Source organism: Solanum pennellii, chromosome 6 (assembly GCF_001406875.1).
Source record: "Solanum pennellii chromosome 6, SPENNV200".
NCBI classification, from domain to species: domain Eukaryota; kingdom Viridiplantae; phylum Streptophyta; class Magnoliopsida; order Solanales; family Solanaceae; genus Solanum; species Solanum pennellii.
In genome coordinates this window covers 9,139,626-9,202,053 of record NC_028642.1, presented here as the reverse complement: position 1 = coordinate 9,202,053, position 62,428 = coordinate 9,139,626, and the positions used below count along the sequence as shown (strand labels likewise).

Genomic DNA, 62,428 nt, shown 5'->3' with positions numbered 1-62,428 from the left:
ATGTGTGTATATATATATATATATGTATATATATATATATATATTATACATATATACATGTGTATACAACATTTTTTTCCGAAAACACTGGTTGTCGTGGCACCCCCACCCATACACCTAGATCCGCCCCTGATTATATAACTATCATAAGTAGTTACTTGGTCATTGTATGATGAACTAGTGAGTGGTATAATAGTCTTTGTAAAAATAATTGATAAGAATTGATGAAGGTTGTTGTATTAGACCATAATTTTGTACCTAGACATGTTATAGGACTATATATTAGTGCTAAATGTTGAATTAAGTTATAATTTAATTGAATTAACCCTCAAAAGATCATTTTATGATATATATGTATTGCCACATGTGACATTTCTGTTGCAATTTTCCCAAAAGAACGTGCATATATTGTCACATATGTCACTTTAAGGACGACTTAATCGATAAATTGAGCGATTTAGGAATGGAAAAATGTTAAATTGGACAAAATTTAAGTACTTTGAACCATAATTAAGCAATAAAAATATGTTATAACACTTGAAACAATGATTTACAAGGGTGTTATATAACTATCATGTCAGTTGCGACATATAAGTCATATGTTGCTATATGTCTAGCTTATATGTTGCAGCTTGTGTAAGTTATATGTTGCAACTGATATCTATTCTGTTGCTATTGAAAAAACCTTTTTGTTGCTACATATGACTATAATTTATTCCAATAGTCAATTGTTGCAACATTTAGCAATCTGTTGGAAACGGAAATGCAAATTATTGAAAAAATTGCAGGTACTCAGATGATGATGAATGATTTCAAAGAACTATTAATTTTACATATCAAAACAATGTTATGTGACCCTAATCATTTATGAAGTAATTTCAATTGATACAAAACGAAATTTGTTCCACTGATTAAATTAGTTAAATTCGATTCAAAAAAGAAAAGAAGAAAGCTCATGGACTAGCAATCAAGACCAATAATGTAAGAAAAAAAGAAGAAAAGGATAAAGAGAATGGGAAGAAAGACAAGCAAACAAGAAAGAACGAAGAAGAAGAAGAGGAGGAAGAAGAAGAATACGACGAGAGATGGGGGAAAAATATTTTATTTCCCCTTTTGGTACAGCTTGCTGGTGGCTTCCCCCAATTTTAATTCCCACCAAAATTGTTTAAATTAGTTTTTAGTCAATTTACACTTTTATCCTTCATTTAATTCAATGAACCAAACTGTCAACTTATAAACTTGAGGTCAACTCCACAATCCTTAATCATTAATCACATGATTGTCACATACACCCAATACCTAAGACTTATGTTACCACCCATTTATTTTGAAACCTTACTGTTACTTTTTTTTAAAAGTCCCTTGTCAGCTACAGCCAATACTTAGAGACTTATGTCACCGCCAATTTATTTTGAAACCGTAGTGTCACTTTTTTTTTTAAAGGGAAAGGGTAAATATACCCCTCAACTTTGATTTATTGGTTGATTTTACTCTTGCCGTTAAAATGAAGTTATTTATATCCTTAACGTTAGCAAACTTGTCATATATATCCTTATTTAGATGAAAATCCCCAAATCAATAAAAATCAACCCAATTTCAATTAAAATTACCAATTATTAATTAGCCAAACCCGACCCGACCCCATAGCCCGTCTCTTTTCTTTCTCTCAACAACTTGAACAATGAATTCTCATGCTCCATCAAAAAGGTTACCAGAATGTCTCATGTAACGATAACTCTCTTTGTTCTCTTTCTTTTTCTTTAATATTCTTCCTATGATTCCGACGAGTGCACGTTCCGTTCTTCTTTCTCTTCCTCCGATTCCACCAAATCGACACAAATTGGTTTGAACCAATGTTGTTGCCTGTCGATTACGAACATCGTTTTTTGAGATAAAAGAAAATTGAAATATTGGTTTTTTTTGTTCAAATCAATGACGAAAAATTAAAAGATTGAAAGCAGGGAATATGAAAGAAAATATAGTGCAAAAGATGAGATGGAACAGTGAGACAGAAGGGTTTTGGCCTCTTGCTTTTTGATTGTCAGTGTTTTCAGGAAAAGATGTGAATCTACAGTTTTATTTGTCACTGTTAAGGTAGCTCAAGAGTCCAGGTTTGTCGGAGTACAAGGAAACACCATCAAATACTCTAATGGTGTTTTCTCATTTATTTCATACCATCTATGCAAAAACAATTTATACGATGGCAGTAACTTTTCCATTTCCTCTAATGGTGCTTTTTCATTTTTGTTGGTCTATGTATATTCAGTGGTACATGACTCTGCAAAATCTTTATTTTTTTACCACATTGAGGAAGAAAACTTGAACTTTGAAGTCTCACTAATGTTATTTGGTTTAATGGGTCGGGTCAAAATTAAAAGAGGTAACCACTTTTAAATGGGTAATTTAATTGAAATTGAGAATTTGAGATTGATTTAGGATAACAGTTAGTTTGAAGGGTATATATATATAACAAGTTTACTAACAATAAAAGTATAAATAACTTTATTTTAACGACAAAAATAAAATTAACCAATAAATCAAAAGTTGAGGTTATTTTTAACCATTTTCCCTTCTAAAAAAAAGCCCATATAACTCCAATTGTTTGTCGGGAAGTTGCAGGAGGAATCGATCGTTCATGAATAATAATGGAAGAACTGGTAAGAAGCTATTAGAATTGCAGAATCAACTGGACATATTTGAATTCGGTCATCTCATCTCCATGAATCAGCATTTATTAATCCTTATTTGCTTTGAATCAGAAAAAAGATGATTTGCTGAGTGAAATAAAGCAAATAGAAGAAAAAATTGATGGTGATTCCACTGCGCAGAAGATATTATGGCTTCTGGAAACGTCCAAGGTGGGTGCTGAAGTTGTGTCTCTTTCGGTAATAGATTTTACATTACTTGTACTTTAGTTTTTGATGGGTTTAGTGAACTCTTGTGTGTTTGAAATAGTTTTCCGCTACAAACAGCGGTAAAAAACCTATCATTGTTTAACCTAAAATTTATTTATAAAATTATTATAAATCTTCCTAATGTGAATTTAATTGGAATAATGATATGAAAAATAACAAAGACATTAGCCAAATTTAGATAACTTATAAAAGACGAAAGTAACATTTGTATTCAGGTGAATTCAAATGGTGGGGAAGAGTGGCGGAGTTTAAAAGGTAGGCCAGTGGTGATTGCTTCATGATTCATGCTCATTTCAGCCGTTACATGGCTAAGTTCATTGCCATTAAATGGAAAACCAGATATCTTGGAATCTGACCGTTGTTTGGGTTATATACTGTACGGGCATTTTGAACCTCCCCGGATGTAATCTTCCAGACTCCTGATGTTTGGTGCGAATAAGGCGGGTCCAACAAGTCTTTGGTTTGACTGGCGTCCACTGACTCAACAGTTGACTGTAATCCTATCTACGCTTGCGACGTGTCCCTGTATAATAGTTTTCATTTCCTGTATTTGTTTGCAACAAAATCATATTGTTGCATTCTGGTTCTTGTGGATGATTAAGTTTAGACTGTTAAAATTGTTTCTATATTTTGGGTGAAATCCTTTTCTTCGCATGGAATATTTAACCTGATATGTGCTGCGTTTTGCAATCTTGTAGACGAGCATCATTTGTTGCTTTAGCAATCTCTCAACCTTGTCAGATTTTAAATCTTAAAAATAAAAAGATTACATGCAATTCTATTGAGCTCAATATCCTTTTCTCGATGTTTCATCATCTTTCTTCTCTTATTTATACTCAATATCTTGGTAGCGTTTTTTTTTAATCTCACTTTAAAAGATTATCTTGTCTCATGAAGCCTTCTTCTTTGATGTCCTTCTGCCATGATTAAATGCATTTGACCAACTTTTGCTCTTGATTCTTTTAGGCCCTTGACAACCAAGAATCTGAACTCCAATCTAGGTGCATCTTAGAACATGCTAAATTGCAAACTAAGGTTGATGAGTTTGAGGAGCTACTGCAAAAAGGCAAAGAGGTGAAGTTCTCTGAAAATTTGGACCATACTTTTCGGGACTCCACTGAGAAGCTTGATTTCGCAAAAAGGGTACGAAAATGCTTTACTTTTTTGCTTACAATAACAAAGAACTAATAGATTGAGTTATGCCCCTTTCACGTGGTGGGCACACCATGGCGACCCACCATAGCCAGTCAAACTTCTAAATTTATATGTGAGCCCCTTGACAATGGGCGGACTGATGAGTGTGGGCCTAGCAAGCTTCTAGGTTGGTAAATTTCTGAAGATGAGGTGCACATAACACCTTAGGCGAATCTCATATCGAAATGGGAGAGGAAAATAAAGAGCTTTATAAGGCATAGTTCAAGTTCACCTGGTATGCGTGCTTTTGGGGCTTGATCCTGCGTAGCATGAGACATAAATCCGCTCGTATATGGCCTTGGGTTGTGACATTTTAGTTCCTTTTTGCTATGTCTACTTACCTCTACCTCACTTGCAACAAATCGACACCTACATCAATATTCAAACATCATAATTAATTACCATCACAAAGTATCACTCAATTGGCATGTTTTAAAGCATGGCATGAGTTTAAAATTACCTAAATGCATGTGGGGCATTATAGATTGAGTCCAGATGCATAGCCACCAACTTTTTCAGACAGAATGATAAGCTTAGGAAGACCTCGAGTCGAGTATTTGTATCAAGATTATGTAAGCTCCAACTTGAGGTAAGATTATACAAGATTTACAATAATTAGAATTAATTTCATTAGGAATTTGATTATGACTAGATTTTGTGATTATACACTTACTATATTGTTAAAGAAGTTGCAATAAAATCCAAACCAAACTTGAGGGATTAATCAAGCTTCTTACTTGGTTTCTCTCTAATTTCTCATGGCAGGGCCAATTTGAGTAGCCTTTATCTGATATGCTATGTGTATGCTTCTTACAAAATTTTATGCTTTGTTTGTTGGTTTGGATGTTCGTCACACAAACTTAGATATTGCTTCAGTTTTACCAAAAATATGAAGAATTATATCTAGTTTGAATTACATCAACCTATTATCTTTAATCAATGTTCTTATTGTCTTGGCTTATTATGCTATATGAATCTTTTTTACACTTCTACATTATTATTTCCTTTTCATGATATTTTTGGAGGTAGTTGTTATATTGATTTTGAAGAATTTCTACTTGGTAAGGACCGATACCGTAATTACTAGATTCTGCTTTACGACAAGAAGAGAAGACGGAAGAGAAGATGGGCTTGGGACATTGCTCCATTTGCTCTTATGTGTTTAGTGTGGAGAGAAAGAAACAAGAACTTTTGAAGGAATTAAATATCATTTTGTATATTTGAAGAATGGCCCTTTATCCCTCATGTTTCTTTGGTGCACCCATGAGATTCTTATTTGTTCAGATCTCTTTTTTTGGTATTCTACTTGTATATGGGAGTTTTTTCCTTTCATTAATGAAATTATTCCTTAATTGATCAACGGAAGTAAATAATCCACACTTGATCAGGGAGGGGGTTGAGAAACATACAAAATAGGGGTATCTTCTGGCTCAAGAAAGGTAATCTAAGATGGAAGTACAAAGTTGTGGGTATAAATTCTCTCTGCTAGACTTGATGGTTATTGTGGGAATTGAAGATATGATAGGGTGAAAAGGACACACTGAACATTGACCTTCAACTAATTATAAGCTTTAAACTATACTCATGTGTTTCAAAAAGAGCTCTTTTCAACTGTTCTGCAAAAGTGAAATCACCTCCGAAGTAGATTTATTTGAACTCCATCTGAGGACTTTAGTTAGGTGCAGGAAACAGCTCGCAGTCAGTGGTAAATGTAGATGTTAAATGTGGATTTATCATTTAAGGTATAAATGTTTGAGTTGATCAGATAATATCTAACAAAAAGTCAATATTATAGCTCAAGGTTTCAAGTTTCTCTTATTTTGGAGAGTCAACAATAACTTTTCCTTGTTTCTAAGACATAATTTTTCAGATCTTCCTTCAGAGTTCCACTTTGGTTAGGATGAAACATTCTGTAAAAGACTAAAAGTTAGTAATCAAATTACTCCATGATTGCTTGTACCTGTCCGAAGTGCTTAGACATCCAATTCATGTTTCTTTTAAGTTTGTCACCCTTGATATAACATCATAAAATGAGATTTTATTAGTGTATAAAGTGTGGGCCTTTTCCCAAACTGAATAAAATGTATTATAAGGATCAAAGGATGAAATGAAGGCATCAACTTGGAGTCTATAGATTGCCACATGTGATTACATAATTGAGTATCAGTCTTTTACCACTGTGCTTGAGCCTTGTCACCTCCCTGAATAGTCCTTTTGGTCAAGTGATCTTGAACACCTTGGTCTTTGCATCACAACTCAATTAAGGAAGTCCTAGCTAAATAGTTTGAACTAAGGTCTTTTAAGTAATCATAAAACCTAAATTTCCTGATATGCAATCAGTTTTTGTAGCTTCACCAGTCAACTTACATGACATGCATCTTTCTACTTAATTTATAGCATCTTTGTTTTTGGATAAGATAAGATTTAGATTAGCATCTTTCTAATTAAAACACAGCATCATTATACCTAAGTTCACCGCTATCCAATAAACTGCACCTTGATGTTGTATGTCATATTAGAATTACAGGTCTTTTTCTTTTATAGGAACTTGCAGCTAAATTGAGGTCCACTCTGTCATTTAAACGACAGCTCGATGATGTGCCATCACAAGCTGAACTCATTCAGTATGTTCCTCTATTAGTGCTTTTCCATTTTGTGCATGATAATCCTGATACGTGCTGAATGTGGAAATCCCTCTTAAATATGTTCGGTATACAAAGAGCATGAGTTTTGAATCGGTGTAGAATTGTTTCATTGAATTGAAAACCAATTAAATTTATGTCTCTCTGAAACGTTTATCTGGAGCAAATTCAAGCTAAGGATTATGGGGGGATTTTTCTGTTTTGTTCTGTTTTGATAACTGTGATGTCTTGGTCTACTTTCCCATCATCATAGGTACTGGGTTACTCTTTCCACCAAGTTTTTGATAGATGGAAAGAATCACTTTGTGTTTTTGCCTCCACTGTGATTTGAACCTGATACCTAATGGTTGTTGATCTACTACGTCGACTATTAGGTCACTCTCCTTGGGTGCAAGGTTATGTGAGAGTGTATCCTTATCTAAATGTACTTGAACTCTTTAAGCTTTCATTATTTGTCAATGAAACCTCATTTCATCCTAGCCTAAATCTTGTAAGCCCTTACATTTGTGAAGAGTTGTTTGCTTCTAGAATTAATAGGGTAGCATTTAGCTGAGATGAATGAAAGCAATTAGTACGATATTGATTTAGAAAACCCTGGAATTGGCTTTCACCTGTTGATTATCTGGTTTTAGTTTGTTAATGAAACAATCTACACAAGCTGTCTAACTACTTTATAGTTTATAGATGCTTCAAGTTTATTTAGTGAAAGAGTACCAGTATACAAAGTTAGAGGATTTTATGTTCGACTTTTGTCCAAGTCCGAGTTTCAGAGTCTTACTATTGTGAATATCTTAGCAGGAGGCGGGATTTGATTCTTTAGCATCCCACCGTGATGATTTGGAGATAAAAACTGCATAAGAGCATATTAGCTTGTAGGCTTTAGATATATTTTAATAGATTATAGGTTTGATGGCCTTCATAGTTTCTTGGCTGTTTGTGTTGGTGTTTCTAAAAACAGGGCAACAAAAAGTATTGATTGAAATATCTCTCAGTATTTTTATTAAGCATTATAGGGCTTTAAATAGCCAACTTGATGACATAATTAGCAGAAAATCTGCATTATAAAAATTTTAAAGGCTAAATAATCAACACAAATATTTAAAATTCAAATTCATCCTAAAGTTAGGTAACTTATTATGCTAAAAGTTTACTTGCAATAACTAAAAGCAAATTCAACACTCCTCATTTCCCCTAGATACTACAATTTAAAAAAGTTGCTCCTCTTTTTCTGCTTCTATTGCTTGTGCTTGAGGATTGTTTTTAAGCTTGCACACTTTTAAAATATGGCCGGCTTGTTTGCAATTTCCACATATTGCATCTGGTCTCCACTAACAAAAAATTTTCAAGTGTTTTTTTTTGTAGTATTTGCAAAGAGGATAATTACCTTTTCCTTTTCTAGTTTTATACATAAAAAGCACCCTCAATAGCATTATCTTGTCTAAATGCTCTTCTTTGCTCTTGTGCTTGAAGAGAATTTATTAGTTCTTCAACAGTGATAGTAGAGAGATCTTTAGATTCTTCCAGAGAAGAAATTTTAGACTGATGCTCTCTGAAATTTGCCGCAAGAATATTTTCTACTTTTCTGTCATTTTTGAAATTCTCGCCAATCAACCTGATCTTATTAACAATCAAAGAAATTTGTTAGAATACTTAACATTTTTTTTTATCCTCTTGCATCCTAAGAGATTCAAAATCCCTTTCCAAATTCAAAATTTGCATTTGTTCGATCACTTCCTTTGTATATATATTTTTAAAAAAATTCTCCCAAGCTTCTTTTGCCGTCTCACAATCAATGACTTTAGAAAAAATTTAATCCGCAACTAAATTTTCAATTACAATTTTGTTTTTGAATTATTTGTTTTTTTCATTCAAATGACATTTAATTTGGTAAAGGATAGGATTTGTAGGGAGAGATTGTAAGGGTATATCTTCCGTTACAACTTCCACAGATCATAGGCTTCAAGATATGATCTTAGGTTATAATTTGGTTGAGAAAAACTTTTGTTTTGAAAAAAGCATGAGTTGAAAATAACCCTGGTGTGGTATAATTGATTGAAAAATAGCCCTTGCGGGTTAAAAGTGGACCTGACGAGTTAAAAATGATATGATAGTTCTTTGGAAGAACTCACAGATCACTTAAGATCATTAAAGCTCTTGATACCACTGTTGGTGTTTTTAATAATGGGCCAGCAAAACGTATTGATTGAAATATCTCTCAATATTTTTATGAAACATAATAGGGGTGTGAGAATTTCACAATATCTTATAAGGAGGCAACAAAACATACACCTACAGATTTTGGATTTCCTCATGGACTTGACTAATCATTTGAAGCTTCTAGTAATGTAACAAAGTGGCCCAATGTTGGGTAACCCAACATCAGAGACGGGTCTAGTTTTAATATCACGTTAGGAAAATGCACATTGGGCATGTTACGACCCCAAAAGTTAGCTCAAGTGATGAGGATTGACCCAAAACAAAATACAACTGATTTAACCGGCGTGGAACTCTAACAGTAACAAATAATGGTTCAGCAACTCGCTTTTTGACAGAAAGAGAGAATTTGAGTATTAATGAATGTTAGAATCCTAGGAATATTATATAGCATATGTATACTTGAGCTTTTTGTAAGTGTTGGTACCAAAGTTGTACAATATTATCCATCCATAGACATACACATTTATAGCATAGGAAAATAAACTAACTAGCAATCAGATCCCTTGATTCAAGGAGATTTGAGAATCAAGGGATGATTTTATTTCATCTAATATCCTAACCTATTTAATAGCATATCAGATATGCTTTTATTAGATCAATTTAAATCCTTCAAAATCATATCTGATCACATTTAGATTTACAAATCAGCACTCCCCCTCAAGTTGGCATGTAAATATTCATGTCGAACTTGCTTACAAGAATTTCCTACTTTGGTTTAAACAAGCCTTTTGTGAAAATATCCGCAATTTCCTGATTTGGGACAAAAGGCATGCACACATTTCCTTCTTCAATTTTCTCTTTATGAAGTGTCTATCCACTTCATCATGCTTTATTCTGTCATGTTGAACCGAATTGAGAGCAATACTTATGGCGGCTTTATTGTCACAGTACAACTTCATTGATAACACAAACACTATTTTAGTTCTTCCATCATCTTCTTGAGCCAAATCATTTCACAGATCCCATGGGCCACAGATTGTTCAACTTCAGCACTGCTACGGCCCAATCTGCATCTCTAAAGCCTTCAATGTCCCTATCTTGACAATTTTTGCAAAACAATCCTTTCCATGGTGAGCTTTTCAAATATCTTAGAATCATGTAGACCACTTCTTGGTGCTCCTCCTTCAGAGAGTACATAAATTTGACTCACTAAGCTTACAACAAAAGTCATATCAGGTCGAGTGTGTGATAAGTAGATCAACTTCCCAACTAGCCTCTGATATTGACTTTGGTCAATTGAATTTCCTTCTTCATTTCTGAATTTTATATTCGGATCAATAGGTATTTCAGCTGAACGACAACCATTCATACCTATCTCTTTTAGAATATCTAGTTGATTTTTCCTTTGTGAAACCTTAATGCCTTCTTTTGATCTTGCTACTTCCATGCCAAGGAATTTTTTCAACTGACCCAAATCTTTGGTCTCGAACTGTGAGGCGAATTGTTTTTTTAAATTCTTCATTTCGGGAAAGTCATCTCCTGTAAGTATGATATCATCGGCATACACTATTACGATAGTTGTCTTTCCCTCAAGAGAGTATCGAATGAACATGGTATGATCTGCTTTCCCTTGAGTTTACCCTTGTTTTTTACAAACCAAGTAAACTCTTAAACAAAGCTCTTGGAGATTGTTTGAGCCCATAGAGAGAATAACACTCCATTGTTTCTAGGTTTTGTTACTCATTTAGGTGATGTTTTTCCCGAAGCATGAAAAGATGCTATTTCACAGCCTACACGGCTTCTTCACTATATTGATCCTAAGGTCCCAATATCTCTTGTATTAAATATTTATAAACTTGAGAGCATTTCTGTGTTGGTGTGCTTATTATTAGCCATGAATGTGGTCGGATTTATTAATGCCTTGTACTCATACTTATGACAGAGCTTTTCTTCCGCAGGTATGAACTCCGATTGTCAGAACTTTACACTCATATCCAGGTACAACCATAGACAGTGACATAAACCTTTATTAGACCATGCCTCACATTTCAGGTCCTTGTCAATCAATTTTTATTTTTTTGAAACTGGCAAATTTATATTTAATATACAAGTAAAGAGTAGTACATGGATTGAACTACAACCATATTTACAAAATCCTATGATCCTATGTCTACAATGAATTTAGAACATCAATAATAGAGATATGATAATAGACCAAATTTGATTACACCAAAAACACAGAATCAAGATATAATTTAACCTGATCTGATATATACTATTTTCTATGTTCTCAAAACACCTAGCATTTCTTTCCTCCATATAGTCTACCATCTATTGGCTAGTACGTTTCTCCATCTGCTTCTGCTTTTGGCCAGTACCCCTATCTCTTCCCAGCTTTGAAGTTTCTGTGATCTTTCCTGGCATTGGACCTAGATAAATCTCTCAAGTTTAGAAACAACCTCCATAGTTGTCCTGTAAACTTCAACTGCAAAAAGAGTTGGTTTACGATTCCGCCTTCTCCGGATAAAATAAACATATAGGGCATAACCGCATAATGTTATCTCCTTTTCATTGAGTTATCCTGTGAAAGCAATGTCTCTTTGGATAAGAGCCAGACGAAACAGACAACCTTATTAGGAGTTTGACCCTCCAGATATTCTTCCATGGCCAGTTGATAAGCTGTTGATTGGGGTAATATCTTGTATGCTTTTTCAACCTTGAATGTGCCTTTCCCAAAGCCCTGCCACCATAGCTCATCTTCCCCCTCTTGTGTCCCACTGAACCGACCAATTATGTTGAAAAACTCTGCCACTCTTACAATTTTTTCAACCATTAATCTGTCTCCTGAAGGTGATGTCCCATCCTTTGTGTCCAAATTTCTGCTATGGTACTGTGTTGTTGTATTGCTATGTTGTGCATGTCTAAAAGGAGGTTTTCTAGAATGCCTGCCTCATGCCATTCCTATTTCCAAAACCTTTTCTTTCCCCTCGTTGGTCACTTTGATCTTGGTGTTTATCTTAAGTTCATTCCATAGAGTTCTGATAGGCCTCCGTTGGTTCACTCCATATGGTCCAGTAACTTCCTCTGTTATCCACCTATCCTCCTCATATTTTGCTTCTAAGTGCTACTTGTCATTTGCATACCTTCAGAGCCACTTCGTTCTAAGGTCCTTTTATAGTTTTTCAAGTTGTTTATTCCCATTTCCCCATATCTCTTTTCTACAATCATCTCTTTCCATTTAACTAGATTATACCATTTTCTTTCTTAATTTCGCTGCCATAGGAACTTCCTTCCTAGATTATATCATTTTCTTTCTTTGTTTTCCTGCCATATAGGAACTTCATTCTGGTTCTGTCCAATCTGTTGATTATCCTTGCCAGGGTTGGAAATAGTGACATCATGTAGGTTGGAATGGAATCTAGAACAGAGTTGATTAGTGTGACCCTGCCTCCAAGAGACAAGTATTGCCCCTTCCATCCGGCCAATTTCTTCTCTCATTTTCCAATCACTGTATTCCAAATCTCGAATGATTCCCAAAAGGCATCCCCAAGTACGTGGTAGGAAGGAATCCCACCTGGCCACCCAGTATTATATTCAGAGCCTCCATGTTAGCTACATCATTTGTAGGATACAGAGAACTCGTTCTACAATTGATATGTAGCCCCGGAATCCCTTCAAACAGAACCAGGATCACCCTCAGATGCTTGAGTTGACCTTCTTCAGTCCCACAAAAGATGAGTGTATCATCTGCATATTGCAGATGAGTCACTTATAGTCTTCCACTCTAGCCACATCAAAGAGTAATTCGAATCATCTTCTTCTCTGACTGATTTTCTCTTGAGTTCCGGCGAGATTTCCACTCTGGTTTTCCTCTCGACCCATATTGTAATGTCATACGTGAACCCATCTTCTGACTGTTATTTTAATCTCTAGATGCTTCCTTTAGAGTGACGTAGATCCACTCCATGGTCTTACTGCTCATCTCAGATCTTCTCATCAGCCTGCAACTTCTTTACACCCATTCGTACCACACCGAGTTGTTGGCTATCCACCTTGTAATGTTGAAAGACTTGTGCCCTGCATTGAAGTATATTCTGTTTTCCCGCGTGATCAGTTCTGGAAAGAAAAGAAGAGAGGACGAAGCTAACACAAATAGTGGTAGCTTGTGTTAGAGGCAAAAGAAAGGAAGGATTCCGGCAGGTTTTACTGCCAGAAAAAGTGGTTTCTTTCTTCTAAGAATTAGGAGAGAGAGGGTTCTTGGGACCTGTGCCTAGGAGCATATGTTTTCCTATTACAAATATTTTTTCACTTCCTTTTTAATCACTCTGTTAACCTCTACAATGAGTCATGCAGGGCAAGGATCGTCAAACCCGTAAATACTATGCTACTTACAATACATTGTTGGGGATAAAAGAATTGATGCTAAAGGAAACATCATTACTGAACTCCATACGCTCACAGGTATTGTACTAAGCAAAATAAACTTGTTGAAGTTTGCTTTTAGTTAATGTAGTAACTTTTAGTAAAATAAATTGTTTAGTTTAAGATGAATTTGAATATTGAATTTTAGTTAGGTTGTTTGAATTGTTGAGATATTTTAGGTTGTTTTAAAATTCAAATTATGCAGATTATGTTTTTTATGTTTGCTATTTAAAGCCCCTCAATGCTCAATTAAACTATTTAAAGCCATTTCAATCCATTGAGAGACATTTCAATTCAATTCTTTTGTTGTCCATTTTTTAAAAAACACCAAAAGTGGTATCAGAGCTTCATTGATCCGTGAAATCTTTCAAAGAACTACAATACCATATTACCATTTTTAACCCGTGAGGGCTATCCTACCCGTCAGGGCTACTATTTTCAACTCGTGCTTTTTTTTCTAATACCCCAAAAGTTTTCCATTGATGAAAACTATCAAATTTGGTCTGTCAGAATAAAACTATAAAATTTGGTCAATTTTAATGAAAATAATTAATAGTAAATCCTAACTAGAAAATTTTAAACTAGGAAAACAAGTAAAAATTTTATGTCACACTTTCTGCCAAACAATCAAAAAAAAAAAAGAAGGTAAAAATGACCTTTTTTTGCTCCAAAAACACAAGCCCGAATTTTGGATGTTTTGGGCATGAATTTCGGCCTATTTTGGTTTTAATTTGCAGCACCCTTTGACTCCATGTGAGCTTGATTTTCAGCTCCTTCGAGCTCCATGTGACACCAATTTTCCTCTGGGATTTGGACATGCACCATGAAATCTGTAACGCTTAGTCCACTCTTCTCCACAATTTTTGGACTCATTCTTGGATCTTCTTCCACGATAAGTATCTTCCTGAAAGTCCTAGCACGGTGCTCAAGATGCCAAAGAAGTACTTCATCTTCAACATCGTACTTTGAAGTCGTGGGGAGCTAGAAGAAGCAAAGAAGGTAGCAACTGCTGTCATGTATCTGCGAGGGGATACCAAGCTTTATTAGTGAGTGAAGTATGAAGCCATTAGGGCTGGTGAAGACACTCTGGAGACATGGGAGGACTTATCTAGTACAATGCATGAAGATGACTCTGGGAGCTGCACCAAATCAAGTCAATAAGGGATTATGTGCCTGAGTTTTCTGCTCTCATGCCGAATATTCCAGACATGCAAACTGTTGAGTGCCTTGCGGATTATCAGGTGGAATCCTGGAGGAACAATCAATTACAACCTTCAAAACTACACAGGGAACCAACATAGCCGGGGTGTTCTTAATAGAGGTGGGGGAGATTGGGGTGCAAATAACTCTTAAAGACTCTCATCAGGTAGGTGTTGCATCCACAAAGGGCCCTTGATGCAAAGAAGTGGGTGTTTTACATGCTGTGATCTGCACACGGCTACTCATTGTACCTAATAGCGGAAATTGAACTCCCAACAAAACCAGGAAGAGGAGGCGAATGAGTAGGTAGCAATTGATGTCTTTTCCCATACATATTATTCTATATCTTCCACTAAGGTTGTATGTGTTACTTGGACAACTCTATATGAGGCATGTATTACTCAAGATAATATGAAGAAAAGGAAAATCCAACTCCTAAACAGATGCTATATGTGCAAAAAGGAGGCTGAAACTACTGTGACATCTTCTTCTTCAGTGTAAAATCGCCTCAGAAAATATGGAACGTGTTCTTTTTCTATTTGATCTTCAAAGGATCACACCCCTCTCTGCTAAGGATGCTTGTAAGAGGCAGGGTCATCGAATAAGGGGGTTGATCTGGGCAGCAACTCAGCAACTGGCTTGAGAGACCTCCTCACGTAGTACTGTCAAGTCTGCAAATGCGCCTTCCTTGGCCCTCTCATAAAAGATGAAATAAAAATATTAAACCCGGCTATATCTGCAGTACCTCACTTGGGCAATGATGGATGCACTTGGGTAAGCAATCTACCAATTTTCAGCTATCAAATCGGCCAAGTGTTGGCCGTACTTTCCAAGTGCTGGCTGCACTTGGCCCTGTTTCAGTTGTTAAAATTTTAGCATCTTGTCCGATGATGCAGAAACTCACCCCAGTTTCTCGAGTCCCAAATCAAACATCCCAAAATGTCCTAAAACATCATGTGCACCTAAGGGAAGTATCGAACCATTGAGCAAAGCGCTAAAACATCATATGCACCTAAGGGAAGTATCGGACCATTAACCAAAGCGCAAAACTCAAAACTAAAGGTTGGGATATTGAATCTCCCAACACGATGACCATGCAGTGAGGTGTTACTCACTGTTTAGCATGCAATTCCTTCGTCAGAATCTGCCAGTCGCCAATGCTTTGACCATGCAGCACACCAACCCGCATGCAATTACTCTGGATTTTTCTTTTTTCCTTTATTTCAGTTCAAATTTTCTTCCTTTTCGCTCATGACTTCCTACACATTAAAATCCTTAAATTTAAGATGAATAGGTCATTTTTTACTAATGAAAACACTTTAAATACACCAAAGTATGAGGTGAAATGCATCAAATTATATGTCAAAGGACTTATTGATCTTATTATCTATGAGTGAGTGAGGTGTATTTGGTTGGTTGTTCTCTTGAAGAGTGAAAAACCTTTTTCTGCTTTTCTGAGTTCCTCTTCTTTTGTGTAACTGTACTGATTTAGCACAGATTGAATTTAAAAGAATACTTTGTACTCTATATCACATACTTGTAGTTCTCTGGTAGTTTTCTTGGGTTTCTACCATGTATATGTACATTGATTTCTTGTTGCTATCCAAACTTTTTTTTGAATCTTCCTCCCTTTGTTGCTGATCCATCCTATTTTATCTATAGACAGTGTTGATTTCTTCTATCTTGTCATTTTTTGTCTATGTTTGTATAGTTCAAAGATGCTCTTACTAGCCCTGCTAGTCGAAAGAAACTAATTGATTCCATGGAAGGAATTATGCACGGGACTCAACAGGTATATATGCTTCTCATTCTTGAAATGCATCTCTACTAATATACAAGGGAGAGTGAAGCAGTTTCTTGCTCGTCCTGCTTAGGATAAATTTGAAATTTTAACAACCATGTCATGTCTTTTAGTTTTATATCTTATATTTCAGATAATGTTAACATCTGAAATAGCCCATTGATTCATTATTTAAGACAAATTAATCTAACATCTTTTAAGCTGGGCTACTTTTGGCGAATTGGGCCACAATGTAATTAAGAGCGAGAAGAAAAATGATTTTAAAGTGAAAATACATTCAATAGAAACTCCCAAAAGAAAACAGCTTTTCTTACTTTAGTACCAGAAAATAATTATCTCAGAGTATTTTTAATTCAGTCCTAGGATTCACTTAGTGCCAATATTATTAGATTGCTACACTTTTCAAATGTCAGTTTTTCATGGTTACTCTAATAAGCTTTTTCTCCAATTCTTTTGAATGAGTGAGGAACTCTTAAAAACAGGAAAATAAATCTTATAATAGCTAAGCGCTTAGGGTCCGTTTGGATTGGCTTAAAATAAACAACTTTTAAGTCAAACTGAAATGACTTTTAAGTCAAAAATAAAAAGGTAGGGGGAGACCTACTTTTGGTTTTTGACTTATTTTAAGTCATTTTAAACTTAGTTTAAGTCATTTTTTACCTTGCTAAACACTTTTCAACTTATTTTAAGTCATTTTCGACTTATTTTAAATTATTTTTTATATTTGTTGCCAAACACTTTCAGAAGTTAAAAACTGACTTAAAAGTAGGTTTGAGCAATTTTTAAGCCAATCCAAACACCCACTTAATCTTTGCCATGGTTTTCATATTACTACCTTTTTGCAAATGTCAGTTTGTCATGGTTACTCTTATAAGCCTTTTCTCCAATAAATTTAATTGCGTGAGAATTATTTTAAAAATAAAAAGGATAAAGAGATCAGTTTAATTGATATCCGTCAGTGTCTTAAAAGGACTGAGTGCAAGGGGGGACATTTTTTCTAATAAGGGGTGAGGTATAAGCCTCCAGGCGCTGGATATAGGCCTTGAGGAACTGGGATAAGTCCCAGGAGACTTAATTTTTAATAGTTTAGAAATTAATATCATAGAAATAAATACAAAAAAGATGGAAAATGTATATAGAACTACTTCATCTAAAGATGCTAATGAGAATCATCAATATATGAAAACACTAATTAGAACTTGATCCATCAAAAAAACTAACCAGACTTTGAAACAAAGTTAAAGTAGAAAATCATAAGAGCAAAAGAACTTGAAAAGAAAGAAAAAGTGAGAAAGAAACCTAATCAAAAACGTTGAACCAGAGCAAGTGATGAAAGATGAAGTCTTTTTGCTTTTAAATTGCAAAAATAACATTTCCCCCTTTACCTGACAAAAGATAAAGAGAGGGAATAAAAATTAGGACTAAAAATAAAAAATAAAATATTGACTTTTAAGTTTTTTAACTTTTTAGAATTTATAACAAGCCCACTCTTGTGGTTTTGGTATTAAATTGAAGACTTGTTTAGCAATTCTAGTAATTTGGAGAAGCTTTCTAGGCTTACGCCCCAAAACAAAAACTCTCCCAGTGACTAGGTGTCTGCCTAGAATAATGGGGCTTATACCTACCAATATTTTTTTACCCCCGGGTCTCCCCAGAACATTTTTGTTGTGCCCCACCCCGGGACCCATCCTGATTCTCCCCAAAAACTCCTTTTCAAACACTTATGTATATGTGCGGTGTAATGATTTTTTACAGTCAGGTTACTTTTATATCTATTCTCAGAAGCTCTACTTTATTTCAAGATTATTAACTTCTGGTGTTAAATAAATTTTACTTCTTCTGTTACAAGTTGAACTCTAAATATATTTATGTCCGACTCTTTTGTATTTGTGTTTGTTAAGATAAATAATTCTTCTCCTTTTCTCACTAGTCTATTTGGGTAGCACTCAGAAAAGAGTTACATCTTATTTTTATTTGTTTTTCTTTAGTTTGAAACAAACAGCTTTGACACTTTCTAGTGCTTTTATATCCGGAGGAAGTATATCTGTATAATAGTTTCATAAAAGTTCTCTTATCGTGACACCATCAATTTCAAGTTCTAAAACCTGAATTGATCAAAAATGGATATTTTGAGAAATATTGAAGGAGTATATTATTGAAAAGTTGTTTTAATTATTACATAGAGAACCCTATTTATAGACACTATAATACAATTCCTTACCAAATAGGAGACTATAAACTATTCATATTCTTTATAGAGCTGTGTATACCTATTCTATTCTAACACTCCCCCTCAAGCTGGTGTATACAAATTATATGTACTTTGCTTGTTACAAATGTAATTAATACGAGGACCGGTGAGGGACTTGGTGAAGATATCAGCAAGTTGATCATTTGACTTCACAAATTTAGTAACAATATATCTGGAGAGTATCTTTTGTCTAACAAAGTGACAATCAATCTCAATGTGATTAGTCCTCTCATGAGACACTTGATTTGATGCGATATGAAGGGCTGCTTGATTATCAAACTCAAGTTCCATATGACTGGTTTCTCCAAACTTCAATTCTCCAAGCAATTGTTTGATCAATACTAGCTCGCAAGTTGCTACAACCATTGCTCAATATTCTGCTTTGCATTATATCGAGCAACCACACTTTGTTTCTTACTCTTCCATGACACCATATTACCTCCTACTAAAACACAATATCCGGATGTGGAACGTCTATCACAGGGTGATCCTGCCCAATCAGCGTTTGTATATCCAGTGATATATTCATGGCCTTGATCCTTGAAGAGTAGTCCTTTACCAGGAGCTGACTTTATATATCGCAGAATCCGAACAATTGCGTCCTAATGACTATCACAAGGAGAATTCATAAACTGACTTACGACACTCACAGGAAAAGAGATGTCCGATCTAGTCAACGTGAGATAATTAAACTTTCCAACCAACCGTCTATACCTCTCAGGATTATTGAGTTTCTCCCCTGTCATGGGAGGAGTTTTAACATTCGAATCCATAGGAGTGTCAATAGGTTTACATTCTATCATTCTTGTCTCCTCAAGAATCTCTAAAGCGTATTTGCGTTGAGAAATAACAATACCTGATCTAGACTGAGCAACCTCAATACCTAGGAAATAATTCATTTTGCAAAGGTTTTTAGTTTGGAAATGCTGAAAGAGATACTGCTTCAAATTAGCAATACCAACTTGATCATTACCCGTGATAACGATATCAACGTAAACAACCAAGTAAATACACAAGATTTGGTGCTGAATGTCGATATAATACAGAGTGATCAGCTCCACTGCAAGTCATGCCAAACTCCTGAATTACTGTATTGAACTTTCCAAACCAAGCTCGATGAGACTGTTTCAAACCATAAAGTGACCGACGCAATCGACATACAAGGCTTCTAGACTCCCCCTGAGCAACAAAACCAGGTGGTTGCTCCATATAGACTTCTTCCTTAAGATCACCATGAAAAAAAATGCATATTTAGTGTCCAACTGATGAAGAGGCCAATGACGAATGACAACCATAGATAGAAAAAGATGAACTGATGCTATTTTCATGAGCGAAAGAGTCTATATAATCTAGCTCAAATATCTGAGTATACCCTTTGGCAACAAGGCGAGCCTTAAGCCGATCGACTTGACTATCTGGACCAATTTTGACCGCATAAACCCAAAGACAACCAACATTTGAAGGGAGACAAGCTCCCAAGTACCACTCGAATCTAAAGCAGTCATCTCATCAGTCATAGCCTGTCTCCATCCAGAATGAATGAGAAAGTGCTTCTTCTGTAGTCTTAGGGATGGAAATAGAGGACAAAGATGATTTTAAGGCATAATGGGATGAAGATAAACGATGATAACCGAAGAAAGTATAATGTGGATTAGTATTTCGAGTGAATCGTATACCTCTTTGAAGTGGAATCGATTGGCTAGCAGGAGGCACGACCGCTGTAGGAGCAGGGTCTGGCACGTGACATGAATCATTTGAGTCTATTGCTGGACGTGGATGCCGATGATAAGTTAGTATGGGGGCACTGCAACTGGAGATGGAGAAGTAATCGTAGGTACCTCAAAATTCAAAATAAGCAAGACCTGAGGTGTGGGTAAGACCTCAGAGACATCAGGATGCTCAGAAGATGTGTAGTAAGGCTGAGATTCAAAGAATGTTACATCGGCAGACATAAAATATCGGCAGAGATCATGTGAATAGAACGATACCCTTTTTGAACTCGAGAGTAACCAAGAAAGACACATTTAAGAGCACGATGGGTTATTTTATCTTTTCCTAGGGCTAACTTATGAACAAAACATGTGCTCCCAAATACACGAGGAGGGATAGAATAGAGATGTGACTGAGGATTTAGTATGGAATGTGGAACCTGATTCTGAATAGAAGATGATGACATTCTATTAATTAAATAACAAGATGAAAGGACTGCATCGCCCTAAAAATGCAGCGAAACATGAGATCCAATGAGAAGGGTGCGAGCGGTCTCAGTGAGATGTCTATTATTTCTTTCTGCCACACCATTTTGTTGAGGAGTGTATGGACAATATGTTTGGTGAATAATGCCTTAGTGAGACATAAACTCTTGAAATTGTGATGATAAGTATTCTAAGGCATTATCACTACGAAATGTACAAATAGAGACACCAAACTAATTTTGTATTTCAGCAAAGAAACTTTTGAATACAAAAAATAACTCCGAACAATCTTTCATTAAGAAAACCCAAGTACATCTCGAATAATCATCAATGAAACTAACAAAATAACGAAATCCTAAGGTGGAACTGACTCTACTAGGACCCCAAATATCAGAATGAACTAATGAAAAAATAAACTCTGAACGACCCTCGATACCACGTGAAAATGTGGCACGAGTGTGTTTCCCAAGTTGATACGACTCACAATCTAACTTTGATAAATTAGATAAACTAGGCACCATCTTTTGAAGTTTGGATATACTCGGATGTCCCTGTAATTGACATGACATGTTGTTAAAGAATTTGAAGAGGTAAGATAGTAAAGTCCTTGTGATTCATGTCCTGTGCCAATTCTCTGTACTGCGGTCCTGCATGAGAAAAAAAATCATCAGAAAAGGTTATGCTACAATGTAGGGCACGTGTAAACGACTAACAGACGCCAGATTGAAAGGAGAACTAGGGACGCAAAGGACATAGTCTAGAGTGACAGAAGATAAAGGTATGACTTTTCCAACCCCTTTTTGTTTTGTTTGTATCCTATTGGCTAATGTAATAGCAGGAAGAGATTGTGAATAAACAATATTTGACAGAAGTGATTTGTTATAAGAAATATGATCAAAAGCTCCCGAGTCCCCGCAACAACATCATGTTGAACAACCGAAGCTACTCGTGGAGATGTTTGCTTACTTGCTCAATATTGAAGAAATTCATCATATTCTGATTATGCAATATGAGCATTATAGGATGGTCGATCAGGCGGAGCAACAAATGCTTCTTGTGGAGATTTCTGCTTACTTACACGATTACAAAGGAACTCATTATATTCCTTTAGAACAACAGAATCATAATTGGGTGGTGGACCATGTAAATATGACATATGTAACGAGTATGTCCAAACTTATGACAATAACTACACTTGGATCGATGTTTTCCAAGACGACCTCCTCCTCGGCGAGTCTCCATAGATGGATATGCTCGTTTTTCTATGGTTTGAGATGTGAGAGCAAATGAGTCAATGGTCGGTGATGAAACTACTTTGTGGCTGGGAGATGCGGCTAGACGAAGTAGACGAGAGAATAATCCATCAACTGTAGGAATTGTAGGACTAGCTAAAATCTGATCACGCATTGAATCATGGTCAGTAGGAAGTGTAGCAAGTGTAAGTACTAGAAACAATGTTTGTCTATGTGCTTGTTGTTGTTGAACGTCCGTGGTGACTGACATCAATGTTTCAAATTCCTCCATGACTTCCTGTACTTATCCCAAGTAGGTGGAGATATCTGATTCTTCTTTCTTTAAGTTGGTCATACGATATATCACATCATAGAATCGAGGTATATCATTAGTGTATAAAAGCACGAGCCTTATCCTACACTGAATGACATGTTTGGAATGGACGGAACAAGCGCATCAACTTAAAATCAATTGATCGCCATAAGAGACTACATAATTGTGCATCAACTTTCTCCCATTGTGCTTTGGCTTTTACATCTTCCCTACTACCTTAGTCTTTTCATCGACAACACAAGCAATGTTCGTTAAGTGATCTTGGACACCTTGACCCTTGCACCACAACTCAAATGAGGTTGCTTGTGTGGCCAAAAACTGGATTTTTTTTCTTTTTTTTTGATCGTCGGAATCTGGTAGATCTGATCGCTGAATGTTGGTCAGAATCGAAAAAAAAACATATGGTTAGCCTTGGAATGAAGAGGCGATCCAGATGGAAAAACAATTAGCGAAAAACTGGTCAGAAGGTGTCTCACGCGCCGGCGCGTGGATCTGAAAACTCGTTGGAGAAATTCTTCCGGCGGCACGTGCGACACTGTTTTCCGGCTGGTATGACTGGGTTTTGGTCGTCGGGATGTCCTCACCTAGTGGTGGTGTTAATTTTTGAAAAATAGTGACGGAAAATATTAATTACCCGGACAGGTTCTAGGTTATCGGAAAAATTGGACAGTGTGATATTTTATTTTATTATTTTTCTCACAATTGCTCTGATACCATGTGAGAAATATTGAAGGAGAATATTATTGAATTGTTTTAATTATTACATAGAGGACCCTATTTGTAGACAATACAATACAATTCCTTACCAAATAGGAGACTATAAACTATTCTTATTCTGTGTATACCTATTCTATTTAACAGATATATCATAGTATACCAAAATTCTGTACTATTGTACATCACATGGTATTGTGGAACATCATTTATCTCTATTGTGACAAATAGTAGAGGCGATGCTTTTTGTAACATTAAATTAAAAATGTTTAAAACTTCTTACACAAGAAAACTGCTCCCTCCGTTTCAAAACATTTGCATTATTTCCTTACTAGTTTGTTTCAGAAAGAATAACATGTTTTTAAATTTGGAAATTGTATAACTTGAGCTTTCCATTTTATCTTTTATGACTACATGAAGTGTTGTGGCATGTTTAAGACTACAAATTTTTAAATATCTTACCACCATTTGAGAAAGAACAATAATAATCACATGTTGGACCTGTGCTCAACATGGACATCAACTCATCTATCATTTTACTAAGTGATGGTGGATCGTAAATAAAAATTGCTTGCAAGATCTAGAATAGTCTCCGGCTATGCTTTCACAAAGTATAGCCACTTCAACTTGGAAAAAGTAGAAGAGGTGTTGTAGATTAACAAGAGCACGGGCATCAACCCACTTAGTATTCTACGAAGTGATGGTAGATCTCTAATAAAAATTTGTTTGCAAGATCTAGAATAAGCTTTGCCTATACTTTCACATAGTATAGCCAGTTCCTAACTTGGAAAAAATAGAAGAGGTGCTGTAGATTAACAACTGCCGGAAAATAACATAATTATTGTGAATCGGCTGGACACTTAGATACAAAGAATTCATTTATTAGTGGAAATTGATATTTATTACTAAATCTGGTGCGAAAAAAGAAAAAAGAATAAACAAGCAAGATTACTTCATAATGGATTGATTATTATCAATGTAGAAGAGAGGCTCCTTATATTGTCATTTTAATTATATAATATGCTAGGTTATTATTCTTTATGCCTATTTAGTGATTATTTTATAAGAAAACACACAATTTACATTATTAATGTTCTTTACTACGTAATTTTGTATGTAAAATAATAGAGTGTTTTAGTTTTAATGACGGATAGGTTTTAAGTATTATTTTATAAATTTCGTGATTTTAAATTTCTGCGCGAAGCGCGGGTAATTTTACTAGTGTTAATATAATACTCCCTCCGCTCCCATTTGGTTGTCTTAGTTTAACCAGACATAGAGTTTACGAAATTAAAGAGGACTTGAATCTTGCGGTTGTTGACTAAAGATATACAATGTACCAAAATGTACTTTAAATTTGTGGACTTCAACATGCAACGTGGAATGTTGAAATTAAGGAGATGCCATATTAGGAAAGAGACATTCTTTTTTAAACGAAGGAAAAAAGAAAGTAAAACAAGAAAATTGAAAGAAAAGGAGTATTTTACAGTATCTTTCCTACTCAAATTCAATAAATCTTGACATATTGAGAACCTTAGACATATATGATATGATTAATTCTTTTTTACTTCCACTTACCCATTACTTAAGGTAAAGAAACTTGAATTTGCAACTCTATATTGTAAAGTCAAGTTGAGCGTGCTATATTGACTTTTTATTTCCCTTTTGTCACCATGAGACAAAACTAGCTTAGATGATAATGATATCCTTTTTTTTTGGGAATAATGGTTGCATATTCAATGTTTAGAGAAGAGTTGAATACTTTAAACGCTATACCAATATCTCAAAGAAAGAGCAGAGTGTGTGACTTTTCTTGAACAGTTGCAAATTTATTTTTTCAGAGCATTTAATCAATTCCTGTATGTGGGAAAAAAGCTTTTTCAGAACAATGAGAAGGTTCATAATAACCAGAAATTTAGTGTTAATAGGAGGGACTAAAATCAATACACAAACTCTGATCCTTTAGATAGATACAAGAAGTTCAGGAATATGCTTTCGTAGAACTCATCAAAAAGTTGACTTGGAGAGGGGCGGTATTTTTTTTTTTGGGGGGGGGGGAGGATGTTAACTGGATAGGATTATCATACCAATATGGAAAAATTCTAGATTAGTCGGAGCATTGCTTCTAATTTGTTCGCTAGATGTGTTCAACACATTAAATGATATAGCCCGAGATATATCTGGCTAAAGTAGTTCGAGAATGTCTGTCCAGACACATTGTTGGCAAACATCGGAGGAACTGTCAAAATGCTAAGTCTATCTAAACATTACTTCTTTGCACCCTCTTTTGCCAGTAGATCAGCTACTTGATTTTTCTCCTTGTATGTGACTGACTGTTGGATTATCCTATGACTGCATCTATGACCTGCACTCAAAGATTGATAAACAGTAAGTCAGATGTCCATATTGTAGCATGTTGATTACCTCTAATGAATTTGAGGCTATTCTAATGGAGTAGGATTATGTTGTGAAGCAATCTTTAATACCTGCATGATAGTAATTAATTCAATAGTGTAAGTGACATTGGGGATACCTTTCATGAAACCAATAATGCCTTTAAAAGGAAAGCTTGAAGATCTCCTTGATGGCTCTTGCATTGCCTATTTTCCTTTTGGCAAGTTGTGTAGAGGAGTACTAGATCTTCTCAGTGTCATATTCCATTTTTTCACTGACAACTATATTTCTGCCATTTATATTTGCTCTTGCCTATTGTCTATGCTTTCTCTCATCCGAAACAAATCTCAGCATAAACATTAGAAGATCGAAATATTTCTTAGTGGCGCTTATATGGTTTGTAAGATGAACACTTACTAGTGAGCTGCATATCCCAGAAGCTGGAAAAGGTGCAAATAGCTCTACAATCGGAGCTGAAAGCTCATGAAGCTCTCAAGGGGCAATATGCAGCTGCAGTTTCAGAGCAAAGGCATTACAATTCTATCTTAGAGGCTTTCCAGGTATGGTCTCTATTAATATGATCTGAAGAAAGCAAAATACATTTAGAAACTATATTTGAAAATGAATCGTAAAATCTTTTTTTTTTCACTTTAATTTTTATTGAAGATGTTGCACTTTAATAACGTATCCATCTAAACTTTGAGTCATTGAGGGGAGCATTTAGTTTGCACCTTTTGAATACATCCTGCTAAAGTTTGACTCATTGAGGGAAACAGTGTATAAACAGAGTAGCATGTGGACTCTGCAATTTTTTTTGATGACAAGGGAAACCTGCAGCCGCTACCCTTTGAGTGCGCACAAGGTAAAACCCCCGCTCCTATGCAATAGCTTGCAAACCACATAGGAGAGGTAACCCGCACTAGGCAAGTCTGGTGCGATGAGCTCGACCCAGGAGGCAAACACCTTGCTTTCGCTGGCAAGGGGTTTCGAACTTGAAACCTCCAACATAGAAGTCCCAAGCTCAAAGGACTGGGCCATCCAGAAGGGTAACTCTGCAGCTTTGAATCTCTATAGAGCAGGCTTTGTTGGATATGGACAGCTCACTGTGGCTTTTAAAGAAAACTAGTCTAACCCTCAAATTCACATTTATGCAAGCTAAGTATGTGTTGTAACCACTATGACTCCTCTTATCATAATTACCCAAAGAAACTTGCGGCACAGGTACTTTAGAATAACATAACCCATCAAGAACCTTGGGTTTCTTTTGTGGTGGGGTTTGTGGTTGGGGTGTTGGTTTTGGTGCAGGTAAAGATTCTTGCTACTGTTGCCTTTTGGTGTTAGACAATTGACATTTTTTCAGCTTGTTATTATTTTTACTGTTTTTTACTTATTTCAATTTAGTGCTTCCTATTCTTTAGCTAGGCTTAATCAACTTTAGTTCCTCAACTTTCTGAAGTTAAATGGCCCAATTATGGCTGTTAGTGGCCCCCTTTTATGGTAGTTAGTGGCACATGTTCTTATTTTAGTTTTAATGTTTATGTTTTTTCTTTGTATAAATTCAGACTTTCTGCAGATTAATTTACATAAGGAATTTCACAAGTGCACTCTATTTTTATTTTTTCAAATCAGTTTCTTGAGTATTTTTGTTCTAACAGTGGCATCAGAGCCTCTAGTTGATCTTACAGGACAAAAAAAAGTTTTAACCTACAACACAAATGGCATCCAACAACCTACCTTTAAATCCACCATTCACTTTCACTGGTGAAAATTACCAAATCTGGTCTGTGAAGATGCAAGCTTTTTTGGAAGCCTATGAACTTTGGGTAATTGTGACGGAAGATAAACCACTTGCTGCTCTACTAGCAAATCCTACCTTGGCTCAGATCAAATCCAACAACGAAGAGAAGGCAAAGAAATCTAAAGCCAAGTCACTTATGCAGAATGCTGTGGCAGATACTGTGTTTTACAGAATCATGGCTTGCAAAACTGTAAAAGAGGCTTGGGATAGGTTGAAAGAAGAATATCAAGGCAGCGATAGAACACGTCAAATGCAAGTGTTGTTGGGCTACTGCCCGTGTTCCAGCCAAAGGCCCATGGCCTAATCCTACTTGGAAAAGGATTAGAATTATTCTCTTTATTTGGTTTCCAATTCTATTAGGAAAAGGATTGGAATAGTAATCCTATTTGTAGTTGGTTTTGGCTTTGTAAGGAAAAGCACAATTCTATAAATAGAGGATGATTTTGAGAGAATAATTAATTGCTCATTGGTATTGTCTTTGAAAGACGTTAGAACATAAGAGAGGTTTTTGAGAGAGCTCTCAACAAGAGAAAAGAGAAAGAAAAGGGTTCTTTTGCTGCAGTATTTTCTCCGACCAGTAACGTTCAGATCGTGTTTCCCGATTAACTAACCGTTGGATCGGGCTGAAATTTGGACCGAGTGTTCCTGACATCTTGGTGGTTGATTTGAACGGTGGAGGTCGGATTCGGAGGTCAGCAAGATCCTATTTTAGGTTCCGAACCGAAGCTGGGTTTGAGTGGTGTTTCTTTCTCTTTATCTTTTGTTGGTGTAGCTATTGTTTGTTCTCTTTTGGCACTTGTTGTGTAGCCATTAGAAGAATATTTGTAACCCTCTTATTGGTATAGTGAAGCAATTCGGATCTTGTCGATCCCGTGGTGGTTACCTTCGGTTTGAAGGGTTTTTCCACGTTAAACGTGGTGTTCTTTATTGTTAGGTTTTCGGTTTCATCTTTTCATCACAACAACTGGTATCAGAGCTAAGGTTATATATATGGAGGGTAATATGAGCAAGATGGTAGGTCTAAACGGAAGAAATTACTACATATGGAAAAGCAAGATGAAAGATCTATTGTTCGTGAAGAAGATGCATCTTCCGGTTTTTTCTGCTCATAAACCCGAGTTGTGACCAATGAAAATTGGGAATTTGAGCACCAACAAGTATGTGGATATATAAGACAATGGGTTGAAGATAATGTTCGCAACCATATTGTGAATGAGACACATGCTAGAACATTGTGGGAAAAGTTGGAGACGCTTTACGCTTCAAAAACTGGCAATGACAAGTTGTTCTTGTTAAAGCAATTGATGACCTTTAAATACAAGGAGGCAGTTCTATTCTTGATCATATAAATGATTTTCAGGGTATTCTTGATTAGCTATCAGGAATGGGTGTGAATTTTGATGATGAAATACAAGGACTTTGGCTTCTTAATACTCTACCGGATTCTTGGGAAACTCTTCGTGTTTCTTTAACAAATTCTGCCACTGGTGGAAAGGTGACTATGGAATATGCAAAGAGTGGTGTGTTGAATGAAGAGGTTAGAAGAAAATCTCAAGACATATCTTCACATTCAGATGTTCTATATACAGAAGATCGGGGGAGACATAAGACAAGAGATCCGAGGAGTAGAGGTAAAAGCAGAAGCAAGTCAAAATTCAAGAATCCAAATATTATATGTTATCATTGTGGAAAGAAAGGACATATTAAAAGATTTTGTAAACAATTGAAGCAAGATCTTAAAGAAGGGAAGAAGGAAGAAAACAACGAAAATAATGTTGTTGCTGTTGTCCATGATGACCTTCTCTTCGCTTGTGATAAAGACGTCATCAATTTTGTATCTCAAGACACAAGTTGGATAGTAGATTCTGGAGCTACATCACATGTCACACCAAGAAAAGACTTCTTTTCATCTTATACTTCTGTTAACTCTGAGGTGTTAAATATGGGTAATACTGGTGAGGTTAAGGTGTTTGGTGTTGGCACTGTTTGTTTGAAAACCAATACTGGTTCAACGTTGGTCCTTCAGAATGTCAAGCATGCTCCAGACATTCCAATAAATTTGATATCTGTAGGACAACTAGATGATGATAGCTATCATAATGACTTGTGCAATGGCCAATGGAAGCTCACCAAAGGCTCACTGATTTTAGCTCGNGATGACTTGTGCAATGGTCAATGGAAGCTCACCAAAGGCTAACTGATTTTAGCTCGAGGAAGAAAACATTCAAATTTATATGTGACACAAGGATCGATTCTTGGTGACTCTATAAATTTGGTGGAGAGCGAGACTTTATCAGAATTGTGGCACAAAAGGCTTAGTCATATGAGCGAGAGGGGGATAACCTGTTTGGCTAAGAAGAATTTGTTTGCTGGTATGAAACAAGCAAAGGTGAAAAGATGTGTTCATTGCTTAGCAGGGAAACAGAAAAGAGTTTCTTTTCACAGTCATCCTCCCTCAAGAAAGTTTGAGCTATTGGAGCTAGTACACTCAGATTTGTGTGGTCCTTTCAAAGTGAAGTCAAAAGGTGGTGCACTTTACTTTGTTACTTTCATTGATGATCATTCTCGCAAGATTTAGGTATATCCTTTAAAATCCAAAGATCTAGTGCTTGATGTGTTTAAACAGTTTCAAGCCTTATCTGAGAGACAAATGGGAAAGAAATTAAAATGTATTCGCACTGATAATGGAGGTGAGTATATTGGTCCGTTTGATAACTACTGCAAATCGCAAGGAATACGTCATCAGAAGACTCCTTCAAAGACTCCTCAATTAAATGGTTTGGCAGAGAGGATGAACAGAACTTTAGTTGAGAGATTTAGATGTGTGCTTTCAGAGGCTAAACTTTCAAATTCTTTTTGGGCTGAAGCACTTAACACTATTGCTTATGTTATCAATTTGTCTCCTGTTGTTGCTTTGGATGGTGATGTTCCAAATAGAGTTTGGTTTGATAAGGATGTTTCTTATGATCACTTGAAAGTGTTTGGGTGTAAAGATTGTGTGCATGTTCCAAAAGATGAGAGGTCGAAAATGGATGTTAAAACTAAGCAATGTATCTTCATTTGTTATGGTCAAGATGAGTTTGGATATCGCTTTTATGATCCAATTGATAAGAAACTCATTAGAAGTCGTGATGTTGTGTTCTTTGAAGATCAAACTATTGAAGATATTGACAATACTGAGAAACTAGATTCTCATACTGATGAGAGCTTAGTTGATGTTGATCCAATTCCTATTATTGATACATCTTCTGCACATGAGGGAACCCAAGGTAATGATCAAGATAATGATGAGAGTGTAGAACATATAATTGTTCCTACTAATGATGTTGTGGTTGATAATCAACCAACTCATGTTGGGATGACCGCTTCGGATGCTCCAGAAACCTCTTGTAGAAGATCTACTAGAGAGAAGCGAAGCTCAACACGTTATTCTCATGATGAGTATATTCTATCATATATTATTATAAGTGGGAAGCTCCAACCTTCAAAGTTGAATTACCATTTTACCTCTCCACTAAATCAAATTAAGTTAATTAATTTTTAAAATACTAATATTTAATTACATAATGGTAGAATATAAAGTCCAACAATGACACTTTAATTTTTTTGATTATGACATTATAATTATAATTAATTAGGTTAACTTAAATTAGAGTAGAAAACAATAATGTATGTAACTCTTTGAATTTTGTGATTCTTTGAATTTGAAATTAACATGAATTTATCTATCATAAAACAATAATGTATGGAACTCTTCAAATTTTTATGATTCTTTGAATTTTGAAACTAAAATCAATTTATCTATCATGATTCAATGTGTCCCATTAAAAAATTTTGGTAGGTGAAAAGACAATCAAATATCCCTATAAATACCAGTTAATTGCTTCCTCTCTCATCACATTCTTTTCTTTTCTATAATTTACTATTCTCTTTTCTTCTTCTTAGATTATGACACGAAAATACATATAGTCAAGAAGCTAACTGATGAGAAGAACAAATAACTTCATTCTGAAATTAAAAGAGAAGTTTTCTTATAATATAATTCAACTGTTATACTTAATAGTATAAGATATGACTTATATTCCTTTAGATCTTTTATGTTAGATTATGATTTTAATTTTTTTTTTGGAGTTAAGTTATGGTTGTCCAAAATGGATTTGGTATGCAACCCATATTTTTATGTAATTATATATTATTTTGCATTGTTATGAATTTTTTTTTGTTTTTGTGTTATTATACTTTTCGGTGTTATTTAATTGACAGAACTTCTTTAATACATGACGAGTTTGATAGTTTATGAAAAATATGATTTTGTTTTAATAGAAGTAATTTAAATAAATACATAATTGTGTGATGTTAGGGGAAATAATAATGATTTTAATACAACTAATACTATATATATAAATATGTATTCTCGTGGAACTCACTTGTAAAGCACGTGTCGAGAAGGAAAAATTACATGAATAGATATATTTTTAAAAATAATTACTGATTTTAGCAATACTTTTTGTTTATTACTATTTATAACAATATTGTGATAAATCTGTAATATATATTAAAAGTGAATTATGTATGCAATAAATTTGAATTATAATTGTTTTTGAAATATATTATGTTTGTTTGGTAAAAAATTGCCACATTGTATTATAAGTGTATTAAAATGTGAGATAAATGTATTATCCATCATTAAAACTTGTATTATATTTGAATAATAAATTTATCTTTGTAATATGTATTAAACTTGTATTATAAATGAATTAAAAACAGTCAATTGAAAAAAAATATTATTGCTATAAATGGTAAATATTTTTTTATCATAGTATATTTATGTAAGTTTCCCTGTCGAGAACTAGTTGACTAATATGGGAGAACCTAAAGGTTATGATGAAGTCATGTTGGATACTCATAGAGATAAGTGGAAAGAACTCATCGTAGACAATCATGAGTTTTGTAGAAGTGTGGCAGACAAGAAGCCTGTCAAAAGTTCCTCCACTTGAAGTCCATTTGGCCCCTTGGCTGGAGGGGGAGTTTGTTGGGCTATTGCCCGTGTTCCAGCCAAAGGCCCATGGCCTAATCCTACTTGGAAAAGGATTGGAATTATTCTCCTTATTTGGTTTCCAATTCTATTAGGAAAAAGATTGAAATAATAATCCTATTTGTAGTTGGTTTTGGCTTTGTAAGAAAAAACACAACTCTATGAATAGAGGATGGTTTTGAGAGAATAATTAAATTGCTCATTGATATTGTCTTTGAAAGACATTAGAACATAAGATAGGTTTTTGAGAGAGCTTTCAACAAAAGAAAAGAGAGAAAGAAAAGGGTTCTTTTGTTGCAGTCTTTTCTCCGACCAGTAACGTTCAGATTGTGTTTCCTGATCAACTAACCGTTGGATCGGGCTGAAATTTGGACTGAGTGTCCCTGACATCTTGATGGTTGATTTGAACGGTAGAGATCAGATTCGGAGGTCAACAAGATCCTATTTTAGGTCCTGGACAGAAGCTGGGTTTGGGTGGTGTTTCTTTCTATTTATCTTTTGTTGGTGTAGCTATTGTTTGTTCTCTTTTGGCACTTGTTGTGTAGCCATTAGAAGAATATTTGTAACCCTCTTATTGGTATAGTGAAGCAACTCGGATCTTGTTGATTCCGTGGTGGTTACCTTCGGTTTGAAGGGTTTTTCCACGTTAAACTTAGTGTTCTTTATTGTTAGATTTTCGATTTCATCTTTTCATCACAATAAGTGTTGAACCTGAAAAGAGAGTTTGAGTCCTTGAATATGCATGAGGATGAAACTATCAGTAAGTATGCTGATCGAATCTCCTTAATTGTTAATAACATTAGACTTATTGGTGAAGAATTTACAGATAAACGAATTGTGGAGAAAGTTCTTGTGACTCTTCGTGAAAGATTTCAATCTAAGATTTCCTCTCTTGAAGAATCCAAGGACCTGAGCAAACTTTCATTAGGTGAACTAATGAGTGCTCTTCAAGCACAAGAGCAAATGAGGACTATGAGACGAGAAAAGTTCATTGAAGGAGCTTTCTCTGTACAAAAGCAAAAAGGAAAGCAACAATTCCACCAAAAGAATAAGGGCAAGCATGATGGAGGAAACAATAGTGGAGATGTGAAGCAGAAGTTCCCTCCTTGCAAACATTGTAAAAGAAACACATCTGGAGAAGTATTGTTGGTGGAGAGTCGATGCTATATGCAACAACTGTAAGCAGACGGGACATGTATCCAAGGTCTGCAAATCAAGAGCAAAGGCCTCTAGTGCTTTGCAAGCACAAGTAGCAAAAGCTGCCGATGTACATGAAGAGCAACTATTTGCAGTTTCATACTTTTCAATCTGTGAATCCTTTGATTCATGGCTTCTTGACAGTGGTTGCACACATCACTTGTGCAATAATGTTGAACTGTTCAAATTCCTCGATGATACTTACAAATCATAAGTAAAAGTGGGAAACGGTGAGGCAGTAGAAGTCAAAGGCAGAGGTACAGTGTCTATCTCAACAATATCAGGTATCAAAACTTTTTCTAATGTTTTGTACACACCTAATATGAGTCAAAATTTGTTGAGTGTTGGACAAATGCTTGAAAATAATTATTCTCTGCATTTTAAGAATCGTGAATGTTTTGTTTCTGACCCTTTTTGGAGTAGAGTTATTTTATATCAAGATGAGCAACAGAATGTTTTCAGTTTATTGGGAGAAAATAACTCAGCATGCTTACACTATTACTTAACAAACATGTACAAACCTATGGCACAAAAGGTTTGGTCACTTCAATCTGAGAAGCATCGCCGAGAAGAAAAAAAAGGAGCTAGTGGAAAATATGTTTGATTTTCTTTCTAATGCTCAAGTTTGTAAAACTTGCCAACAGGGAAAGCAAACAAAATTGCCATTTCAAGTAAATCAAGTACGAAGAGCTAACCAGAAACTTCAACTCATTCATACAGATGTTTGCGGCCCAATGAAAACAGATTCGTTGAGTGGTAACAGATACTTTCTCCTCTTTATTAATGACTACACCAGAATGTGTTGGGTTTATTTCATAAGATTGAAGAGTGAAGTCTTTGATCTTTTTAAATAATTTAAAGCTTTAGTAGAAAATCAATGTAATCTTAGTATTAAGGCTTTAAGGTCTGACAATGGAGGAGAATACACTTCTTCTAATTTGTGGAGTTTTGTAATAGCACAGGTATTGAACAACAATTGACATTACCACACACTCCACAATAAAATGGCGTGTCTGAAAGGAAGAACAGGATAGTAATGGAGATGGCCAGATGTCTTTTGCTCGAACGAAAGATCCCAAATCAGTTTTGGGCTGAGGCAGTCAATACCTCTGTATATTTGCTGAACAGATTGCCTACTAAGGCCTTGCAGGATCACTCCATATAAAGCTTGGTGTGGGAACAAACCATCAATACACCATCTCAGAATCTTTGGGTGTATATGTTATTATCGAGTTCTAGTAACAAAAAGGAGTAAGATGGATAACAAGGCTCATAAAGGCATATTTATGGGCTATAGTTCATCCAAAGGTTACAGGATTTTCTGTTTGAAATCAGACAAAATAATTCTCAGCCGAGAAGTGAAGTTTGATGAAGCAGCTGGTTGGGATTGGAAAAATCAGAAGACCTCTTATTCTGATTCATTTTCAATAGAGCAGCCTCAACTTTCAGAAGATGAACTAGTGGATGATGTACCAGTGAGGGGAACTCGATCCTTAAAAGATGTCTATTAGCGGCGTAACTTGGTTAGCTCTGAACCAACAAGCTATGCTGAAGCACAAGACTCTTAGGCATGGAAGAGAGCTATGTAAGAAGAACTAGACATGATCGAGAAGAATGGAACCTGGCAGCTTGTTGACAGACCTAGAAATCGCAAGGTAATTGGTGTAAAATGGATTTTCAAGACAAAACACAATCCTGATGGAACAATTTGCAAACATAAGGCTAGATTGATGGTGAAGGGATACACACAACAATATGGTGTGGATTACCAGGTTACATTTGCTCATGTAGCAAGGTATGACATAATCAAACTTATTCTTGCATTTGCATCTCATAGTTCCTGGCAGATTCATCAACTTGATGTCAATTTGGCTTTCTTGAATGGTTTGCTTGCTGAAGAGATCTATGTAGAGCAACCTGATGGTTTCTCAACTCCTGGAATAGAGGATCAAGTTTATCTCTTAACTAAGGCCTTGTATGGCCTAAAACGAGCCCCGAGGGCATGATATGAGAGGATGGACAATCATCTCATCCAACTTGGCTTTAGTAGAAGTCAAAGTGAAGCTACTTTGTATGTGAAAGTCAATGCTGCAGGTGAGTCCTTAATTGTCTCAATTTATGTGAATGACATGCTTGTGACAGGAAGAAAAATTGAACTAATCCAAAGGTTCAAGGATGAATTGGAGAAAATCTTTGAAATGACTGATCTTGGAGTCATGAAGTACTTTCTCGGCATGGAAGTGTTGCAGTCCAGTGATGGAATTTTCATATGCCAGCAGAAATACATTTCGGATATTCTAAACAGGTTCAAAATGCAAGACTGCAAGCCTGTGAGTACTCCAATATCTACTAGTGCGAAGCTTGACAAGGATGAGGATGCTGAAAAAGTGGATGATAGTATGTATAGAAGCATAATTGACAGTCTTCTATATCTAACCGCAAGCAGGCCTGACATTCTATTTGTTGTTAGTTTGCTCTCAAGGTTCATGCATGCACTTGAGACACATCTCACAGCTGCTAAAAGAGTGTTAAGGTATATTAAAGGAACTAGCAAGTTTGGAATTTTTTTCCCAACATCTGCCGAAGTAACTATGAACCTGATCGGGTACTCTGATAGTGATTGGGGTGGTGGAGTTGATGATTCCAGAAGCACATCTGGATATCTTTTCTGTTTGGGGACAAGTTGTTTTAGTTGGAGCTCTAGAAAACAAGAAACTACAGCTCAATCAACAGCAAAAGCTGAGTACTTAACTTCTGCATTTGCTGTGAATCAAGTATCTGGCTAAGGAAGATGATGAAGGACTTAGGCCATGAACAAACAGCAGCTACTAAGATCATGTGTGACAACAGTTCAACAGTTTCAATTTCAAAAAATCCAGTGTTTCATGGTCGAACTAAACATATCAAGATCAAGTTTCATTTTATTAGAGAAGTCCAACAATCTAATGAAGTGTTGATTGTTCATTGTTCATCTGAGAACCAGTTAGCTGGCATTTTCACCAAGTCATTCCAAAGGAAAGGTTTGAAAATCTGAGGCAAAAAATTGGTGTTTGCCACAAAAATGCCAAGGAGGAGTGTTAGACAATTGACATTTTTTCAGCTTATTATTATTTTTATTGTTTTTTACTTATTTCAATTTTAGTGCTTCCTATTTTCTAGCTACACTTAGTCAACTTAAGTTGCTCAACTTTCTGACGTTAGTGGCCCCATTATGGTTGTTAGGGCCCCCCTTTTATGGTAGTTAGTGGCACATGTTCTTATTTTAGTTTTGATGTTTATGTTTTTTTCTTTGTATAAATTTAGACTTTCTGCAGATTAATATACACAAGAAATTTCTTAAGTTCACTCTATTTTTATTTTTTCAAATCAGTTTCTTGAGTAATTTTGTTCTAACATTTGGAATATATTTGTCACCACTCACCAGATGTTATCACTCCTTAGTTATTCAATAATTATAGCATTAGTTATCTTTTTAGCAGTAGTTATTTCCTTTTAGTAGTAGTTATTTTCTTGTAATAGTGCAGTTTTTCATTCAAGTAGTGTTAGGAAGTCATGTCCTAGTTTCTAGAGGTAGTTATCTTGTAAGTATTGTATTTAAATTGTCTGTTTGTCTAAGGAAATGTAAGGAGAAAAGTAATTTCAGTTTCTCAGTACTTTAACTGAAGAGATTGTTGGTTCTCTCTTAAAGAACCAGCACCATAGATCGTAAGAAGAAAACTTCAGATTTCATATTGCATCACCCCATGCCAGATCCATATCAGGGGACCATAACACCATACTCGTAGCAAACAGCAAATCCTTCTGCTATTCATACTTCATAGTTCAACTTCTCTAGACTAAGAAGATTTGACGAGCCTGTCTTTCATTTTGGTGAAGTGCGAACTAACTCTATTCATTTCTATTCTTCATACATTCTCATAATGTTATGTTGGGGTTTAAACCGTACTTTGGTTTACTCCAGTTTTTGTGGGTTTTCAATAAGAAGTTGTGCACTGATGTTCATCTATAGCACCCATAAATCATGTTTACTCCATTTGTCAATGCCTATTCAACGAGCAAAGGTGCACTGCTGATGATTATTTTTTCCCTACTGATGTTGGCTCGGTAATCCCCTTAAATCGTATACTGTGTTTAGAAATTCATTCTTTCAGATTTTTAGGGAAGGACATCTAGTTTTGTTTGAATTGTAGGAATCATGATGCTGTGAGAATTTATCTAAAAATGAACATCTCACATAAAGTTGTTTTTTTTATAAATTTTTTTACTGTTCCGCTGTCTATAGTGCCTCTTCTTGTTTAACAGTTATATGAATGTGATTTTTTAGTTTAGAATTACCACCACATCGTTGAGTAGTTCCTAATGTTATGCTTCTATTATTTGCAGGTGGAATGTGCTAGGAATGAAATACTTCGCATGCAGACTTCAAAAGAACGCTTAGCAAGTTAAATTTACATATACTAGTTTGTTTCAAGTCATGCACAATGTATATTTTGAAAAACAATGTTAGTATTATTGAAGTAAATTTTGAATTATATGAGGTACAAATATAGTTAATTCTTTATAGAGATAAGGGTCAAAAACACATCTAAACTATCCGTTTTTTTAGTTTCAAACCTAAACTATTGAGGGTGAGTTTCATACTTAAACTATCTGTTTTTTAGTTTGAGAAACACACCTCAGTGGTGAGTAATGCACTCTCTTTTATTTGAAAAAACCATGTCACATGGCATTCCACATGAATAAAATATTTTACCTTGACAAAATTGAATGATAAACTATAAATATTAAGTAAAAATTAAAGATCAAGTATAAAATATTTTTTTAAGATTAAAATTTAAATTATTTTTTACTCCACTCCACAACCTCCTCACGTAACCCCCCCCCCTCCAAAAAGAAATTGAAATTATTTTATTTAAAAAAAATAAAATTCTACCGCATCCTATTTTACCCTCTACTCTTAATTTTAATTTTAATTTTTACATTTTTCTCATTTTGTATTAGATATGTATGGACATATATTTTTAGATTCTTTTTCTACTAGTATACGAATATAACATAAATAAAAAAAAAAAGTCTTGCGGTAGCAAGTAAAAAATATTTTCCATATGTATATATCTAAACACAAAATGAGGGAAAAAAAATTGGAAGCGGAGGGTTAGGTGAAGTGAGTAGAATTAATTTTTAAAAAAATTAACATAATATCTAAATTTGTATTTGAGGGGGGTGGGGGTGGGGGTGATGGATGAAGTTAAAAAAATAGTTTTATAAAAGAAATCTAAAAAAAAAGTAACATCGCAGGCAGGGTGAGGGCGGTGAGAGGAAGTGATGGAGTGGGGTAAGAAAAATATTTTACATTCTATTTTATAAAATAAATTAATTTTTTCGGTAAAAATTTTCTAACTTTTAATTTCAACCAATACTAATAATTTTATTTATTTATGGGTTTTTCCATGTAGAGTGCAATGTGATAATTTTTTTAAAATAAAAGAGTGTTTTACACACACCATGGTAAGAGTGGTACAAAAGAGAGAGATGTGTTCCTCAAACTAAAATAGTGATAGTTTAGGTATGAAAAACTCTCAATAGTTTAGGTACAAACCTCAACAAAAGAGCATAGTTTAGGTGTGTTTTTGACATTTATCTCTTCCTTATATCATATTCTTGGTGCATGTCATTTTCAATTTTTCATCTACTTTAGTTTATCTATCAGGACTTGGACGATTTTTGTTGAGTTAGTATTGATATTTATCTTGAAAGTGCATCATAAAATTGGTGCTAGGTAACAAGAATTCATGTAATGGTAGTGTAATCCAATATTGGAGATTATTTGAGCCTATGTCGTGTCCCGCCACCATCCTAGTCAAATTTTGCATCCGAAGAGGTGTAGAAGACTCCAGAATTAAGGAGAGGCTTGCGGAGAATTCTAGAACTCCTTGGATAATTCAAGAATGCCTTAGAATATCCTAGAGTATGTAAAATTCTCTCAAAAGGGGACCACTGTGTAAATATCTAGGGACTCATAAAGAAAATATTAATTGCACTTTAGTCCTTAGGTGGTAGTATAAATAGAGGTGCCCCTCATTTGCAAAGGCACCAAGCAAAAGTTGTAAGCAATCTTCCAAAACTAATACAAAAGTCTTCTTTAAAATCTCTCTTGTTCTTTCTAAGTCTTTCATTTTTATTATCTTAACAATCTTAGCATAAAGGACTTATTTGAGCTTACAAGATCGTGAAAGATTTGTGAGTAAGTTATCAAGTGCCGCACGGAGCTTCAGAAGACACTCTAAGTCCTTGACAATTTGGTATTAGAGCGAGGTTTGATACTAAAGGAATGGGCCATGAAGGAGATGAAAACGCCGCTAGCACCACCAGGAAGAACCGCAAGGGAAAGAAGCACCACAAGGGTAATGAGGAGATGTTGACCGACCCCAGTCCAATCAAGGCGCTAACATCTCATCAAATTTTGACCACAAAAGCGAGTGATAATGAACTTGGCGAGGAGGCCATTGACATCATTTCTGGAGAGTAATGGGTCGCAAGGGTGGAAATGGAGAGGTAGGCCATGGAGATATTAGGCAAGCATATGAATGTGGCCGACGACAAATTCATAACTCTTGAAGACTTCACCCTTGAGGAGACTGACAACATCCGTAAGGAGTCGGAGGGACGCCAGCGGGTCGAGTTCGAGATTAAAGAGGCCATCACTTCCTTGGAGTGTCTGCTTATGGATGGACTTAAGCACGATTGTTTAAAACCTTGAAAATCAAGGTGAAGACACTCAAGGAAGGTGCAGAAGATGGAGGATCTATGATCGTGATAGAGAAGCCAGGGTCGAGGCTCCCAAGCCACCTATATTTAAATGCGACTAAGACGCTCAAGAGGTAGAGAACTTGTTGTGGCAATTGGAAAATTACTTCAAGTCTATTCGGGTGAAGAGTGACGAGAATAAGATCAACACTGCCGTGTTGTATCTTTCAGAGATGACAATGCTATGGTGGAGGCACTAGGAGGCCGAGATAGGGAAGGGGACGTGCAGCATCAATACGTGGGAGCAATTTTGCAAAGATTTCAAGAAAGCCTTCTTCCCTAACAATGTCGTATATAAGGTCAAGCGTAAGTTTAGGGAGTTGAAGCAAAATTGCATCATACGGGCTACGTGAAAGAGTTCACTACTCTAACGCTTCAGATTCCCAACCTCACCGACGAATACATGTTGTTCCACTTCATGGACGGACTCCCAAATTGGGCCAAGACGGAGTTGGAGCGGCGACAGGTCAAGACCATAGATGAGGTCATTACACAAGCTGAATCCTTGACCGACTTTAAGCATGACAAACACGACAAGGTGAAAGCAAAGGACACAAGGAGTAGTCATGCTAAAGGTGGGAGAGATCGTGGCCGAGACAAGGAATAGCAGGTACATCCTAAGCAGCACGACTCCTACAAGACGGACGACAAGCGGTTCTAGTGCCAAAAATACACGGAGATAAAGGCGTAGACTACAAAGGGAGATGGTTGTTACATATGCAGTGGACCACACGGCTACACTAGGTGCCTCAAGATGAAGAACCTTGGTGCCATCCTATGCTAGCGGAAAGAGAAGGACGCACAAGAGCAAGGGCAGGATGCGGGCACGACACAGTTGGGCATGGTAGGACTATGCGGTGCTATAGACAAGCAGACGGAGAAGTCGGGAGACTTTAGCATGCAGTATGTAGACATCTCCATAAATGGAAGACCAGCTCGTGCCATGGTAGACTTCGGGGCTGAAACAAATATCATGACTAAGATAGCGGCTTAGAGGCTAGGGCTAAACTACGCTCCAAGAAACACCCGTCTCAAGACGGTTAATGCCCCACCGGTTCTCGTGTGCGGGGTCACGCAAGGAGTAAACATCACATTGGGGAAGTGGTAAGGTAAGACAAACTCCACCGTCGCTCCTTGAGATATCATTTATATCATTCTTGGACAAGAATTCTTCCAGCAATGCCATACGATGATCAATCCCTACCTCTAATAACTCATGGTGATGGAGCGGGAAGGGTCATACATGGTAACTCTAGTCAAGGTACCGAAGAAGGAAGGACACACCCACCTTTTGTCCATACAGATCGTGAAGGGCCTGAAGAAAGGAGAGCCGACGTTCCTGGGTACCATTGCAAGTTTCGGAGAAGACAATGGTACTAAGGAGTCCTTGCCACTAATAATAGGGAAAGTCCTTGAAGAGAACAAGGACGTGATGTCGGAAGAGCTTTCAAAGACTCTACCTCCTAGGCGTGAGGTAGGTCACAATATAGATCTGGAGGTGGGAGCCAATCTACCCGCACATGCACTGTATCATATGGCTCCACCCGAATTAGAGGAGTTAAGGAAGAAGTTGAAGGAACTCCACGAGGTCGTTCAAATCCGTCCATCCAAGGGACCTTATGGCACGCCAGTACTATTTTAAAAGAATAAAGATGGGTAGTTAGTTTATGCATAGACTATTGGGCGCTTAATAAGGTAACAATTAAGAATAAGTATCCTATCCCGCTAATTGAAGATTTGTTTTATAGACTTGGGCAGGACAAGTACTTCACTAAGGTGGACCTATGAAAAGGATACTACCAAGTGCGCATCACAGAGGGAGACGAGCCGAAAACAACGTGCATGACCAGATATGGAGAATAGAATGGTTGGTGATGCCTTTCGGCTTAACCAACGCACCCGCCACCTTTTGCACGCTGATGAACAAGATATTTCACCCCTGCTTGTATTAGTTCGTGGTGGTTTACTTGTATGACATAGTCATCTACAACAACATCTTGAAGGAGCACGTGGAGCATCTAAAGAAAGTCTTCCAAGTCCTACGGGAGAACCAACTTTTCATCATGTAGGAGAAGTGTGAGTTCTCCCAATATGAGGTGCACTTCTTAGGCAATGTCAATAGCCAGGGGAAACTACAGATAGACGAGTCTAAGATCCGGGCAATCCAAGAGTGGGAGATGCCCACCAATGTGACCAAGCTATGATCGTTTCATGGACTTGCAAGCTATTACCCTAGGTACATAAATGGCTACTCCACCAAAGCCGCTCCACTAAAAAAGTTATTAAAGAAGAAGAATCCATGAGTTTGGAGCGAGGAGTTCCAAAAGGCGTTCGAAGGTCTCAAGGCTGCGGTGATGGAAGAGCCGGTCATTACGCTGCCCGACTTCTCAAAGACTTTCGAAGTGCATACGTATGCTTCAAACTTTGTAATTGGGGGAGTCTTAATGCAAGATATACACCCTATAACATTCGAAATCCGCAAGTTAAACGAGATTGAATGGAGCTACACAGTATTGGAGAAAGAGATGGCAACCATTGTACATTGCCTACGCACATGGAGACACTACTGACTAGGCTCTAAGTTCGTAGTAATGACCGACAATGTGGCCACTAGCTACTTCTAGTCACAAGAAAGATAACCCCGAAGCAAGCTAGGTGGCAAGACTTTCTGGCAGAGTTTGATTACGTATTGGAGTACAAGCCCTGAAGAGGCTATGTTGTGGCCGACACACTTAGTAGGAAGGCCGAACTAGTTGCCGAACTAGTTGCCATCACTACAACCCATTGTGACATTCAAGATGCGATCAAGGATGGCATGCAACACAATCTAGAGGCTAAGAAACTGATGGAGTTGGCTGCCCAAGGCAAAACCAGACACTTTTGGGTGGAAGATGGTCTCTTGCTTACTACTGGTTAGAGGGTCTATGTGCCCCATTTTGGGTCTAACAGGCAGCGAATCATTAAGGAAAGCCACGACACACCATGGGGTGGGCATCCAGGGCAGCAACAAACACAGGTGCTGATCGAGGCTATCTATTTCTAGCCACGCATGCGGGACGACATCAAGTGCTGTGCAGACTTGTCTTGTATGCCAACAAGACAAAGTGGAGCAAAGGCAACTAGGAGGACTATTGGAGCCGCTACCTATGGCAGAACGACCATGGGAGAGAGTTACCATGGACTTCATCACCTCCTTACCCAAGTCTAATGGGTATGGAACGGTAATGGTTGTGGTGGACAGGTTTTCAAAGTATGCTACCTCATGCTCGCCACAGCCAGTGCACCGCAAAAGAGGCTGCTCGATTGTTCTTCAAGAATGTAATAAATTATTGGGGGGCTGCCGAGACATATTATTAGCGATTGATACCCTCGCTTATCGAGAACTTTTGGAGGGAGCTATTTGAGATACTTGGCACAGAACTTTACTTTTCCACAAATTTCCACCCGCAGATCGGCGAACAGACCGAACGCGTCAACGCCCTATTAGAGTACTATCTTCAGTACTATGTTAGTGTGCATCAGAAAGATTGGGCCAAACTCCTAGATATGACGCAGTTTTCCTACCATTTGCAGAGGAGTGAGTCCACTAGGTGCACACCATTTGAGTTGGCGACAGGGCAACAACCCCAAACTCTGCATTTGTTGCCAGCTACTTTTGAGGAAAAGAGTTTGGGCTCCTACCATCTTGACAAGGGATGGGAGGAACAACTTGACACTGCCAAGTCCTACTTGGACAAGACAACAAATAAGATGAAGAAGTTCGGAGACCGCAAGCGGCGTCCCAAAGACTACAAAGTAGGCGACATGGTCTTGGTGAAATTCAATTCGAGAAAGTTCAAGGCACTAAGGGGCGTTCATTAAAACTTGGTGCGAAAATACGAGGGTCCGTTAAAGATCGTTACTAAGGTGGGCAAGATCTCATATGATTTGGAGCTACCTCCACACATCAAAATCCACCTGGTCTTTCATGCACCATGATGACAAGGAAGATTCCAGCAGGAATCGATCACAACGGGCTCCCATAACAGTCACCACCTTGCATGATCGAGAAATTGAGGCTATCAAAGATTTTGATGTCATACCGAAGCGAGGTAAACAAGCCAACACCATGTTCCTTTGAAGGATCAAAGTCTGAAGAAGCCACATGGGAGAAATACGAAGACTTATGGCAGTTTTGAGACCAAGTCTGAGAGTTTCTGCAGTAGCGATATGTCGCGGCCGTCGCATCATTAGGTGGGGAAGAGTGTCATGTACCGCCACCATCCTAGTCAAATTTTGCGTCTAGAGAGGTGTAGAAGACTCCAGAATTGAGGAGAGGCTTGCGGAGAATTCTAGAAGTCCTTGGATAATACAAGAATGCCTTAGAATATCCTAGAGTATGTAGAATTCTCTAGAAAGAGGATCAATGTGTAAATATCTTAGGGACTTGTAAAGAAAATATTAATTGGACTTTAGTACTTAAGTTATAGTATAAATAGAGGTGTTCCTCATTTGTAAAGGCACCAAGCAAAAGTTGTAAGCAATCTTTCAAATCTAATACAAAGGCCTTCTTCAAAAACTCTCTTGTTCTTTCTAAGTCTTTCATTTTTATTATCTTAACGATCTTATCATAAAGGACTTACTTGAGCTCAAAAGATCGTTAAGTTGTCAAGTGCCGCACAGAGTTTTAGAAAACACTCTAAGCCCGTGACACTATGATTTATATTATCTATCATTATTTTGCTAAACATAATTGCTTTCAGGTGAATTTAAAAAGCATATTCTTTATTTTTGCTGGTACACATTATGTTGACCCATTATAATTTCTACATATGTGAATGTATTTTTAATATTAAGATTCCTTATGGAGGGAAATTATTTTAAATATCTATTAGGTAATTTGTCCACGCTTTGCGCGGTCATAAATAATAATTGCATTGAACTTGAAAATAATTTTTAAAAATAATGGAAAAATAGGTTCTTAAAAATAATAGCATTATTCCAAGATGAATTTGATTATTTGTCATTATCATATAACCCAAGAACCTCTAATGAATGAATTTTTCACGAAATAATAAATCATTTGGTTCTTTAATCAAAATTAAAAGGAAAATAAAGAAGAAAATAAGAATAAATATACAAAGACATTTCGTAATAAAAAGAAACATTTAAGTTACATAGATTATACAATTGTGATATATCCTAGGAGAGAATTCAAAATTTTGTTAACATATTCCCAAAAAAATGATTAAACATGAAAGCAAAAATAACTTTTGAACTTGCATAATGAATTTCTTCAATTGGAAAGTAAGAAATTATATATCTGTGTAAAAATTGATATATATAAGCCTACATATAGTACTTTAAGTTAGAGAATATAATATAGAATATAAAAACATGAATTCTTCGAATTAAGTACAATAATTATTTTCTGCACAATGAATTTACGTAGTTTATGTGTATATGTTTAATATAACCGAAGACAATAACTTTGCAGAAAAATAAACAATAGAGTGTGAAACATGTACTCAAAAACAACAATAATATCATATGCATCAATCAATGAGTGTAAATAAACAAACCATGATATGTAAAAATAGAATGAAATAGAAAGGAAAAAATCGAGTCCACTGAATGCACAATGTCCATTAGAAAAACTATTCCCCTCCAGTACAAGAGGTTTAAAGAACTACATCCTCTTAGGAGAGAGCGATTTTATTCACCAACTTATTGATACAAAAACAGTGATGTCAGTAAGTCACTCAACAGGAGCAAAACACACAAATATTTGATTTTGTGGATATAGAAGAAGAAGATCAAATTTTTGTTGTTTTAAAATGAGAGAAAATTCCTCTATTTATAAACAACAAAAGGTAGTGTGAACAAATGTTTATTGTGCCTTATGAGAAAGGTTACAACTATTTGGAAAACTTTCAACTCTTTAGAAAGTTCACAACCTTTCATAAAAGTCACAGCTCTTCATTAAAGTCACAACTTTTCACAAAAGTCACAACTTCTGAAAGAAGTCGCAACTCTTCATTAAAGTCAGAGCTTTTCATAAAAGTCACAAATTTTTGATATAAGTTGCAACTCTTCATTAAATTTACAACTTTTCATAAAAGTCACATCTTTTCGTGAAAAGGAAAGGCTAGTTTTGAAAATAAATAAATTTAAAATGAAATTCTTGCTTGTAGTGGCGCCACGTAAGCGGACCTAAGGTTCTAAAAATAATGGGAAAATAGGTTCTTAAAAATATTAGCATTATTCCAACATGAAGTTGATTATTTGTCATTATCACATAACCCAAGAACCTCTAATGAATGAATTATTCACGAAATAATAAATCATTTGGTTCTTTAATCAAAATCAAAAGGAAAATAAAGAAGAAAATAAGAATGTATACAAAAAGACATTTCATAATAAAAAGAAACATTTAAGTTGCATAGATTATACAATTGTGATATATGTCTTAGGAGAGAATTCAAAAATTTGTTAACATATTCCAAAAAAACAAAAATACGATTGAACATGAAATCAAAAATAACTTTTGAACTTGCATAATGAATTTCTTAAATTGGAAACTAAGAAATTATATATCTGTGTAAAAATTGATATATGTAAGCTTACATATAGTACTTTAAGTTATAGAATATAATATAGAATATAAAAACATGAATTCTTTGAACTAAGTACAATAATTTTTTTCTGCACAATGAATTTACATATTTTATGTGTATATGTTCAATATAACCGAACACAATAACTTTGCAGAAAAATAACCAATAGAGTTTAAAACGTGTACTCAAAAACAACAATAGTATCATATGCATCAATTAATGAGTGTAAAAAAACAAACCGTGATATGTAAAAACAGAATGAACTAGAAAGGAAAAAATCGAGTCCACTGAATGCACAATGTCCATTAAGAAAACTATTCCCCTCCAGTACAAGAGGTTCAAAGAATTACATCCTCTTAAGATAGAGAGAATTTAGTCACCAACTTATTGATACAAAAACAGTGATGTCAGCAAGTCACTCAACAGGTGTAAAACACACAAATATTTGATTTTGTGGATATAGAAGAAGAAGATCAAATTTTTGTTGTTTTAAAATGAGAGAAAATTCTTCTATCTATAAACAACAAAAGGTAGTGTGAACAAATCTTTATTGTGCCTTATCAGAAAGGTTACAACTATTTGAAAAACTTCCAACCCTTCAGAAAGTTCACAACCTTTCATAAAAGTCACAACTCTTCATTAAAGTCACAACTTCTGAAAGAAGTCGCAACTCTTCATTAAAGTCACAACTTTTGATATAAGTCGCAACTCTTCATTAAATTCACAACTTTTCATAAAAGTCACATCTTTTAATGAAAGAGGAAGGCTAGTTTTGGAAATAAATAAATTTAAAATGAAATTCTTACTTATGGTGGCGCCACGTAAGCAGACCTAAGAATCTAAAAATAATGGGAAAATTGGTTCTTAAAAATATTAGCATTATTGCAACATGAATTTGATTGTTTGTCATTATCACATAACCTAAGAACCTCTAATGAATGAATTATTCACGAAATAATAAATCATTTGGCTCGTTAATCAAAATTAAAAGGAAAATAAAAAAGAAAATAAGGATATATATACAAAGACATTTCGTAATAAAAAGAAATATTTAAGTTGCATAGATTATACAATTGTGATATATCTCTTAGGAGAGAATTCAAAATTTTGTTAACATATTCCAAAAAAAAATAATACGATTGAACAGGAAAACAAAAATAACTTTTGAACTTGCATAATGAATTTCTTCAATTAGAAAGTAAGAAATTATATATCTGTGTAAAAATTGATATATGTAAGCTTACATATAGTACATTAAGTTATAGAATATAATATAGAATATAAAAACATGAATTCTTCGAACTAAGTATAATAATTATTTTTTGCACAATGAATTTACGTAGTTTATGTGTATATGTTCAATATAACCAAAGACAATAACTTTGCAGAAAAATAAATACTAGAGTTTAAAACATGTACCCAAAAACAACAATAATATCATATGCATCAATTAATGAGTGTAAAAAAACAAACCATGATATGTAAAAATAGAATGAAATAGAAAGGAAAAAATCGAGTCCACTGAATGCACAATGTCCATTAAGAAAACTATTCCCCTCCAATACAAGAGGTTTAAAGAATTACATCCTCTTAGGAGAGAGCAATTTTATTCACCAACTTATTGATACAAAAACAGTGATGTCAGTAAGTCACTCAACAGTTGCAAAACACACAAATATTTGATTTTGTGGATATAGAAGAAGATGATCAATTTTTTGTTGTTTTAAAATGGGAGAAAATTCCTCTATTATAAACAACAAAAGGTAGTGTGAACAAATGTTTATTGTGCCTTATGAGAAAGGTTACAACTATTTCGAAAACTTTCAACCCTTCTGAAAGTTCACAACCTTTCATAAAAGTCACAACTCTTCATTAAAGTCACAACTTTTCACAAAAGTCACAACTTCTGAAAGAAGTCGCAACTCTTCATTAAAAGTCACAACTTTTCATAAAAGTCACAACTTTTGATAAAAGTCAACTCTTCATTAAATTCACTACTTTTCATAAAAGTCACATCTTTTCATGAAAGAGGAAGACTAGTTTTGAAAATAAATAAATTTAAAATGAAATTCTTGCTTGTGGTGGAGCCACGTAAGAGGACCTAAGGTTCTCTTTTATATAATATATAATTATTAAATTAAAATGTACACATTCACATTGTGAAACTTACATAAATATTCTATGTCAATAAATATTTACCATTTGTCATAATAACATTTTTCTTCACTTGATTACTTTTGATACATTTGTAATAGCGTTTTAATACATATTACAAAGTGCAATTTATATAACATATATAATACAAATTTTATTGATGGGTAATATATTTGTCACAAATTTTAATATAGTATGTCATTGAAATAGTTATAATATATATATATATATATATATATATATATATATATATATATATATCCACATGCATAATTCACTTTTAATACATATTGCAGATTTATCATATTAATACTACATATTTTTATAAATGGTATTAAATAAAAGATATCACTAAAACTTGTAATTATTTATTAAAAGATACTCATTCAAGTAATTTTTGTTTTATTTAACTGTTTTGATTTGATGATGACAAATAACAAGGAGAGAAAAAAAACGTGTCTAGAATTCGAGAGAGAAAATAAGAAAAAGAAGGTTTTAAAGAAAAATAACTGACTATTTAAGCCAAATAAATGATAAATTTTTTTGCCAAATAAATTAAACTGAGGGATTTATTGCCGACGAAATCTATACGTTATCATGTTGTTAGCAAGTTCTGATTAAAACCACAAATAACTAATTAAAACCCAAATAAAAATATACACTAACAACAATAGGTCAAGTGAAAAAGAATTAGTTGACATCTATATTTGTGTAGAAAAACATCTATTACAAATAAGATATTTTAGTCTAAGAAGATTATCTTTGAAATTCATCTTCTTTTCTTTTTGGAGGTAAAAGTAAGCAGGATTCTCTATGTGTTCATGAATATGGGTTGAAGTTCACCCAACTATCCCCTTATGCTTCGACGATGGTTGCGGATTTGTTGCTAGGTTGTCTCTTCTATCGAGTTAGAAAGGTAAGGCTACGATGCTGATAGACGATATTGATATTTAGCAATTGATGGTTTATGTGCAGCAGGTTGAGGAAGAAAAGATGAGGGATAAAGAGGAATTCAGAAATAAGAAAGTTAAAACATGGAGTGACTCTGGGCAATATAAAGGTAATGTAAATCGTTCATCCTTCTAGCAAAAACAAAATGGGTCTGCTCCATCATTTTCTAGTGTACCTGCACCCAAAAACAAAGGTGAGTATAGTGGTCAGAATTCGCAGAACTTCAGAGCTAGACCAACACATTATCAAGGTAGTTTGGCACAAGGAGGTATTGGGCTCCTGCATGTACTAGGTGTGGTAGAACAGACCCAGGTAAGTGTCGTGATGGCTAAACAAAAAATTTCAAATATGGACAAGAGGGTCACTTCCTGAAAGAGTGTCGTAAGAACAAGCAAGGTAGTGGAAACCCAGGCAATAGAGCCCAATCTTCATCAATTGCTCCACTAGACAGGGCTGCACCTATATGAGATACTTCTGATACTAGCGAAGGAGTAAACCATATTCATGCATTCAGTAGTCGTCACGAGCAAGAGAACTCTCCATATGTTGTCACTGGTATGATCAAAGTCTTTGTTTTTGATGTTTATGCTTTGCTAGACCCTGGAGAAAGTTTTTCTTTTGTAAACCCTTATGTTGCAAATAAGTTTGATGTTCTTCCTAAGAAACTTTGTGAACCCTTTTGTGTTTCTACACTTGTTGGAAGTCTATTCTAGTCGAGCGAGTTTATCGTGATTGTGTTATTTCTGTCGTCACAAAGACACCATGATTGATTTAATTAAGTTAGACATGGTAGATTTCGACATTATTCTAGATAGGGACTGGTTTCATGCCTGTTATGCGCCAATAGATTGTAGAACTCGAGTTGTCAAGTTTCAAATTCCTAACGAGCCAGTATTAGAGTGGAAAATTAGTTTAGCAGTGCTTGAGGGTCGTTTCATTTCGTACCTTAAGGCAATAAAGTTAGTTTCCAAGGGGTGTGTATATCACTTAGTCCGAGTTAATGACTTTAGTGTTGACATACCTCTTATTTATTCAGTTCTAGTTGTAAAAGAGTTCTTAGATTCTTTCCAGATGATCTGCCCCGAGTCCCTCCTGAGAGATAATGGACTTCGCTATAGATATTCTTCCAGATACTTGTCCCATATCTATTCCTCCATATCAAATGGCACCAACAGAGTTAAAAGATTTGAAAGAGAATTTTAAAGATCTCTGAGATAAGGGTTTTACTTGACCAAGTGTCTCACCTGAGGGCGCTTCGATCTTATTTATGAGGAAGAAGGATGGTTCCCTTAGGATGTGTATACTTTACCATAAGTTGAACAAGATTACCATCAAGAACAAGTATCCTCTTCTAAGGATTGATGATTTATTTGATCAACTTCAGGGTGCCACCTGTTTTTCTAAGATAGATCTCAGATCTGGCTAGCATCAGTTAAGAGTGAGGGAATGTGATATTCCAAAGACAACTTTCAGAATCTGATATGGTCATTATGAGTTTTTGGTCATGTTCTTTGGTTTGACTAATGCCCTAGTAGGCAACACCGTTCATGGATCTTATGAATAGAGTCTTCAAACCTTATTTAGATATGTTTGTTATCGTCTTTATTGATGACATACTAATTTATTCAAGTAATAAAGAAGATCATGCAAGCCATCTCAGAATAGTTATTTAGAATGATAAAAATTTTATATGCTAAGTTCTCTATATGTGATTGGATTGCGTCTATGGCATTCTCGGGCCACATAGTTTTTGGTGATGGGATTAAACTTGATACCCAGAAGAAAGAGGCAGTGTAGAATTGGCCTAGACCCATATCTCTAACTGATATTAGGAGTTTCTTCGGATTTACTAGCTATTATAGAAGGTTTGTCGAGGGGTTCTCATCTATTTCATCCCCTTTGGCCAAGCTAAATCAGAAGACAGTGAAGTTTCAATAGTATGAATCTTGTGAGAAAAACTTTCAAAAATTGAAAAAGAGGTTGACCACTACCCTTATTTTGACCTTACCATAAGGTAAGCAAGTTTTTGTGGTGTATTGTGATGCATCTAGAGTTGGTTTGGGTTGTGTACTAATGCAGAATGACAAAGTTTTAGCTTACGCCTCCAGACAGTTGAAAGTTCATGAGAAGAACTATCCAAAACATGACTTAGAGTTAGCTGTTGTAGTATTTGCTTTGAAGATAAGGTGGCATTATTTATATGGTGTTTTTGTTGATATATTTATTGATCACAGGAGCCTTCAATATGTTTACTAAGAAAGAGCTTAAACTCAGACAAATAAGGTGGTTAGAATTACTCAAGGACTATGACATGAGTATTCTTTACCACCCATGTAATGCTAATGTTGTTGTTAATGCCTTGAGAAGCTTCTTTATGGGTAGTACCACCCATTTTTGAGGAGGAGAAGAAAGAACTAACAAACGATGTGCATAGACTTGCACGCTAGAGTTCACCTAATGGATTCCACAGAAGGAGGGGCAATAGTGATGAATGGGGCTGAGTCTTCATTAGTATCAGAAGTAAAAGAAAAGTAAGACCAATATCTCATTTTACTTAAATTGAAGGCAAATGTTCATAAGCAAAAAGTAATGACTTTTGAACAAGGGGGAGTTGGGTTCCACAAAAGTATATCTTGATTTGAGAGAAGTATATTATGGAATGGTATGAAGAAGAACAATGCGGAATTTTTTGCCAAGTGCCCTAATTGCAACAAGTTAAAGTGGAGCACCAAAGGCCAGGTGGTTTGGATCAGAATATAGAACTTCCGGAATGGAAGTGGGAGATGATTAATATGGACTTGATCACATGTTTACCAAGGTCTCGCAGGCAGCATGATTTTATTTGGGTGATTGTCCATAGAATGACAAAATAAGCCCATTTTCTACCGGTAAAGACTACCCATTCAGCAGAAGATTATGCCATGTTATATATTTAGGAGGTGGTAAGACTTCATGGAGTCCCAGTCTCCATTATTTCAGATAGAGGTGCACAGTTTATTACACAACTTTGGAAATATTTTCAGAAAGACTTGGGTTCAAAGGTGAACTTAAGTACTGCCTTTCATCCTCAGACAGATGGGCAAGAAGAGAACACTATTCATACCTTACAGGATATGTTGAGGGCGAGTGTGAATGATTTCAAAGGTAATTGGGATGATCACCTACCTCTCATTGATTTTGCTTACAACAATAATTACTACTTAAGCATCCAAACGGCTCTTTGCGAAGCTCTTTATGAGAGAATATGCAAATCTCCTATTGGATGGTTTGAAGTTGGTGAGGCTGGATTGATAGGACAAGATATAGTTCATCAAGCTATGGAGAAGGTGAAAGTGATTCAAGAGAGGTTGAAAACGTCACAGAGTCATCAGAAATCCTACACTAATGTAAGGAGAAGGGAGTTAGAGTTTGAAATAGATGATTGGGTTTAATTGAATGTTTCACTCATGAATCCTATTATGAGGTTTTGTAAGAAGGGAAAGCTTAGTCCCTGGTATATGGGATTTTATCGAATATCAAAGAGGACTGTTAATGTAGCTTATGAGTTGGAGTTACCATAAGAGTTAGCAGTGCTTCATCCAGTGTTTCACATCTCCATGTTGAGGAAGTGCTTGGGCGATCCTTCATTGATTATACCAACTAAGGATATTGGGATCAAGGATAGCCTATCTTATTAAGAGATTTTGATTAAGATTCTGGATCGCCAAGTTTGCAAGTTGAGAACAAAAGAGAAAGCGTTAGTCAAAGTCCTTTAGAGGAACCAATTTGTTGAGGAAGTTACTTGGGAAGCTTAGGAGGATATGAAGAAGAGATATCCACATCTCTTTGAATCCGGAGAAAGTGCATGCCAAGGTAGTAATTCTCTTCTTAGTACTCTTTAAATTATGAGTGAGCATGTTGTTGTTTGCATTTGCTTGGAGTGTTTGAACATAAAGTTACCACCCTTAGCCTAGTAAGAGAAATCTCATTCGAGGAGGAATGTTCACAAGGGGGACATATCATAACATCTCGCAATTTGAAATAACTAGGAAGAAGATAACAATTTTAAATAGTGATTTTTGGAACGAATTAAAATGTTGAAGTTTGTTTAAGTGAAGTTAAAAATGAGTTTTTAATCAACTTCAAATAGCCAAGCATGTTTGATTCAGCGTGAATTCATTCTAAAAAGATTGGAATTTGAATATTCTGGATAGCTGTTCTTGAATTGCTTTCGTTCTTGAACATGAGGAGATTTAGGAGTTTCTTGATGTTAAGCTGTTTTTATAGTTCTCTGAGTTAGACCGATGTATTCCATACATGAACCTAAAGTGGATTTTAGAAAACAAATCGAGTTAAAATGAATTAGGATCAGAAAACGGGTTGACAAATTCGTCAGGCATACTTGGAGAGGGTCAGGTGTGGCGCCTGCAGTGCGCCCAAAGTGAGCCCAAAAAAGTTAAGGCCTGGCGCGGAGCGTCCTGGATGCACTCGGATTGGTGTTTCTCACCAAGTTTTTTGTCATTCAGTCCATTTAAGACCTTCTAAAGTGTTCTAAAACTTCCTATTAATTCTACCTACTTCAAATAATTCTAAACACCTAGAAATCATCCAGAAACACGAATCACAACTTGAATCCTTAATTAAATTCAAGGAAAGTTAAGAATTAAAACAAGAAGTTAAGAGTCAAGTCTAAAAGTTAAGAAGTAAGTCAAAAGAAGTTTATAATGTTTTCCAAATTCTTTCACAAACATTTTAACTTTGTTTTAAGACTTAAATTTAAGTTAAGCAAACAATAAAAAGTTGAGTTTTTTTCTCAAAAAGCTATAAGGGTATTCCCAGTAGTTTAAAAATGTTTTCACATTTGAGAAAGAAAGGGAACACTGTTTCCAAGAGAGATCTTGCTCTAAGTTTTGTGTAATTATCTTAAACCAAAGAAAGAAGTTTGTATTTAAAACACATGAGCAGAGTAAATTTGGGAGAAGTATTGACCACCAATATGGAGATGTGAGTTGATATTAGCTCAAATCTCCATAAACCATGAAGCTATCATGGGTAGAAAAGGGTCATACTTTTTAGATCATTCCTTAGTGCTTTTTATCATAGACTAGTGGATCCACTTGGTAAGTTAGGTTCTAACCCTCGACAAGGTATAGGACGATCCTTGGCAGCGTGAGGTAAAACGTTGTATCATCACTCCGGTTCATATTGGTGGTTGTCGGTTAGAGAATCTCCCATAGAAACTATATTACTTTGTATATGAGTAAAATTTAGTTTGTTATTGCATTTTCTTTAACGAACTAAGTTTCTTTTATTGTTTTATAAAGTTTTTCATATATTTATTGTGTTTCATTACTTTATTTTGAGTTAAGTTTATTCATGAGTTGAGAAGAGACAAGCTAAGTGTTTCTTTCAAAATCTTTTCAAGCCTATGTTTTTGTTTATCATTCAAATCGCATACTCGTGCATTCAATTTACTGGTGTCATTTGGCCTGCATCGTATTATGATGCAGACGGAGGTCACCGGGATCAACATGTAGTGCCTCGTTTATCAGGTTCAACACTCAGAGTCTATTGGTGAGCCTCCTTGTATCCCGGAGGACTCTTTTATCTTTTACTTTCTAGTTTTCAGTTGTAAGGATGATCCGGGGTCTTGTCTTAACATCTTTCTTGTTTTATAGGCTTCATAGACAAATAGTATTAATTCTTTAGTCTTTTTCATTTTAGTAAGAAGTACCATAATCTTCATTTATCAAACTGAAAATGTAACACCCCGTAATTTCCATGACATGTACTAGAGACTCATATATTGAATAATGATGATTCTAGACCTAAATCAGTATGAATAACTTGTTTGATAAGTAATATAGACAAAATATCAAAGAAAGGTCTTAACGTCCGAAAACTAGTGAAATTGAACTACCAGACGTCCCAATGTTTGGTGAAGGTTTAGGAGTGTCATTTTAAGTCTAAAACTTGTAAAAAGACTTAAAATAGGTAATATATAGTATAGAGGGTACAAAAGTATAGTCATTACTCCCCAAGAACCACCGGAAGGGTCCTTGAGGAGGACCCGAACTTCAGCGTCCAGCTAAGATATGGAGGTCCCTGCGCGTCGTGCAGCCAGCACAAAGAAGGAAAAAATTTGTCTCGCGATGCGGGGACTCCACGAGGTCCACTGAATCAACCTAGATTTTTGAAAAAAATGTGGAATAGCCCCCACGATGCGCAACAACTTCCTATATCCGTTCGTATCGTTTTAAAGACAATTTGACTTCACAATAAGACCGCATTAAGTGAGGGGTCTTTTGGGTAATTTAAAGGTTGACTATATAAAGTTTTAGGGTCAGTTTTCAAGTCATTTTAATACACAAATCAAATCCCAAAGTTGAAATCAAAAATCACTCTCATCTCTCTCAAATTCTCTCTTCCTCCAAACCTCCATTGAAGACCATTAGAGCTCCAAGAAGAAGGTCAAGTCTTCAAGTTTCCAACCATTTTTCGTGGATTTATCATCTTGAAGGTACGGTTTATTTCACTCTTAAAATTCCTTTCCCCAAGAGGTCCCTCCAAAAGATGATTTCTAAATCCCCCAAAAGTAGGGATTTCTTCTCTTATGGGTCGTCTTTGAAAAACAAAATTATGAAATAATTTTAATGAATTATGATGAATTAATGTTGTTTAAGTATATATTGATGGTTAATTTATGATTTCCTATGATATTTCCCAAGAACCATGTCTTTTCCTCAATTTCATGAAAAGCTTGAATTAGGGTGAGTTGTGATGATGATGAACAAGTAGATTGACTACATTGTTGCTAATTATGTAATTTCTTCTTGAATTTACCTTATGTAATTGGTTATGTATTCTTGGTAATGGAAGTATGAAGTTTTTTGAATAGGGCAAGAAGGCATGTTCATTGGTTCTTTTTGGATTCAATTGTGAATTATAAGTTACTTAGATAATAATGCTTCCATGTCTAATGTATGGTTGTGATGTTAATGCTAGGTATTCCTCATTCTTAACCCTAAGACATTGAATTAGACATGAATTATTTATGTATGTTATGATATGAATATTATATGATTGAAAGTAGTTTCTCATGATTATAATAAAGTGTTAAGGGAAAGATTTACTCACTTGTGTAGTGATGTCTAAAGTGAAAGGATTGTTCTCACTTATGATGACCTATGAGCTAATATGATAAGATGTTACATAGGAGTCTAGAAGAGACTAGTGTGAACTTGTATGATAAAGCAAGATGATTACTAAAGGAAATAATTGCTTAGCACTGAAAGAGCATGTAAATGAGATAGAGGTCTCACATTGAGTAAGTCCGGCCTCCCGCATGGGTTTCCTCACGTTAGTAAGTTCGGATTCCCAAAATTTATGTAGTCTCATGAGATTGAAACCTTCACGTCTAGAAAGTCAAGGTTTCTAGAAATAATCTACTTGAACCTTAACTATGTACCCACGTAGGACTCTAGCTTAGTGGATCCACCTATATAGCTATGTATGAATGGTTGCACCTTAGGAAAGTGTTAACCCTCTCTTTTCGGTGTGGGAGTAGAACACTGCATTCCATGTAGCTCACATGGTCTCATATCAGTTATTTCACTTCTTTCCCTAATGTAAAAGTAAATGAACAAGTATGCATGTGAGCTCTTATTAGGGTTGTCTTAGAGGCTACTACATAGTGTGAGTGAGGGTATGAGTCTTCTCTTACACATTGCACCTGTGGGATCCTAAGGGATGGTCCTAGTAGTGTATTATTATAATTATGATTATGATTTTTTTGATAAGCTATGAGTAGTATTGATATATGAAGCATGTTATGAATATATGTTGTAAATATGAAGTGGGTCGCTTAATGTGATACTTAGCTTTGTATAGGTTATGGGGTTTTATTCTTGGCATTGGACAATATTGCTTGAGTTGCTTATATATTGGGATGGCTTATGATGTTCCATATATGGGTTTTGACTAAATTGTGCCTTTTCTCATGTACTAATGATTTTTATGCATAAGGACCATAATTTAGTACATGTGTTTTGTAATAACCCATATTTCCTTCCTTTTTTCCAACATTGTAGCTTCGGGCCATTGAGGTATCTCGAGGCTATAACAAGAAGGCTTGGACTAGCTCTCCAAGATTTGGTAGGTCCTCTAGTTCGAGGATGGTACCACATACTCTAACTTAGTATTACTTGTATTGTCTAAAGACATTCTTTTCTCTACTTGTTGAAGATGTTGATGTAAGCCCTATGTGGCAATTATGAATTTGTATAAGGGCTATGCCCAAATCTTTTACTTCATTTAGATGGTTTTAATGTGAGACAAAGTATTAGACTAAATTCCTATGTAGTGTTATGTTGTCCAAGCGAGATGCCTAAGTAAGCTTCTTATGTGAGAGGTCTATGTAAACCTCACTATGTATATATATAAGTAAAAGTTTTAGTTTTTTCCGCATTTTTGACCTATGATATGTTATGACGAATGCTAAGAGGCTTATCTTAGTACTCTTCGAGGACGAAGACGCCGGTAATGCCTATGGGGTACTTTGGGTCGTTGCAAATTGGTATCAGAGCATTAGGTTAAAAGAAATCTTAGGATTGATGTCTCACTAAACCACGTCTATGTAGGCTCTTATTCATAATTGTGAAGCGTGCCACATTATGAATAAGAGACTATGTGATACTTAAGAACTTTCACTCTCTTGTTATTCCTTGGTCGTTCCTAAGAGTCCTAGCTCTATTTAGTCTTTTCTTATAATTCTTTTATTGTGCTTATAGGCAATCAATACAAGGTGAACAATGCTCGAAGAACTGGAGAAGAGAATTTGAATGAGGCGGTTCCCTCTCAAGCTACTCAAAACCATCAAGTTTCTATTGAAGAATGGGCTATGTCTAATGTGGTGATAAGGTCGGCCATTCATAGCTTGACACAAGTGTTTACTACTCAAGTGACTAGGGATTCTAGGGTGCAAGTGAAACCCAATGCTATCCCTACCGCTTGAAGGATTAGGGATTTCACAAGGACGAATCCCCCTACTTTCTTTCGTTATAAGGTGGAGGAGGACCAACAAGGGTTCATTGATGAAGTGTTCAATGTTCTTGATGCTATGGCTGTGCCTCCTCAAGAAAAGGCAGAACTAGTCGCCTATTAAGTCAAAGACATGGCTCAAGTTTGGTATGAACAACGAAAGGATGAGAGGCCGATTAGAGAAGGTCGGATTACTTGGGGAGTTTTCAAGACGATTTTCCTTGATAGGTTCTTTTCTTTGGAATTAAGGGAGCAAAAAATGAAAGAATTCATAAATCTTCGCCAAGGGAACATGATTGTGAAGGAGTATATCCTCAAGTTCACTCAACTCTCCAAGTATGTTCCTACTATGGTTGCGGATTCTAGGGCTAAGATGAATAATTTTTTTATGGGGATATCCTATCTTGTGGTTAATGAGTGTAGGTCGGCTATGTTTATTCCTAGCATGAACATTTCTCGTCTCATGGTTCATGCGGAAAAGTTGAGGAACAAAAGCTTAAGCAAGTTGGTAGAGAGTTGAAGAAGGTAAGAACCGAAGATGGGAATTCTTCTAAGACTAAATTTGAGGTTTAAGACAAACCAAGGTTCAAGAAGAGGTTTTCCAATCAAGGCCCTTCTAATGCTCCAAGTCTCAACAAGAGTAAGGTGTTAACTCCCAAGCCCCAAGCGGGGAAGGGTGGTAGTTCTTATGTTGAGAAGACTCTTTGTGCAAAATGTGATAAGACATGATGGTAAGTGTCTAGTTGGAATGGGTAATTGCTATGGTTGTGGAAAGAGTGGTCATATGAAGAGAGATTGCCCCATGATGAAATCTCAAGGAAGGAAAAATGCTCAAGCTCAAGCAAGTGCCCTAAATTCGTATGCCTCTAAGAAGAATCACTTTTACGCTCTCCAATCCCGAGGTGATCAAGAGAGCTCACCGAATGTGGTTATCAGTATGTTACAATTATTTTCCTTTGATATATATGCTTTGTTGGATCCGACAGCTACATTGTTATTTTTGACCCCTCTTGTAGCCAGGAAGTTTGATATACTACCCGACATATTAGATAGACCTTTTTTGGTTTCTACATCGGTGGGTGATTTCGTGGTGGCTAAAAGAGTCTATAAATGTTATCCTATTTCCTTGCCCAATAGAGTTACATTAGTTGACTTTATAGAACTTGATATGCTAGATTTTGATGTCATATTTGGGAATGGATTGGTTGCATGCTTGCTTTGCCTCTATTATTTGTAGGACAAGGGTAGTCAAATTTGAATTTTCAAGTGAACCCATTTTTTAGTGGAGAGGAGGAAACTCAAATCCTAGGGGTAAGATCATTTCGTGTCTAAAATCTTGCAAGTTGATTGCAAAGGGTTGTCTCTATCACATAGTTAGAGTTAGGGATGTTGAATCTGAGGTCCCTCTCTTAGATTCGGTACCCGTAGTGAAGGAATTTATGCAGGTTTTTCTAGATGAACTACCCTGAATTCCTCCCGAACGGGAAATTGACTTCGGCATAGACTTATTTCTGGATACACAACCTATTTCAATCCCTCCTTATCAGATGGCGTCGACCGAGTTGAAAGAACTAAAGTCTCAGCTCAAGGATTTGCTAGATAAGGGTTTTATTTCACCAAGTATATATCTATGGGGTGCCTCGGTATTGTTTGTGAAAAAGAAGGATGGGTCTTTGAGAATGTGTATCGACTATCGTCAATTGACAAAGTCACCATAAAGAATAAGTACCCACTCCCTTGGATTGATGATTTATTTGATCAACTCCAAGGAGCGAGTTACTTTTCAAAGATTGACTTGAGATCGGGTTATCACAAACTAAGAGTGAGGGAGGTTGATATTTCGAAAATGACATTTCGAAGATATGGTCACTTTGAATTCCTAGTTATGTCATTTGGTCTAACCGATTCCCCGACGCCTTTCATGAACCTTATGAGTCGACTTTATGGAAAGTATGTTCATTTGTTTGTGATTGTCTTCATTGATGATATTTTGATATACTCGAGGAGTGAGAATGATCATAAGATCCATTTGAGGATAGTTTTGCAAGTTCTTAAGGATAACCAACTTTTCGCTAAATTTAGTAAATGTGAATTTTGGTTGAGGTCGGTGACATATTGTCTCTTGTGAAGGGGTTGAGGTCGATCCGAGGAAGGCAAAAGTGGTCAAAAGTTGGCCTAAACCTTTTAATCCTATCGACATCCAAAGTTTTCTAGGGTTGGCCGGTTACTATAGGAAGTTTGTTGAGGGATTTTCATCTATTGCATCTCCATTAACGGCCTTAACCCAAAAGAAGTCCAAGTTCGAATGGTCGAAATCTTGTGAAGAGAGTTTCCAATTATTGAAAGATAGACTCACCTCCGCTCCGATGTTTACTTTACCGGAGGGTACCGAAGGGTTTGTGGTTTATTGTGATGCTTCCCGAGTGTGTCTATGATGTGTTCTTATGTAACATGGTAAGGTGATAGCATATGCTTCTAGGAAGCTCAAGAAACATGAGAAGAATTACCCAACTCATGACCTTGAGCTTGCGGCCGTGGTTTTTGCCTTGAAATTTTGGAGACACTCTCTATGGGGTACATGTAGATGTATTAACCGATCACAAGAGTCTTCAATACGTATTCACTCAAAAAGACTTGAATCTACGCCAAAAAAGATGGTTAGAACTTTTAAACTTTATGACATGAGTGTCCTTTACCATCCCGGGAAAGCTAATGTTGTGGTGGATGTTTTGAGTCGAGTACCCATGGGTAGTGTGACTCATGTGAGTGATTACAAGAAGGAACTATTCAAGGATGTTCATAGGTTGGCTAGGTTGGCTGTTCAACTACAAAAATCTCCAAAGGGTGGTTTTATGGTTTGTCATAACTCAGAGTCCTCTTTCGTGGTGGATGTGAAGTCTAAGCAACATCTTGATCCCCTATTGATGGAGTTGAAGGAGTCGGTCCTAAGAAAGAATAATGAGTCTTTCTCCCAAGGGAGCATGGGGTACTTAGGTACCAAGGAAGGCTATGTGTACTGGATGTGGATGGTTTAAGGGAGAAAATCATGGAAGAGGCTCATGGCTTCTGATATTCCATTCATCCGGAGGCCACCAAAATGTATCATGATTTGCGTGAGATTTATTGGTGGAATGGAATGAAAAGAGGGATTGCCAATTTTGTTGCTAGGTGCTCGAATTTCCAACAAGTCAAAGCCGAGCATCAAGGACCGGGAGATCTAACCCAAGATATTGACATCCCCACTTGGAAGTGGGAGGATGTCAACATTGATTTCGTGGTAGGTTTGCCTCGCACCCATCGACAACATGACTCTATTTGGGTCATAGTGGATAGATTGACCAAGTCAGCCCACTTCCTTCCTTTACAAATTTCTTATGCGCCGGAGGAGTATGCTAAAATGTATGTTAAAGAGATCGTGAAG

At 35.8% G+C, this 62,428-nt stretch overlaps 1 protein-coding gene across 5 annotated transcripts; it reads left to right on the top strand.

Moving 5' to 3' along the window:
* Positions 1-2,555: 2,555 nt before the first annotated feature.
* LOC107021073 (coiled-coil domain-containing protein 93) lies at positions 2,556-38,063 on the top strand. 5 transcript variants are annotated; one of them, XM_027917855.1, is made up of 10 exons: positions 2,556-2,657; positions 2,760-2,858; positions 3,882-4,058; positions 6,654-6,733; positions 10,867-10,906; positions 13,262-13,369; positions 16,242-16,322; positions 25,889-26,011; positions 34,126-34,237; positions 37,865-38,063. In XM_027917855.1, the coding sequence occupies exons 1-10, from the start codon at positions 2,646-2,648 to the stop codon at positions 37,876-37,878; spliced, it is 846 nt and encodes a 281-aa protein (XP_027773656.1). In that variant the 5' UTR covers positions 2,556-2,645; the 3' UTR covers positions 37,879-38,063. The 5 variants fall into 5 exon arrangements, 4 of the variants coding, with proteins under 4 accessions (XP_027773656.1, XP_015077142.1, XP_015077145.1 ...); XM_015221656.2 differs by lacking the exon at positions 34,126-34,237 and having other exon boundaries at positions 2,760-2,885; XM_015221659.2 differs by lacking the exons at positions 25,889-26,011; positions 34,126-34,237 and having other exon boundaries at positions 2,760-2,885.
* Positions 38,064-62,428: the final 24,365 nt, after the last annotated feature.

What these genes read in the sequence shown, in the direction of transcription:
- LOC107021073 (XM_027917855.1), top strand. An exon ending in TCACAAGCTGAACTCATTCA is followed by an intron (nt 6,734 to 10,866) that starts GTATGTTCCTCT and finishes TTTCTTCCGCAG; the next exon opens with GTATGAACTCCGATTGTCAG. An exon ending in AACTTTACACTCATATCCAG is followed by an intron (nt 10,907 to 13,261) that starts GTACAACCATAG and finishes TGAGTCATGCAG; the next exon opens with GGCAAGGATCGTCAAACCCG.